This window comes from Carassius gibelio, chromosome A13, assembly GCF_023724105.1.
Source record: "Carassius gibelio isolate Cgi1373 ecotype wild population from Czech Republic chromosome A13, carGib1.2-hapl.c, whole genome shotgun sequence".
NCBI lineage: Eukaryota > Metazoa > Chordata > Actinopteri > Cypriniformes > Cyprinidae > Carassius > Carassius gibelio.
Genome location: NC_068383.1, coordinates 15,872,900 through 15,944,988, shown reverse-complemented (window position 1 = coordinate 15,944,988; position 72,089 = coordinate 15,872,900). Strand labels below are relative to the sequence as shown.

General features: G+C 38.4%; 1 long non-coding RNA gene across 1 annotated transcript; it reads right to left on the bottom strand.

Moving 5' to 3' along the window:
* Positions 1-55,530: 55,530 nt before the first annotated feature.
* On the bottom strand, positions 55,531-60,699 carry LOC128026293 (uncharacterized). Its single transcript, XR_008186387.1, has 4 exons — positions 60,392-60,699; positions 59,216-59,337; positions 59,016-59,116; positions 55,531-56,750 (listed from the first exon to the last, which is right to left on the bottom strand). It is a non-coding gene; the product is annotated as an uncharacterized LOC128026293 (long non-coding RNA).
* Between the last annotated feature and the right edge of the window lie 11,390 nt (positions 60,700-72,089).

Here is a 72,089-nt window from a genome sequence, read left to right as displayed (position 1 = left end):
GACTAGAAATGAGAAGATCCTCCAATAACCAACAGGTCTGGTGTTTGGGTGCACTTTGGATTCCCTTTAAGCTATAATGGTGATGGCAAGAGAGTGGTGGATAAAAAAACAACGGTATGTCGCATCTGCAACATGACAGGGTACACCAGCGGGAATAAAAAAAAAAAAAAAAAAAAAACACCAGCGGGAATATCTGGGATATATGCGTCAGTACTATCTGGGAAAAGACGAAAAAAAGGAGAAACATGCACGCAGCAAACTATCCCTGCAGCATTTAGAAACTATAGCTTACAGGGAATCCAACCCAAACACCAGACCTGTTGGTTATTTTAGGATCTTATATTTCTGGTCTGTTAAAGGCATTCGACATTTTGCAACGAGCCTTCAGCGCGTGCTGAGTGAGCGAGCGCCTTAGGGGCCGTTCACATATCGTGCCTAAAAACGCATGGAAAACGCTAAGCGCGTCTTTCTCCTCCTTTCCAAAGCGCTTGGGCAGAAGCGCTCATGAGGCGTCTGTCTTTGCTAAGCAACAATGACGTGCTCTCTCCATGAGACGCGGAAATTTCAGCGAAGGATAAATGGATTTGCAGCTCTAAAAATCGCTTGCAGTAGCTCTGCTACTAAATTTATTTCAAAATTGCAATCCATATACAACTATGATCAGCTGTTCCTTCATCTTGGCTGAGCTCTCAACGTTGTTACGGGAAAGGATGAAGCTGATTGGTTAGTTCTTGTCACATGACCCGCGGTGCGCTTGCGGCATTCTGAAAAGTTGAGATGTTTTTACATTTTGCTGTATCTAAAACGTATCGAACCGAACCGAACCGAACCGTGACATCAGTGTATCGTATCGAACCGAACCATGAATTTTGTGAACCGTTACACCCCTAATATATATATATATATATATATATATATATATATATATATATCAAGAATGGTCATTGAAAATAATATGTTCTTCACAAAAACCTATCAACACATTTGCCCTTGACACAAGTTTGTCTCGGTAGTTTTCCTTTTATGAAAGCTTAAACATTATTCCGACCCACTGTTTAAGCTGATGCATGTTTCTCATCCGCATAAAGTGTATTTATGCTGTTTATTTCGCGTAGGGTTTTTGCTCATCTCTCTGATCTTGAGAGAGTCAGGTGATAGTTTTGTGCTTTTGGCAAAGCACAAAGGGTTTTGTTTGGTTTTCAGTCTGAATTGATCAGAAGTGTGGTCTCATCCTTCTCTTCAAGGCACCGGACGGCCCGTCCGCTATAATCATCTCAAGCTCAGCTGAGAATACACTACCTGCAGCATAGGGTGAAAATCACCATACAAATAAAACCACACAGCCCTTTATAGTCCCACAAACCAGAAACACTCACAATCATCGTTCTGAGACAAAACAATGTAGTAGTTTCGGTGTTTGGTACCAATAAATTTTGGTTCTTTAACACAGTATCTAGAATAATGTAAAAATGTTTAGAGTTGGTAATATTTTTAAAATGTTTTTGAAAGTCTCTTATACACACCAAGACACTTAAAACAGTAATATTGTGACATATTATTGCAGTTTTAAATAACTTTTTTCTAAAAATGTAAACATGTGATTACATTTTCAGTCATTACGCTAGTCTTCAGTGTCACATGATCTTTCAGAAATATCCTGATTAAAAGGAATACAGCACATTTGAATTAGAAGTTTAGATGAAAAGTCCAAACATTAACTTGTTGTATACCTATAGTAAATAATGACAGAATTTTCTTTTAGATTAAAGTGGGGGTGAAATGCTATTTCATGCATACTGAGTTTTTAACACTGTTAAAGAGTTGGATTCCCATGCTAAACATGGACAAAGTTTCAAAAATTAAGTTGTACGTTTGAAGGAGTATTTTTGTTCCAAAAATACCTCTTCCGGTTTGTCACAAGTTTCGGAAAGTTTTTTTCGAGTATGGCTCTGTGTGACGTTAGATGGAGCGGAATTTCCTGATATGGGTCCTAAGGGCACTTCGGCCGGAAAAGCGTGCGTTCCCGTATAGCAGAGCACTGAGAGCACAGACATTTTTTTACAGAGCATCAACGGAGTTGTGCAAGTGTTTTTGTTTGTTCCCTGCATTTCGAAGATGCTTGTTTTACAAACAAGGCCCAGTTTGACGCCGGATTTGCACATCGTTTATTTCTTAAGGATAATGCAGTCCCAACGAAAAAGGGTCACGATCGTGACTTGGAACCGCATGCGGTGAGTAAAACTGCTTCAAATATCTCTGTGTTGTCAACTTAGCTATCGGCGTGTAAGCACATCAAGTAAACAAAATGCGATGTTGTCATCAAACTGCACTTTCCACATGTACAGCTTAAAAAAAAAAAAAAAAAAAAGACGACATAAATTGGAACTTAGTCATTTTCCAAAACCGCTAAGCAAATATATACAGTTTCAGTACACACCACATAGAGACGTCGTTGCTGCTGCTGCTCTTGTTAAATTTCAGCCTCTGGATCTGATTCTGGATCATAAATATACGCTGAATCTGACTGTTAGCCATGGTTTGTTTTAGATTATTTTTTTTCCTCACGGTAATGTCACAGCTTCTAAACGCTCTCAACGCAAAAGCTTACTCGCGCTCGTGATTCTTTAGCTCCACCCACACGTCACGCCTCCAGCCCCTCGTGTTTTTCCGGGAAAAATCGGTACAGACTATCTTTCTCTTATGATTATAATAAAACTAAAGACTTTTTGGGGTTATGAAAGATGCAGTACTACCCTATAGGTACTCAAGATTAACAGGATATTGAGTGAAAACGAGCATTTCACCCCCCCTTTAACTATTTCTCAGTTGATGTGTCAAAACGAGTTGCCAGATGTAGTTTGTTTGTGTGTATGCGTCATATTGGTAAACTAATTGTTCTTCCTTTTAAATTACTGCAGATGTGATTTCAAAAATAGCTACCTTGGCAACCCTCTTAGAGGAACATGTTACTGTAAGTAACCCTCACCTCTCTCACACACAGACACATACATGGTGATATGGCTAACTAGTATATCTTGCCATTTTGTTTTGTTAATGTACTCTATATTCTATCAGTTTTTTATTTATTTTCTCTTGCATCATTTTAACAATCATTGTTGAATCAAGTCGATTTAATGTAAGAACAGTACAACAACACAGCCCTTAGGAAACTTAATGGCAAAATAAAAAGCAAAAAAATAAACGTTGTGATAGTCTCAATGTTGTGTAATTTCATATAGCCAAAAAAAGAACAAGCACCAAAAACACCACAAATCTAATGTAAGTATTCAGTGTATCATCCAGCCCTACACCCTCAAACACATTATCTGTGTCAAACCTACATTTCACCCATGCACTTTGAGTCTTTATCCTGTGTCCACAAAGTAAACATTTACAGCACCTTCTGGAAGAACAGCAGATGGAAGTGTTTCCTTCTAACCCCTTATCAGGACTCCATCACACAAGCATTCATCTGTTGTCGACGGTGTATCGCCACTTGTGTTGTTCATCTTGGCTTCTGTCTGCTGTATCTTTATGTGTAAATGTGTGCACTCTGTGTGTGAGGGAATCTGAGTTGAGATGGTTAGTTTCACATGTTGCTTATTTGAGCAGATTTAAAGAGGTTTAGGTTCTCTATACAGCTGTTTGTGATGGATTTCAGAGAAAGGCTGTGTTCTGTTGATGTCGTTAGACAAAATGTCTTGTGACTGGAAACAGTTGGGACAGACTTTTTGAGGATAATAATCACATATGCCCTGGAGTGACAACATTTGTTGTTACCTATTCATTCTGCACATTCATTGATTTATTTTTAGTTCATATGGATGAATCTCGTGTCTTATCCAATGTTAATTATGCAGATTTAAAATCCGGTAAAGGTGATTGTTGCACAGTAGTGAGAATGAGATTTGTTTCGCATTACATTAATAAGAGTGTGTGGAGGAATAATGTTTAATTGTTGTCAGTGCTTAATAAATAGGACATTGAATCTTATTCAGAATCATTTTCAGCAGCCGTAACATGGACATTGACTCAGGTGACATATGTTATTCCACCTAAGTAGGGGCTTCTGTTCCATTTTCAAAGAAGTGCAAGTGGGCAGCATGTCCTCAAGCCACAATCACAGATTCTGATTTAAGGTTCCTCAGAGAGATATCTGAAGGTCAGAGAGTTCAGTGGGCAAACAGTCAGGTTTGATTCAACTCCCACACATCTGCTGCTATAAAATTCTGTAAAAAAACAACAAAAGTGTTATATAAGGTAAACAATATATATTAATATCTTATATTTATTTAATCTATTTTTGTATTTTATTTTATTTTTATTCTATTTTGTAATAAAAAATGACTTTATATTTTAAGTTTTCACAGGTGCCAATATTTTTACCTTAAGAATCACATCCCAAATCCCTTGAGCACTTACTGCTACATGTTGTGAGCATGTGCACCACTCACTGTGCCACAACTCTAGTGAACATTAGCCGTTATGTGATTACAAGCAACTATTTTGCAGTAATTAGAACTGCAGTAATGTTTATGTCATGCTGTTGTGCTTTGTATAGCTCTGCCTGTTTAGCATTCTCTGTCTATCACAGAAAATCTCTGTCTCACACACAATATAGATTTAGTTTACACTGAGCGCACTAGATGGCAGCCTTACAGCTCTAGTACTAGTCCAGTTTTCAAAATTAACAGTTTAGAGCGGGTCATAACTTAATCCATCCACAAAAAAAGAAAAGATATACAGAAAATGACACAACCACAGAACAGAACGATCATCTTTAGAAGCAGCAGACATAGGTTCTATTGAAAATGACTGAGTTTATCCACACAAACTTCAAGACGCAGGAATTTAAACTAAGTCAGTACTCAAAGAAAATTAAAAAACCCTGTTCTTAATCAGTACTTGTCACCACTTTCCCAGAAATTCCATCCCAGATCGGATTTGACCAACCAAACCAGGCTTATGTAAACTGTCGCCAGTGCCACCAATGAAGGTTTTTAAAGCTAAGCTCCATTTGATTACAGTCTCAGATAAGCAGACCACATCCAGACAGCCCATTTGTTTTAATGGACGCAAAATCATCAGTAGGGGATCTATTCTGTTCTTAGCAATTCGTGTGACAACACTTGTTGTTGTTTCTGTTGGTTACCCAGGCATTTGTGTTATCTTCTGCATTACAAATGCAAAAGGTGCCTTGTGGCAGAAAGGTTCTCAGTTTTATGATTAATCAACACACATAAGAGATGACTGTGTGTCAAAAGTGAGTGTGAGGGGTTTGCAAGGATTTTATGAGCAGACCAGACTCGCTTTCCCTGTATGTAGGAGGATTTATTACCAATGCATTATTTATAATTGACCTCCCCTCCAGTCTCTGCAGCACAATACTGTTATATCACTTCATGATTGATAGCACACTGCATCATATCCTCCTGTGGTCAACAAATCCTTTCCAGCATCCCCACTCTTTCCAGCTGAATTGAAACATGCATTATAAAACAGATTCCCATTGGATGTTTTATTGTAAAACGCAGATAAATACAACTGTGACTGTACATTTATAAAATTCTGTAATTTAATCACTCTTTAATCACCTTTATTATTAGAATTATCAGTGTTGGCAACAGTTTATTTGAGGGGAAACTGCATTACGTTTTTCAGGATTCTTTGATGAATAAAAAGTTAAAAAGAACAGCATTTATTTAAAATATAAATCTTTTCTAACAATATCAATCTTTGCCATTACTTCTTAACAATTTAATACATCCTTGCTGAATAAAAGTTTTAATTTCTTAAAAAAAAAAAAAGAAAAAAAGAAAAAGAAAGAATAAAAATAACTGTGCCTTAAAAGATCATGTTACACTGAAGACTGGAGTAATGATGATGACACAAATTAAGCTTTGCATTACAGGAATAAATTATAATAAAATAGAAAAAACTTTTTTTGCATCATAATATTTCACAATATTAAATTGTTTCCTGTATTTTTGATCAAACAAATGCAGCCTTGATGAGCATAAGATACTCCTTTAAAAAAAACAAAAAACAAACAAAAAACATATATATACAAGTACTGTAAAATAAATAAATGCATTTTGATGACAACTATAATACTATGTTCGTATTACACTACAAATTACAATATTAATAATTATGTCTTACATGCATCACTTTCTGATGTTCAAACCCTCGAGCTTTTAACATTTCAAGCCTCACATTTTGGTGGAATATTGGCAAAATCTTGTAAACTTCTGTGCACTATAATGTTAGAAATGATGTCATGTGAAAATACAGTGAACCTGGCACATGCTGCGTTTCCAAGTGCACATTAAACTCACAGCACATGGTCTAAGGCATATGATGTCAGTCATGGCTAGATAACATAACCTCTGTAGTATTTATGGTTATGTTACACTCAAGTTCAGATTCAAGCAACTGTTCTTCTTCATTTCATACTTCTTGTATGGTGTACTAAATGCTAAAGTGTATACTGCAGCTGGCCTGCAGTCTCTCTCACAGTCAAACACATTAACACACACACACACACACACACACACACATCCCAGCAACCACAAGCAGCACTTCACACTCCCAGCATCCAGCTGTTATCTCTTACTAGAGCTGCTCTCAAAACTCTGTCACTATGGATTTCATCACACATTTGCAGAGATTCAGTTGTTCAGCTTCAGATATGTGGGGCGGGCATGCTAATCTGACCAATTAAAGCCACGGAGAAGAGGCAGTTCGGAACGAGACAAGTCTTACTCCCCAAGGGAACATCTGTGACATTTACCCACTGACTGGGATTGATGGTTATGCTTTGGCTTTGTAACAAGCTAATTCAACCAGCCTTGAACACACACTAATGTATGTTATCACAAGGAGATATCACAAGGGCCATCAAACATGGTAATACTAATGATGACCATAAATGCAACTCGCCATAACAGTAATTGAACGTCTCCTTGAATAAACGTAAGAGATAGCTATTTATTACAGTCTGACCTCCAATGTCTTTAGGGTCATATTGCATCAATCAGTTAGCAATTTGTTGTCTTTATAATAACAGAAGTCATATTTACCGTCTTGTATCATATTCTAATAGTACATAGCAGCGGTGGACTGTGCAATAAAGTATTTTTTTACTGTACTTTACTGCAATTTCACACTATTAGAACACTGTTAGGTTTTTTTTTTCTTTCTTTTAGGATTTCTTAAAATTTTTGCTCCAGTAAATGTCAGAAAAAAAAAAAAAAAAAAAAAAAACATAAAATATAATTGCAGAAATCAAGGCCTGCTTGAGTATTATTTCTAATTTGTGTACAAATCATTCTTTTGAGTCAGTACTTTTCTGTGAACCTATTGAAATGTTTCACAGATCACACTGAACGATTCTTTCACAGTAACTCACTGAATTTGTCTGGTGGACTCAAAATATAATAATAATAATTCCTTACATTTATATAATTCTTTTCTAGGCACTCAAAGCACTTTACATTGTCAGGGGGTATCTCCTCATCTACCACCAGTATTAAGGAATGTTAATACTAATATGAATGTTTTGACTGTTATTTTTGATCAAGTAAATGCCTTGTTGTGTATGAAAGACTAAAAAAAAAAAAACCTTACCAAAAAACAAAAACTAAACAAAAAACAAATCTTATCAACCCCAAACTTTTTGAACCATATTGTACTTTAACTGAAGTCTGTGATTCGTTAAAGACAGCTCTGAAACTCTTAACAATGAAAAGATATTAAGAACCCCTAAAAAGATAATTACACCTGACACACTGATCGACGGCTAACTTCCCTCAGCCTGAATCAAAGCCATAACTGCTGCTTTAAACACATACAGAAATGAGTGTCCCACCAGCCTGACAGAGACTACCAGACATCCTCGGGCCCCTCATCAAAAACTAATCTGGCGTTCTGCCTAGACAGCTAAATAATTGTAGTCAGACTGTTTTGTGACTGCACACAAAGGCACTTTTATTTGGACATCTAAGGACCTATTTTATTCTCTTAAAATAACTGTATTGGCTTTAAGCCTTCGATGTAGGTATCTTTCTCCAATGTGCATGAGGATGAAGTAGGATTTATTTCTTTATCATATTTTGGGCATGCTGGTGATATGGAAAATAAATTGATTTCAAGATACAGCTATGATGCAATCAATCCAGAACCTCTAATGTCAATTGATTCTTTCTATTCATGCCTTTTTAAAATATAATACAGACTTTCAAATGAAGTCAGTGAAAATAGTCAGTGATAATGGATATGTTGGTTGATACTGTGCCCAGATTATTTGTCACACTAGAAATACAATAGTCAAGTTAAGTCAAGCTGTGTACTGCACAATTTGACAGAACAGAAAAACAAAACAAAAAACACATAATACACAGTGCATACTACAAAAGTACTAGTATGCCATTCAAAACATGCAAAATGTGACTTATGTCATATGGGTCAATTTATTGAAATGAAGATGTATACATCACATGAAAGCTGAATAGATTAGCTTTCAATTGATGTATGGTTTGTTAGAATAGGAAAATATTTGGCAGAGATACAACTATTTGAAATCTGGAATCTGAGGGTCCAAAAAAATCAAAATATAAAGAAAATCACCCTATGTTTACGGTAGGAAATTTACTAAATATCTTAATGGAACATGATCTTTACTTAATATCCTAATGATTTTATGGCATAAAATAACATTTGGTAATTTTGACCCATTCAATGTATTGTCAGCTATTGCTACTATAGCCATGCGAATTATGACTGGTTTTGTGGTCCACTGTCACACATTTGTATGATTAAGATTGTATTTTGTGTTTCGGTACACATTTAAAAAAAAAAAAGTGTACGCCAGTATGGTGCTGTGAGTATTTAAGACATACTGCTGCTGCACAAATAGCATACATAATAACCCATAGCAGATCTATACAGGTGGAGCTGGGGAAGGTGGAGGGTTTCAGAGGAACTCTGAAAGTGAACTGCAAAATGTTCTAGCAAATGCTAACCAGCCATTTAAATTTAAAGCAGAAAGCTCATTGGCTGAGCATGCAACATAAACCAATCAGCTTCTGCCAAGTAGTTTAATGCTGTGAATATCATAAATTTGCATTAGGGACCTGTCAGCCTGCACCATCTAGAGTTTCATGACAGAACTTGGCATTCAGCTACAGCATACCGGCTAAATAATTTGTAAACATGAATATCTGACCTTATATTATTAGGTCTGTTTATCTAAATCATTCTTTTTTGTTATGCGTACAGGTCTACAGTGAAAAAAAAAAAAAAAAAAAAAAAAAAACTTGATTTACAGATGAGGACAATGGAAGCAATCAAAATCAACAAAAGAGCAATGATATACAAGTGCTAGTTCTCAGTTAGCTAAACACATTACACTTAGCAAGGGCTTTTAAATAATATAATACATTAAAAGAAACCGACAGAATAGAAAAAGAATAGAGCAAGCTAGTGTTATATTTTATATTTTGATACTTTGTTCCAGCTTATTATTTAAGGGAAGTGTGCCATTTTCTTTCCTGCTTCTAAAAAAGATGACTCCAGATGTCCCTAACTCTCCGCTGTTCTCATTACCGCCAGCAAGGTGTTCCAAAATTGAGGATGATAACATTTATGGTAGGAGACATTAAATAAAATACCTAGATCCCATTTGCCAGGGATGGCTTTCTGTTATTGCTTCATTTCACACCTCCGAACCTGGAAATGAAATGTGTTCTGCAGGATGTTTAGAGGCAAATATACTTCGGTTTGATGAGACTGTTATTTGAGATCCCTGTAATAGCTTTATTGAATTATGTATTGTAAGTAAATGTGTGTATTTTGTAACCAGTGCATGTCACGAGATGAGAATGACGTTGTCGTTTGTAATCAGAACGTCCTCTTTTGGCTTCGTCTGTATGTTTTGTTTTATAAAATGATGGTGAAAATATTCCAGAGTTCATGAAAGGTTAATAACCTCATATGTTAATAATTTCATTCCTCTGAATTGAATAGTAGCATATGTTTTCATACAATTTTGCTTGGATTAAATTACCACAAAATAACCACATCATTCAGTCTCGTCTGATTTCTCTCAAGGGGAAATTTGATGTACAGGCTAAATTTGTACAATAAATTGGCTTATTATAGCTTGAATGAATGTAAAAATATTGGAGCCAGTGAAAAATTTCATTGTATTGCTATTTAGGTTTGTTTAATATTAACATTGTGCTTGATGATCTCTTGAAACACATTCACTCATGCACACATATAAATAAAGTCATGCAAGTAAACACAGATGCACGCTCAAAAGTATTAATATCATCACAGCAGGAAGTCTAAAAGAGTGGCCAATAAATAGCTCTAAGTGTCCTCTCAAGCACCATAGACACAACTACATGTATATCCTACAACCCAAAGCAGCCTGTTGATATCCCTTTTAAGATTTTCTGCTCTTATTTTCCCCTTCATGGGATGAAAAAACTCTCTGAAGTTTACCAAAAAGACCCTTATGGGATAAACATATCTTTGCTGTGTACCTGGGGCAAGAACAAGCAGAATAGAGAGAGGGATCCTGCAGTAATCTCTCTATTTCTATGACATCAGAGGGTTCTGAGTGGTCAGAGGGAGAGATAAGCTCAAGATGGCTGCTTTGATCTGATCTGTGGTAATTCTCCTTCTCGCTGTGGTTTGCGGAACGAACATGGCTATTTGTTGAAGCTAATATCCTTTCGTTTCGCTCGCTTTCTGTGAACATCTCCCAGTCTGCTATGGGTTAGTGTGAATTTGCTATGTCATGCATGGTTATGCAGTGATAAACATCTTGTGAACAAGGCCTGAAAGTTTTTCTTGGATTGGTGAGGGGTCAGAAACCGTTTAATTTGTTTTGCTAGATTGCAAAATGCTCATTTAAGGGTTGATGATGTGTTATCAAGGTCTTGATGATTTAGATTAGCAATAAATTGAACTGTAATCACAAAAAAGTGAAAAAGTCACACCACCACTATTTTTTAATCTGTAAAAGGTTCTGTCAGTTTCTTGGAGGTCATGAATGATAACTAGAATCCAGTGAAAGCTTTTTGATCTTTTTGTGCAATAATGTCAATGACAGTTCAATGTTTTCTTCCCTCGACAGAGTTGATATTAATTTTGACCTGCTGGACAATCAAATCAATCCTCAGCCTTTCTCTGTCTATTGCTATTTAATCATATGCCTTCTTCACGATTGAATCGGACAAGTTGACCTTTAGTTGCTCGTGCAGATGTGGGCTGTCAAAAAGTCCTTCATATCACTACTACTTCTTTCTCCCAAAGAGTTTGTTTTACTTTGAAGAATAGCTGTGATTGCCGTGATGTTGTAATTTCAACATGACATCAACATGAAGAATTTTTGCCAAGCAATCACTTTCTAACATACAGTAATCATAATTTTATGCTGAAACAATCTGACATATGAATTCCAAATACAAATTGTTTGCGTGTGTTTGTATTTTATTTTTATTTTTTTTACAATCTACAATCACATAACAATCACAGGCAATATGTTTATGAAATGATAAAGACATTAGAATATACTATTATAACCTATTATTCTAAATTTAAATCGTTATAATGTGCTGAAAATCCTTTACCTAATTTGCTGTGGCTGTCCTTTTAAAAATGTTACCAACATTTGGGAATAATATAGCACTTAAAAATTAAACATGCAGTGCTCTTTCACCGGCAAATGCCTACTTTTTTGTGCTGTTTGAGTAAACCTTTAGGACAAACAGATATTGAAGTCAAAGTGTTATAGATGCTATGCTATAGAGACTCCCAGTGATCACTAGACAAGTGTGCGTGCATGTTTATAGAAATATTTATGACTGAGCACAAAAGAGGGGTTTATGGAAAAGTCACATTTTGCGTTGTGATGAATTGCTAATAACTAAAATAAATCAGTTTTTCATCCTGTCATATTTAATGGAGCAGCCTCTGAAGGGCTCGTCTGGGAATCATCAGTATATACTCACTGATGTTCATGTTCATTTGTGGTTGGGGATTTACTGTTTTATAATAGAACTTGTATTCACTATTAACCATTTTAATCTGTTAAAATGTTTTGAAAAGCGGCAAGAAGCGTGAAGTTTTTAGGCTTTTTTTGTCATGATAATTTCACTATTGATCCTGTTGGTATTCACGTACAGCTCCTTACAGTGGTTTTATTCAGATGTTTTATGGTTGCAGGGTTGATCAGAATGTTATGCCATATTTAATCTTGCAGAAGGTTTTGTATGCGGGTGTTGTTGTTGGCTGACGTGCACTGTGCTGATGCTGTGTTTTGTGTCCCTGCAGCGGGTCCGATCTCCGGGGGGGAATTCCCCATAGTGTCCGAGACTAACATCAAAGAATACAGAGACTGCTTCTCCTCTGAGACATGCTCCTTCCTTGCAAATCCCAGCATCACTTTCCATCGTTCATGTCAGCAAATTTTCATGGCCAATTAAAATACAGGGAAGATCAGCTGCCAGGTGTACATTTGATTTAGTCCAGTCCAAAACAGCCTTTTCTTATTTGTCAAGTACAGGGGTTGAAATAATTTACCCATTTCATCCACGACTTAGACTACACTCATACACAAGCTGGACAATATAGACAATGGAAAGAAAAATCAAAGATAATCACTTTTCACAGTTGTCTACACAAATAATCTGAATCTCTATAATAATAGGTGTTCTATTATGCAGCACATATATCAATTTTATTTCATACAAAATGGTTTAATAGATGTACATGCATAAAAGAAACGAAAAAGTTTAGTTTCAGCTCCATCACTCAGTTTGACTGCTTTACTCGGAGCTAATATGACATCTTGTTCTGTGCCAAACTGTTGACAGAATAGCTTTTTATTTTGATGTATTAAATATGGTAAATTATAAAGTTGCAAACTGATTACATTTTTGCTGAGATTTTTCTGACTTTGATCAAAACGACATTATGGTCATCAATACCTTCCTCGTAATGGACCATAACAACAAATTTCTGTAAATATCATCCATGAAATTTGTTTTTGATTTCAAGACAGACTCTCTAAGCCCCTGTGTCTAAATAGGCCACAGAGCATAAACCATTATGAAGTGTGTTATGCAAAAATAATATGTTTAATGATCCATGAGTCAGCTTTGTGCTCATCAATTTAGAAAAGCTCTGACAAACTGTACAACATATCTTTATTCTCTCAGTATTCTCATTTATGAATTAAAGACCATTTTTAAATAAGTGTGCTTTTAATCTCCATTGAATTTTGAGTTTAGATAATCCTGACAAATATGGTTTATTTCATAAAAGTTCATACTGTATTTTTAAGTTCATGTTTGTTATTATCCGTGTGAGAGAGAAAAAGGGCTGTGTCAGTGAACTGATATTTTGAAAGAGGATTCTCATGCTCACCTAGGCTTTATTTATTTGATGAAAAATACAGTAAAATACTAATATTGTAAAATATTATTACAATTTAAAAGAGCCAATTTCTATTTGAAACTCTTTTAAAATGCAGTTTATTCCTGTGCTGGTAAAACTGTTGCATAATCTTTCAGAAATATGATGTTTAATATGCTGATTTGTTATTCAAGTAACACTTCTTATCATTATCATTGCTGAAAATGGTTGTTAATATGTTTTTGTTGAATAGAAAGTAAAACAACAACAGCATTTCTCGGCCGAATGAAAGTATTAAATTCATGAAATAAGAATTCTTACTGACCCCAAATATTTAAATGGTATATCCATCAAAAAGTTTACCCTACTTATCTATCCCAACTCTAAAGTAAAGTTTACATGTGAAGGTTTTGGACAGAACAGGTGGTGCTGTTTGTAATCGGGCCACAAAAGTCATCAGTCTTCCCAGCAACCGTTAGTCAGATCCTGCTGTACCGTATGTGAGAGTGCAGCTGCACTGTGGCCTGTTAGTTTCAACTAAGTATTGATTGTGGCTGTGAATCATTCCCATTAATGCAGTTTTACCTTAGCCACATATAGATGAGAGAGTAACACGAGCCTTTAATTGTTCTCATCAGTCCCAGTCATCTGTAGACTGATCCAAGTAACCTGAGAAGCACCGCTGCTGACCTTCATCACATCTGATGGACATCCAGCCAAACTGCTTTCAAAATAAAATCATCTATCCCTCAGATTCATTGGCCTGTTTGGTGGATAAAGATAAAATAATATTTCCTCCTGCCATCTGCAGTGAGAGATTTTGCATCTTCCTTTTAAATGACTCTTTTATCGACTAGAGAAAGAGATGAAGCCGCTTCCACTCTCGCTTAGAGCACACTGTCTTTCACTATTTGCTTATTTTCTTCATACAAAGTGATATTGAAAGATTGACACAATGACAAATGCGCCAAATGTGTTTTCTATTACTCTCTGTGTCTCGTGGCCCATGTGCACTCACGCCTGTCAGTGAAGGTTACGCGTGGTCGCAAGTGTCTAAAAGAACAGTATTTTATGTAGTCTCATACTTCATGTGGGTTAATTCTGCAGGTCAAGGCTGTAGTGACCCATCCACAGGCTAGACACATACACAGGAAGAGTGAGAGATGTGTCGCAGTCGGCCCTGAGGCTGAAGTGAGTTGCTGACATGTAAGTGATTGCTATCACAGTTGGAGTTGTGCTCTGCATTCATCACCCTCAGTCTTCACTTTTCTGCTGCCTGCAGTCACTCTCTTGCAGTCACTCACTCACTCCTCATACGCTCTCTCTATCTCTTTCATGTCAGACACTGGCAGAGATTCTGAATTTATAACAGATCTCAGCCCGTGTTCAGTCTGAAAGAGTTGAGCAGATAAGCAGATGCATAAATACTTAGTGTTTTTATTTTTATTAGTAGGCTACTTAACAACAGTAGAATTATTAAGAAATAGATACATTTATTTAGCAAGAATGCATTTAATCAATCAAAGGTGACAGTAAAGTGATAGTTTGTACTGTAAATTATTTAGGTAGAAAGGATTTCTATTTAAAATAAATGCTTTTAAATAGAATTATACTGTATATTACGATGGTGTTTTAGTGCCACGTAAAAAAAAAAAAAAAAAAAATTCTAAGATTACGAGATTAAAGTCTTAATATTTCTAGAATAAAACTGAAATTAGGAGAATAAAGTCAAAATGTTTCAAGAATAAAGTCGAAATACTATGAGACTAAAGTCAAAATACTCCGAGAATAAAGATGAAATATTACGAGAATAAAGTCGAAATATCTCGAGAATAAAGTCGAAATATTTTGAGAATAGTCAAAATATTACAAGAATACATTTTCACATATTTGGAATTTTCACAAAGACTTCAATTTAATGAATTGTTTCACATAAATACAGCGATCTGATCATTAAAGAGCTTGAAAAACACATTATTGTAAGACACATAATTTGTGTTTTGCTATAAAACGTAAAAAAAAAAATAATTCTATCAAAAGCACAAATCTTATTGCTATTAGGTGGCTGGCGCTCTACAAATAACGAATGCAATGGAATATATGAAATATTATTTCCAAGTATACTGTCCCCGTGAGTATGACACACGTGGTATGATTCCTGTCAATATTCCCACATATATTCGTAATTTATATAAAAAAAGTGTTAAATAAGAGAGCCACAGTGCCCCCTATCAATCCCGGTTGCCTGCAACTTCTCCCAGTGCTCTCAATCCGGGACATTTACATGCGCAATAAAGGCGTACTCTCAAAATAATATAACTTTAATTTCTACTGTTTAAATTCTCAAAACATTTTGACTTTATTCTCGTAATGTTTCGACATTGTTCTCAAAGTATTGTGACTTTATTCTTATAATTTCTACTTTAATCTCATAATCTTAAATCTTTTTATTAAACGTTGCACTAAAACGCCATCGTAATATATATATATATATATATATATATATATATATATATATATATATATATATATATATATAGACAGAAAAACACAGAATTGTTGACATTTTTGCAGATTTACTGAACAAGAAAAACTTGTATATAATAATATCAAAAACTAAAAAACTAAATATCAAAAACTAACTAAACTATCACATGGTCCTAAGTATTCAGACCCTTTGCAGTGACACTCACATATTTAACTTGGGTGCTGTACATTTCTTCTGATCATCCTTGAGATGGTTCTGCACCTTCGTTTGAGTCCAGCTGTGTTTGATTATACTGATTGGACTTGATTAGGAAAGCCACACACCTGTCTATATAAGACCTTACAGCTCACAGTGCATGTCAGAGCAAATGAGGATTGTGAGGTCAAAGGAACTGCCTTAAGAGCTCAGAGACATAATTGTGGCAAGGCACAGATCTGGCCAAGGTTACAAAAAAAATTCTGCTGCACTTAAGGTTCCTAAGAGCACAGTGGCCTCCATTATCCTTAAATGGAAGACATTTGGGACGGCCAGAACCCTTCCTAGAGCTGGCCGTCCGACCAAACTGAGCTATCAGGGGAGAAGAGCCTTGGTGAGAGAGGTAAAGACCCAAAAATCACTGTGGCTGAGATCCAGAGATGCTGTCGGGAGATGGGAGAAAGTTGTAGAAAGTCAGCCATCACTGCAGCCCTCCACCAGTCGGGGCTTTATGGCAGAGTGGCCCGACGGAAGCCTCTCCTCAGTGCAAGACACAGGAAAGCCCCCATGGAGTTTGTTAAGAAACACCTGAAGGATTCTCTGGTCTGATGAGACCAAGATAGAACTTTTTGGCCTTAATTCTAAGTGGTACTGTATGTGTGGAGAAAACCAGGCACTGCTCATCACCTGACCAATACAGTCCCATCAGTGAAGCATGGTGGCAGCAGCATCATACTGTGGGGGTGTTTTTCAGCTGCAGGGACAGGACGACAATCGAGGGAAAGATGCAGCCAAGTACAGGGATATCCTGGACTAAAACCTTCTCCAGAGTGCTCAGGACCTTAGACTGGGTCGAAGGTTCACCTTCAAGCAAGACAATGACCCTAAGCACACAGCTAGAATAACGAAGGAGTGGCTTCACAACAACTTCGTGACTGTTCTTGAATGGCCCAGCCAGAGCCCTGACTTAAGAGGAATGGCAGAGGAACCCCAAATCCAGGTGTTAAAAACTTGTTGCATCTTTCACAAAAAGACTCATGGCTGTATTAGATCAAAAGGGTGATTCTACTAAATACTGAGGAAAGGGTCTGAATACTTGTGATATTTCAGTATTTCTTTTTGTTTTATTATATATATAATCAATGTGGTAATGTATTTATTACAAAAAAAAAGAAAGAAAAAAAGAATCAATCACTTATTCCCAGCAGTGTTTGCACATGTGTTTGCACATGTGTTTCTGCTCTGTTGCTTGCCAATATTTGCATCTCTTCCTATTAATCATGAATTTGTGCTCATGGTTTAACATTACCTGGTTATCAGGTTTAATCCAGATCAAATAAGCCCAGCCTTTCAGACTCATTAATGAGTAACATTAGGAGAATCAGGGCAGTCATGTGCAGAGGAGGCATCTTGATCCCAGTGATGAAAGCATTTCCTGCGCTCACTCTGCTCCCTGGGGTTATCGCCCCAGTCTCAGGATGACATCAACTTAGAGCTGAGGGCTGGTTAGAGGGCAGAACATAAGGGGATTTGGCCATCCTACTGGAACAGACTTGTATTTAGTTTTTTCACTATGATCCTGTACTCCTCTGCTCGGTTATTTCTCAGTCCACATCACAGCTGGTTGCTCTACTCACACCTTTTTATATTCATTAATATGTTTATTTTTAAATGAGGAATTAGCAAACTACAAAACTTTTTCAACTTTTTCAGCAAACTAGATTTTGTGCTGAAGTTTAATATACAGTTTAGTATTGGTTTTAATCATCCATTAATCAAACTGAATGATGTTCATTATGAATGATGGGTATAATGAAGGTTATAGTGACACTAATGTCATGTTTTGTCAATAATTGGATTTTGCCAATAGCTGAACATATGACAGCATATGAAACCATAATGATGATTGTTGCTGTTTATATAATTATTATTTATTAGTCTATTTTGAAACATCAATGTCCATATCGTCTTAAAGGAATAGCACAGAGGGTAGGGTTTTAACTATCTGCTAAATCTGGTCCAGTTTTCAGTTTACTCTACTTCCCATTTAGACAAGAAAAGACTGTTTGACCAACATCTTAAGTGACCACTATTTGGACACAGTGTACAGACATTGGGTCTCATTCATGAAACACGAGCAGAACAAAAATAGTTAAACGTAAATAGTGCGTTTAACGTCTGAACGTTTTGCTCATTAATACGGCTGCATTTTAATTCACCTTAATCGGGTACATATTTACACAGCATTTTGAAAAAAATATTATATATATTAATTACATACGGTTTTTCTTTTAACTTTTATTATGAGAGCCAGAAATAGGATCTGTAATATGCTGCCAAACTTCCTTTTTTAGGACCTGATATGCCACTAGTACGCTTGAAAATAAAATGTGGCGTTTTGAATGAACTTCTGATAATAAAACTTCAATTTCTGCAGCTGAGAAATGTTTCTTTTTCAGTCGGTTTTGAGAAGACATGTTGAAATCCTTCGTTGGGTGTCATAATATGATGCTCATATATAGTTGTCAGTCGGATTTAATAGGCGGGATTTATGGTAATTGAGAGTGAGCATGCACGCGCGTCCCATTTACGACTGATTGGAATTCATTAACACACACACACATTTCACTATCACATCTGACGTTTACGAAGTTTTTGTGAATCAGGAGAAGAGTTTTCGGGAAGTTCACTTTACGCGCAAATCACTCAGATATTTACTCGTATATTTACGAATGTTTCATGAATGAGACTCATTGGGTTGTCTGTGTGCAATGCTGATTTGAGTCTATGAAACACTTCTCTTGCATCCTCAGTTGCATCTTTTATTTTTTATGAATATGAAAAGATTATCTCAAAATATCAATAAATTAAAAAACAAAAAGTGTTTATATTACTCTAACAATAAGCAACAATACTTATTCTGACTGGATAGCTTTCCATGTTGAATGGTCATTTTGTCGCAGCCATTCTGGACCAAGCAATGGAGGGTGATTTGATTTTCTCTACACACATCGCTTATTTTCCCCAGTCCTGTCGACATCATTAAATAGAATGCCTTTGGTAATCTCATTTCTGACAGACAGTTTGCGGTCTACCTCAGTGTCTGTCCATTTCTAACATCTGTTTGAGTCTCTTTGGATAAAGGCGAAACACAGTGCAATATTTGTTGATTTTCTTTATCACAGCAGACTGGCTTTCATTGGTTTGGAAGAGGATAGGTAAAGCTAAGTGCTCAGTGCTCTTGAATACGAGAAGGCCATGACGGCAGAGATTACTTCATATGCTGTGTCTGTTCTCACTCATTCTCTCATTTATATTACCTGTGTAGTGAATGCTCCATGGTTTCTTTTGTGAGAAAGAATGGGAAGAAAAAGAGCAAAACTGGCTCTGATGTGAATACTATGAGAGACAAAATAACTGTCACCTATTTACTTTATTTTACATGTACTTTAGTTTTTGATATTATTATATTATTATTTGAACTTTTTTTTTTTGTATTTTAAAAACTACCACACATAACCAAACTATTGCTTCTAAAAATAAATTATTAAAAATAAAATGAAATGCTTTTATTTTGTAATTAGTGGCTAATCTATATAATTGACCATCAACTTATTTAATTTTTTTACAGATTTATATAAAAAATATATAAAAAAAAGTTTTATTAAAACTTTACGTTTTTAGTTTCAGCAGCGATTTCAATTCAGTATAAACTATGGATGCAAAACTTAATATTGTGGCTTGATTTGATGCCAGATGATTATGATTATGATTGTGTATGATTTAGCGTTATGTCAAACAAGCATACGATTAGTTTATTCCACTTCCGTTAATATGGGTGAGCCACATCTCTGAATGTCACTGATTACAAATATGAAGTTTATCTGAATATTGGAGGTATGCATAATATTCAACTAATATCTTAATACAGTCATTAGTTTCTGTAATGAATATGTTAATGTACCTTCTGCAGATCTTCATGCTCTCTCTCTCTCTCTCTCTGTCTGCGTGTTGCTCTGCCATCTCTTTGTCCAACACATCCAGTTCAAGAAGTCAAACATCATACTCGTAAACCTTTTCCTACTCTTTTAATATTCCTGGAAAGATTAGGGGATCTATTTCTACCCTTTTCCATGCACTTAACCGCAAAGCAAATGTTTTCCCCCTTTTGCAACAGCATGTTGTTCACTGACCTTTGCTGAGGTTAGCAGTGTCCTCTCCTCACCCCAGCTCTTGATATTCTCTTTGGAGAATTGTTGTATTTGCCTTTAACAGCTCCCTGTGCTTTAATGTCTAGGTCTCACAGACCCTCTGATTCACCCCGATTCTGTTTTGCCTCAGAGTTCTTGGTGCTCAAAGGTGGTATTGAACTTTAAAAAGCACATGCACTCAATAATCACTTAGCCTCTGATCTGTGTACAATTATGGTGTAGTGGTGGACAATTTTACACTAACACTAAAATGCTAATTCTCATGAGCTCTTCCGTCAGATCACTTTAGATGTTCTCTGTGCTTCTGAACTACATTTTCAACCTGTTTCTAATGCTCCCTGTTACATTGTACAGTAGTACCTACAATATATACTTTAAGATGAGGTGTGACAGTGTCTGAAACAGGTTTGTGCAGAATTTCTAAAGGAAATTACGAGAATAATTTAATAATTTTTTATGTATTGACAGCCATAATTTATTTTAACATTAATAGTGGGTAGAGCTGAATGCAGTGTCAATATCAGTGCAGTGCAGTGTCTTTGGCATCAGAAAGATTGAAAAACCCTTGCTTAGTACTTGAGTAGTAAAATGCTTGATAGATCAGCTGTAGTTTGATCAATATTTCCATATGTTTGGTCTCTACTTGTTATGTTTTATTGAATTTTTAAAGTCCTCAGTATGCTTTATTGACATTCTTATTTTATGAGTTTATGTAAGAGTGCAATTTGAGATCATTCTGAAGCTACAGTCGGAGGAAAAATGACCTCCTGAATGATGACTCTAGTCTGCAAATGGTCATGTCAAATATTTGTCATTAAGCCAACAACATGACAGGAAACAAGAAACAAAATTGCTTAATTTGCTATCAGCTCTTTTCTTGTAACATGCACAGGGCCTTTGCAAGCGCAGCTCCATTCTAGTACACAAGCAAACATATTTTCTGACAGATTTAAAGTTTCATGAAAGTGGGTCTGCCTTTAAGAAACTTTTCTAGAGTGTTTTTCCTGCCAAACTGTTCTTTCATATTGCATTGGGCAGCAGCTAAATGTAAATTAGATGTATAGGAAAGCATTTTAGGATAATTGGATGCTAATGCAAAAATAAATCAATACATTTAGTATTTAGGGAGTTGGTTTTAAATATTATCACAATTATTATTATTATTTTTTTTTGTAAAAATATAAATTATGGTAATGCAATCTGCTTCCATGATCCCTGATGTCTGGCACGGTGTTCCACAAACTTCCGTTATAGTCCAAAACACTATTTTAGTAGCTTACACCTCACTAGCTTTTTTTGCTGTCATGTCAAGTTAAACTATTCATTCTCTATATGTGTTTGGAGGATGCGGTTCTACTCTGTATGGTAAATTATAGCTTGATCAATATAAGTGAATTACAAAAAAGACAGCATGATACAGCATGTGCTAAAAAACCCCTCTCTTCACCCACCTGCAATAAAATATGATGGTAAAGCTTCTGTGAGTGCGGCTGACACGGCCCTACGAGCCAGAGGTCTGGCACTAACAGAGACGTGCGCTCGTTCATAGACCAACGTGATTTTGCTTTAGTAGACTTTGGGCCTAAACTTCTGAGCCTGACCATCAATCATCATTTTCAGGTCATTAAATCTCTTCTGCAGATATCTAAAATCTACAAGGTCAGGAAAAAGGCGAGAGCTTGGAATCTGCTGGCTAGCATACCCATAATGTTCTTTTATGTCCTCAAAGAGCTCTTTAATGGAGGTGGCAAAGTCAGGGTTATTAGCCAGAAGCTTGAATGAGATGGAGAGAAATATGCTGACGGTAGGTAAAGGCATCATTTGAAGCTCAGTGCTTGTTATGGTTTTCATTATTTTAATTGACAACGAGACAACAAACCATTAAAAAGAATGCATCTGCCAAGGCTTAAAGCCGCTATGACTGTGTAGCCAATGACCTTGGGCCTCTTGAAGACAAAATGAGTAAAAAGTGTCTTTTAATCCATATACTTTTGATGCCATATATACAGTACAGACCAAAAGTTTGGACCCACCTTCTCATTCAAAGAGTTTTCTTTATTTTCATGACTATGACAATTGTAGAGTGAAGGCATCAAGGGCTATTTGACCAAGAGGAGAGTGATGGGGTGCTGCGCCAGATGACCTGGCCTCCACAGTCACCGGACCTGAACCCAATCCAGATGGTTTAGGGGTGAGCTGGACCGCAGACTGAAGGCAAAAGGGCCAACAAGTGCTAAGCATCTCTCGGGGAACTCCTTCAAGACTGTTGGAAGACCATTTCAGGTGACTACCTCTTGAAGCTCATCAAGAGAATGCCAAGAGTGTGCAAAGCAGTAATCAAAGCAAAAGGTGGCTACTTTGAAGAACCTACAATATGACATATTTTCAGTTGTTTCACACTTTTTTGTTATGTATATAATTCCATATATAATTCCACATGTGTTAATTCATAGTTTTGATGCCTTTAGTGTGAATCTACAATTTTCATAGTCATGAAAATAAAGACAACTCTTTGAATGAGAAGGTTTGTCCAAACTTTTGGTCTGTACTGTATATAAAGAAAACCAAATTTCTGAATCACAGCTATTCTTTGCGTATTTCTTTTTTTAGTCTACTATGTCAACAAAATTAAATTGAACATTTTGAACCTGGTTTCATTCAATGTTCAGATGTTCAGTTATTTATTTCTATTTTTACACTAATAGTAGTTTTCTCAGTTCATGTGTTACCGATCTCAACCCAGCGTGATGTTTACTGTAAAGGGCTTAATTTAGGAGCGGGGAGGATCGAGAGCATTTCAGTAAGGTACCAGCTCCAGCCGCTAGCTTGACTCATTTAATGGCCAGTCCCTCTGGCAAGAGAATCAGCTTTTCTCAACACTTTCTTTCTTTCGTTCTTTCAGTTTTTGATTGTCATGCACTTTCACTGCAAAAAGCAAATGCCAGTAAATCACTTAAGGGCTGACCACTTCACTTCCACCTGCGCACGCACACACCTCCCAATCCGCTCCTCTCCATCTATCCTAATGCTCCTTTCTTCCATCCAGAGATAAGAGCACATTTATGACGTTCGGAAATGTCTCATGGATGTATTAGTCACCGTTCATGATCACCGGCTGTGCACCCTGGCACAAATGAACACAGCTGCGTAGCGTGACAGAGAAGGTCCACATGTAATGTCTCTATGTGTGTGTGTGTAATTGCTTTGCTATATACCTGCCTTTCGTTTTTCGCAGTCGGTAATAGTGTGTCCTTCACAAAAAGAAAAGTGCAACTCCAAAACTCATTCCAACTAAGTAAACACATTTTGTCGCCTGAACCTTTAAAGCACGCCACTTCTTAAAAAATAAAAATAAATCACTGTGATAACATCTGACATTTACAAATCAATCATAAAATGACATTTTCTTTTATCAGATGGTCGATTTTTAGATGGAGGCGGAGTGCGGATTAAGATTTAGATAGGTTTTGTTGGGAGAATTGTGTGTTGGATTCTTTTAAGCAATCGATGTGAGTGGCCTCAGATATTGAAAAGCCAAATAATTCGGTCATGTAGCTGAAGCAATCAGCGAATGGACAGGAACACAGGAACTTATTTGTGGGGTTGAAAGCAACAGTTGTGAAATCAAATGTATTTTATATAATACACTGGTTATTGAACAGCTTACGTAAGGGAGGACAGGGAGAAAGGTTAATGCACTGTGTCACAAACACTATCAAGTTGTGGATTGGCATGTAATGTAATGAATTAGCCAACAGAGACTTTCATTAGGTGGCTTTTGGGGTCTTTCATCCTTATGTGAGTGAAAAAATTTGGTTGTGTGTTTGGTCTAACCTTGGGATCCATTTTTTCCCCCGCATTTTTTTAATTGATGTTTTTTAAGCACTTAAGTAGGCCTTTAATATTTGAGATGCGTTAGTTTTAATTGGGGTAGATTTTGAGTGTTAGAAGTTTCAATATTGTGCCAACACTGTTCTGTTTGCCCAGTGTTTTGGTAATGAATAAATGTTTCACTGGATAATGAGTTTACTTTTAATTGCTTTCCATTATGTGGATTATAATATTCCATGATGCAGATAGTAGCAAGCGGTTATCTTTGTAAAAATACTTGTGTTTTTGAGCCTTGGAGTTTTAGAATATTTAAAATTAGGCAATGAGCTGGAAATATTATGTTTAACGGTGGCAAAACAAGTAAACAAATAAATACAATCCATAAATAAATAAATTTCCACATTGACAAAGATAAATAAGGCATCATAAATGCACATAATTAAATATCAGAGTATGTCAAGTCCCTGTTCGACATTTGGGGAAAATTTGTGTTGTTTGTTTTCTAGGAAACCTTGCCAAGTTGTAGAAAATGAATATGCCATGAATATGTAATAAAACTACTTACATGTCAAATAAAATTATTTTGATTAAAAGCATGTATTCTTCTACAGAAAGTTTGCAGAGAAAGGTGCACAACAAATTCAAGTTAGATTAGATCAACAGCATAAACACTTGATTAAATATTTTTTTCAAGTTTATAACAGACCATCATTTTTTCAAACGCTTTTAAACATGGTTTAACAGTAGTTTATTTATTTTTTTGTCACCTAGCCCAGAATTCAGTGTGTTGCTTTTTTTTTTTTCAAATTTGAAGCCATTTGGTAATTAAAACATTTATTATATTGAGACATTTAAACTGCACTGTAAAATGATGGATGTTGTTTGTTAGTCAAGCCACATTTTTCCTGTTATGTTTAATATGACTAAGGCTGTTTTAGGAGACATTAATGGAGAAATAAGATTGTTATTCACAGTAGTACTATGTCCCTTATAAATATTTTTGGGAGTCTTTCGACAGTAGTTTTTGCATGATATTTTACAGGTGTAATAATACTCCAATCTCAAACACCTGTCTTCTTTTCTCACAGATATCCTTCTCTCAACACAGCAGCATCATAGACCTGGTCCATTTTTTGGTCACATTGTTCAGGTATCCACACTTCATTGATCTAGATTAAATGTTCTGTGTAATTAAACAATACACTTTGTGACTAAATTAAAATTTACTTTATTTCTCCATAATATGCATTGACTAGATTTTGGAATTTAGTGAGATAAGTTTGCTGAGGATGCAGGGATGCATTAACCTTACTACCCAAAGCCATTAATGAAGGCTAGCTGATGAATAAGCACAATAGTTGTAATTGTGTTGGTTGTTGAAGCCAAACACTACCACTCTTGCTGTCTCTGCAGATAAATGCATCCTATGTTGTTTTAAGGGATCTTTGTAAAGGACATATTCTTGCGTTTAGAAACAGCTATATGGATTTGAGGAATGTTTGTTGAAGACAATTTCAATGGAAACAAGTAGGAATGAGAAATGCATTATATTATAACAATTACAATTGTCTATTTTTTATGATTAAACTACTTTTTTTATAAACTTGGAGAAATAGTACACACATAAATGACAATTGTCAGCATTCACTCACCCTCATGTCGTTTCAAACCTGCATTATTTACGATGTGCAATTTTTATATTTTTTGAGAATGAATGGTGGATAAATACAGTAGAACAATATGTGATATAAAAATCATAATACTTTATATGTATACACTGGATATTTTGGGGGTCAGTATGATTTATTTAAACTTGTTTGTTTGTTTTTTGTTTTTAAGTATTTAATACCTTTTTTCAGTACACATTAAAATGATCAGAAATTATAGTCAAAACATGTATAATGTTTTTATAATAAATCATGTTTTTCAAACTTAAACACTTCCCCTTTAAGCAACACAGCCATTTTCAGTTAATAAGACAGAATGTTTCTTGAGCAGCAAATCAAGTCATATTTAGCCAAATCATCAAATTAAACCATATTTTAATGTTTTATTCAAACATTCGGGACCATGTGGCTGTTTTCCAATTGCAGAAAATAATAAAAATATAGATTTTATATATACCATATACACATTTTGCAGTTGATGGTAACAACTGATGTGAACTGTCCATGACAGCACATGATGTTTGCAAATGCACGGTCTGGTTTTCAATTTTCACTAGTCGTATGTGTTTTAAAATGTCATACTTCTGTTCTGGAGAGTCAAATTACAGAACTGAGTGACCTAAGTTGTATGTAAAAGTGCCTCAAAGTGCAGCAAAATAATTGCATGCCATCTACTCTGTATAAATAATAACATGCCGCCTGCTCTGGATAAATATTGACGCTCGCCTTAGATTGTCAGCCGCACTATAGATTGTGTTTTGTGGAATTTTTAACTTTCAGGTCAAAACTGATGTCATGTAACTTCATTCCAACCTTTACATGTTAATTTGTTTATCTAGAAAAAAAAAAAAAAACAGAATATTGCTATAAATTAACTGAGATGAAGGTAATCTGCTATGGTTTAGTCTTGCCATTTTTTATTATAAGAGTATTTAATAATTTTACATAATTTAAATTTGATACACTGATATTTAGGTTTTATTAATGATTGTGCTGCAAAATGCACCGCAACACTTTGACGTTGGGCATTTTTCTTTCATGTATCCATATGTGTGTGCAGTAATTTCAAGTGGATATGATTGTGTGAGTGAGTGCATCCCAGCATTCACAAAGGTTATAATCATGGCAACAGGGATTCAATGTTTGCTATACAGATTCTTGCACTTATTATCCAGTATGAATAGCAAGAGCTTTTTTGTTGTTGTTTGGCAATTGTGGGCATGAGAGTGTGTTGATAGATATCAAAGTTGAAGCTAGAGGCTGTAGGGCTTTGTTGTTTGGTGTGCATTTAGTCCTCTGCAGGCGAGGGACGCGTCTGATGAAATTCATCATGGCATTTGAGGGAGATTGGTGCGTATACTTTGTATCTCTCCCGTTTTATATCTCTTTCTCTCTTTTTCCTCACCCCTCTCATATCTTGTGGCTGTGGATTCACAATTCCGGTCCTCTGTTGAGAGTATACTTGTAGTTCAAGCCAAGTCCTTCAAAGCCAAAGTTCAGTCAAATGCTGGACTGTTTTACAATGCCAAAACAGACATCAAGCTCTATGGAAAATATTTTATTGTGGTACATTGAGTGTGCTGCATTGGTTATTTCAAGTTGTTTTAATTACACAGATGAATAATGGTGTTTGTTTGTTAAATGGCAGTAAGGAGCATTGATTTGGAGCTCTGTCACTTTGTGTATGTGGCTTGGCTGAAGGATTGTTTATTATTATTTTTATTTTTTTTCCGGGTCAAATAAACGAGAAAGCTATAGACACATGTAATGTCTGTTTCATTCATACTGGACACCAGAGGGCCTCCTCGTGCAGAAACACATAATGCATCACAGAAGCAATAGAGTAGTTGATCCTCCAGGAAATCCCTAATACGGATAAAGCCACATAGATAAGTATAGGTAGATTCCACATCCGACCGCTCCAGACACATCCACCATCTTGCATCGGTCACTAACAATAAAAAGCAATGAGTTTCAAGATGCAACAACAATGTGTATCATCTGGGTATACAGAAATGCACCAGTACACAGGTAAGAGTGTGTTGGTTTGTGTTTATAATATTTTCAATATTACAAGTTTTTAAACTAAAGTACCTTTTAAATGCCTTATAAGCTAATCATCTTCATCTTGTTGAATTGTGTTAGTTTATCAGAAGCACCTTCTGAAGTCTGCTGAAGATATACATATTCATACACCGGCATTGCTCTTGAGTAGCCTATTCATGGACTGGCTTTGACATTCCAATATGGCGGATGGCTTATATATATATATATATATATATATATATATATATATATATATATATATATATATATATATATATATAAATCCGAGGAGGATTTACAATATGAGGATATATAATTTCTTACCCCCCCCCCCCCCATCAATGTAATTGACAGTATTGTTTTAGTTAAAAACACTTTACAGAAGGTTCCAGCACCTATAAGCTTCCTGAATTTCTGAAATGTACTATTTCTAAATTGTTTCTAAATATGCTATTGGCACACTTAATGGCAAAAATTGCACTGGTCTGCTAGACTTGGTTGAACAAAAATAAACAATATTTTGTTGCTTAAGCTTATGTATTCAGTCATTATTCAATACTATAAATAAATTACTTCTCATATATAGATAATAAATTAGTCCGCCGAAACTCATCCAGTGAGAAACGTTCCGCGGTGCAAAAATAAGTTATTAAGAATGCGGGAATTTTTTTTTTGTAATTAATTAATCTTAATTAACGCGTTATTTTTTGTGTAATTAATTAATCTCAATTAACGCGTTAAAGTCCCGGCCCTAATATATATATATATATATATATATATATATATATATATATATATATATATATATATATATATATATATATATATATATATGGAACCACTTGTAAAGTAGTGTGTGCATTGATTTAACCGAATATCCATATATTAGACAGTTCTATCCGGTCTAAACAGTGGTCAAGTAATGCTGCAAAAGTAAATGAGATTAACCAATAACATACCTTTCAGATTGTTCGAGTTTCTTTTCTTACATCTTTACATTCCCCTCAGGTTTTGTTTTTTGAAATATTTTCTGTACCTGGATGTCACAGTAACCGTGTAACTGACTCCCTAACCTGATTGGCTGTCAGGATGATGGATATACCACCTTGTACCAGACACGCTAAAGAGGTAAACAAACACTTCTCTAGCTGAACACAAGTGGGCCTGGTAAACTACTTGCAGAGATTAGAGCCCATTATATTTCATATCAACTTCATTCTGCATTCACAGTTTGTTCCATTCAAAGTCAGATGCTAGATAGTCCCAATTGATATCGCTGATGTTTATCTGTAAAGGCATTTCATTGCTCACTGAGCAGTTTCTGTTTATTAACAGAGGAGTCTCCTCGCAAGCAGACTTTAGAGGACAAACAGGGATGTTCTGTTAGTTTTCAAGAGAGGATAATTTTACACATCTCTCTACAAACATCTGCTGAACAACTCTGGTTAATGTATGATGAAATCTTGACTGATACATTTTATTTACTTAAATGTGAATGTTTATCCTTAAGTGCCGCCAAGTTTGTGTTGCGTCAAAAAAGTTTGTATGGTGTAAGTCATACTTAAAGTGACTCTTTATTTTTAATTGCTGCAAGAATGAGTCTTAAAACCAGGAAAGAAGTTAGCATTTTCTAACTTCATAAAGTCAAATGTTTTAATTCATTTATTTATTTTTTACTGGAATTCCTGGAATAAGATCAGTGGTGAGCACAAGCTCAAGATATTTTCACATTATATTCCATATCAGCAATATCCCATTCGTAGACATTGTCCACATCATCGTGAGAGACTTACTAGTTAGCTTTTAAAATCTTATCGTGTTCATACTCACACTCTCTCAGAATAGTGTTTAAATTGCGGTGAACTTTGTTTATAGACTTTATAACTTTAGCTTTATTTAGCTTAATTTAGGCTTCAAAGTAAACACAAGTTGTGTTCATTTGTGACCATTATCATGATAAACAAAATTTGTAAAATTCATAAATATTTGCTTCCTGCATTAATTCACAAGCCAATAGGAAAACTCTACTGGCTTTTTGTGGGGTTGGGTGTTGCTGACTTCTGTTAGCCTACAAAAAAACACCACACTGCAGCAGTTTAATGAAAGGCAGCATTACAGTATATCTTAGAGAAAGAATAAAGGTATTATATTAAAGTTAGCCAGTGAATTTTCCTTTTTTCCCACCATCTAATTCATGCATTTGATTAGCATATTACCTCCAGCTCTTAACACAATCATAATAAGAAGTGTGTTTCTCAAAATCTTCCTAAAATTTCAAAACTGTAACGACAGATAAAAGAGGAGGAAGCAATTGCAGGCAATCAGATGTTGTTTATTGATAAGGTGTGTCCAGAGTGTTGGCAATGGCAAGGAAGGTCTACGGTGGCGTGCGAAGAGCGGGATGGTGAAGTCAGCGGTGCAGGTGAAGGTGGTCAATGGTTAGAACCAGGAACAGACCGGAACACTGACACGCGGACGACAACACGAATCCAACCAGCACACAAACACGGAAGACGGTAATCCAGCTAGTACGTGGAGACATAAGAGAGGATCTGACAACAGAGAGAGAGCGAGGTGAGTATAAGTAGCAGAGGTATGATGACGATCAGCTGGAGCGAGACAATCAACACCCAGGTGATGACAATCAACTAAACGAACACATGGAGACAACGTAAGTACAAAAACAATAACAAAACATGACACGGAGGAAACACTGGATTTCCTACCGTGACAGTACCCTCTCCCCTAGGACGTCACCTGACGTTCCCAGCCTGCTTTACCTGTAGATTGTAATCATCTATAAGGTGGTGATCCAATATGTCCCGAGCAGGAACCCAACTCCTCTCCTCCGGACCGTAACCTTCCCAATCCACCAAGTACTGAAAACCGCGTCCCCTCCGTCTAGAGTCCAGAATACGATTAACCAAATAGGTGGTTTCCCCATTAACGAGACGAGGCGGGGGGGGAACCGGAGCAGGCGGATTAAGACGGGAAGAAATCACCGATTTAATTTTGGAGACGTGGAACACGGGATGAATCCTCCTGTACGCCGGAGGAAGGCTAAGACGCATGGTAACCGGATTAATAATCTTGGTAATAGAAAACGGGCCAATAAATTTGGGAGCAAGTTTGTTAGAAACGGACCGCATAGGAATGTTCTGGGTAGAAAGCCACACTCTTTGACCGACGACGTAACGGGGAGGCTTCGACCGGTGGCGATCGGCCTTAGCCTTGGTGCGCGACCTAGCCTGGAGCAGAGCTCTGCGAGCTCTGGTCCAGGTGCGGTGACACCTCTGGACTAATGCGTGTGCGGAGGGGACCGAAACCTCGGATTCCGTACTAACAAAATTAGGTGGTTGGTACCCTAAACTACACTTAAATGGAGACATGCCCGTAGATGACACTGGCAAAGAATTGTGTGCGTACTCCACAACTGAGAGTTGCTGACACCAGGACGAAGGATTATTGGAAACCAAACATCGCAAAACCCTCTCGACATCCTGATTGGCTCGTTCGGTTTGACCATTGCTCTGGGGATGGAACCCGGAAGAAAGACTAACAGTCGCTCCTAACAATTTACAAAACTCTCGCCAAAATTTGGACACAAATTGGGGACCCCTGTCAGAAACCACGTCTGTCGGGAGGCCATGTATGCGGAAGACGTGGTCAATGACAGCTACCGCTGTTTCCTTGGCTGAAGGTAATTTGGGCAAGGGAATAAAATGAGTCGCCTTCGAGAACCGGTCCACTACGGTTAAAATCACCGTATTGCCTTTAGAGGGCGGGAGGGCGGTGATAAAATCTAGCGAAATGTGGGACCAGGGTCTTGAAGGGACAGACAGCGGTAAGAGTAACCCATCTGGAGGTCGATTGGAAGTCTTACCAATAGCGCAAACTGAACAAGCCAAGACGAAATCGTGGACGTCACGAGCCATACCAGGCCACCAAAATCGTTGCTTGACCAGAAATCTAGTTCTACTAACCCCTGGGTGACAAGCAACACTGGAACAATGACCCCACTGGAGAACGTCTGACCGTAACCTCTCCGGTACAAACAATCGGTTCGGTGGGCAACGAGCCGGGGGCGTTACCCCTTCTAAGGCGGTCAACACCTTCGATTCGACCTCCCATCTGAGCGCGGAGATAATGATGGTCCCCGGTAAAATGGGCTCGGGAGTAGCAGTACGATCGGAACGCTCAAAAAGACGGGATAAAGCATCGGGTTTGATGTTTTTGGAACCCGGCCGGTAAGAAAGTGTAAAATCGAAACGACCGAAAAACAATGCCCACCGAGCCTGCCTGGAGTTAAGTCTTTTGGCGGTTCTAATGTATTCGAGATTCTTATGGTCCGTCCATACAATGAAAGGTACACCCGACCCTTCAAGCCAGTGACGCCATTCTTCCAGTGCAAGTTTGACTGCCAACAACTCTCGATTGCCAATGTCATAATTAACTTCTGCAGGAGATAAACGGTGAGAATAATACGCGCACGGATGCACCTTTCCGTCTGAGGATGCGCGTTGAGATAACACTGCTCCTACCCCCACCTCTGACGCGTCGACCTCCACTATGAATTGACGTGAGCGATCAGGGGTGACGAGAATGGGAGCTGAAACAAAGCAGCCTTTCAGTTTGGCAAACGCGGCCTCAGCTGCGTCTGACCACCTGAACGTCAAACTAGGGGAGGTCAAGGCGGTCAGAGGAGCGGCTAGTTGGCTGAAATTGCGAATGAAACGCCGGTAAAAATTGGCGAACCCCAGAAATCTCTGCAGGGCCTTGCGAGACTCTGGGGATGGCCAATTTACCACAGCCTTAACCTTCTCAGGATCCATGCGAACACCCTCAGTCGAAATGATGTGTCCTAGAAAAGAAACAGACTGTGCATGAAAAACGCATTTCTCCGCCTTGACAAACAATCCATTCTCTAGCAACCGCAGAAGCACTCGTCGTACGTGTTGCACGTGTTCCTGGAGAGACGAAGAAAAGATCAATATGTCATCCAGGTAAACATATATGAACAGATCGACCATGTCTCGCAACACGTCATTAACGAGTGCTTGAAAGACTGCCGGCGAGTTGGTTAGCCCGAACGGCATAACGCAGTACTCAAAATGGCCTCTAGGGGTGTTAAAGGCAGTCTTCCACTCATCCCCCTCCCTGATGCGGACCAAATGATAAGCATTACGTAAGTCCAATTTAGTGAAAACGGACGCTCCCTGCAACCTCTCAAAAGCTGAAGACATAAGCGGCAAAGGATAGGTATTCTTTACCGTTATGTTGTTCAGCCCTCGGTAGTCAATGCAAGGTCGCAAGGATCCGTCCTTCTTTCCCACAAAAAAGAACCCCGCCCCCGCTGGAGAAGAGGAAGGGCGGATAAACCCCGTTGCTAGAGAACTGGATATATATTTCTCCATGGCCGCCGTCTCTGGAACAGACAAAGAATATAACTTGCCCTTAGGCGGAGAAGTACCTGGCAATAACTCTATCGCACAGTCATAGGGACGATGAGGAGGAAGAGAATCAGCACGAGACTTACTGAACACCTCCTTCAGGTCGTGGTACTCCGCGGGCACGCTAGCCAAATCCACTGCTTCCCCCTGAAACACAGACTCAGAAACATTAACACCAGCAGACAAAAGACAAGACAAATGACATTCCTCGCTCCAGCTAACCACAGATCCAAGGCGCCAATTGATGCTGGGGTTGTGTTTCTGAAGCCAGGTGTGACCGAGAACGATGGGGGATGAAGGTGAGTCCGTAATGTAGAATGATATCTCCTCAGTATGATTGCCAGATGTGGTGAGGGAAACAGGTAAGGTGGTCTGAGTGATGACTGGTAGTCTGTGTCCATTGAGAGCAAAGGGTGCAATGGGGTGTTTGAGGGAGGTGAGAGGAATGTTAAGCTTACTAGCGAACTGGAAGTCCATGAAATTACCCTCTGCCCCAGAATCCAACAAGGCGTGATGCTCGAGTGCGTGGGTGGACCACCGTAGACTCACCGGAAGGAGTGTCGATGTAGAAGAGGTCTTTCTGGCAGAGATCCCACCCGATAGTAGCCTCCGTCTTACTATCGGGCTTGGTCTTTTACCGGACAACGCTGGATGTGATGTTCTTGACTGCCGCAGTATAAACATAGTCCCAGGGATCTCCGCCTGATCCTCTCCTCCCGGGAGAGCCGAGCTCGCCCCACCTGCATGGGTTCAAGATCTCCCGGTGGGCTGACCGCAACATCTGAGCGCTGATACTGAGCCTCCGGTCTGTTCGTGAGAACTGCTCTCCCCCTCCGTCTGGTGGCTTGATCGAGTCGATTCTCCACTCTGATGGTTAGGTCAATCAGACTGTTGAGAGAAGTGGGGAGTTCGACGGCGCGGATCTCCTGTTGGATGCGGTCAGCCAACCCATGCAGGAAGTGATCCCACTGCGCCTCCTCGTTCCACTTACACTCCGCCGCCAGGGTGCGGAACTCAATCGAATAATCAGAAACGGACCTTTCCCCCTGACGTAGGTCCGTGAGAAGCCAAGCCGCTTCCCTCCCGGCGGCGGAGCGGTCGAAGACCCGTCTCATCTCTTCCGAAAGTGCGTGGAACGAGGCACAGCAGCTGTCTTGGTTCTCCCACACCGCCGTCCCCCAGAGGGCAGCCCTTCCCGTAAGTAGAGATAAGACGAATGCCACCTTCATTTCCTCGGTGTAGAACGTGCGGGGCTGCAGGGCGAAGTGCAGAGAACAATGAGACAGAAAAGATCGACAGAACTCTGGCTCACCCGCATATTTCTCCGGGATGGGGAGGCGTGGATCGGGCTGGGAAATCCCCCCGGAGACGATCGGCGGTGTGGGTGGCGTGGGAGGCGCAGCGGGTGACGATTGTTGTTGTTGTTGCGTCTGGAGAACGAGCTCGGACACCTTCGTCACCATTGCTTGGAAGGCTCGACCCATCTCATCTATCGCCTTGTCTTGGCGATCCATACGACCCACAGCTCGTTGCAGAAATTCTTCGAGATGAGATGGGGAGCGATCGCCTGCTGCTTCCATGATGGTCAGATCCTACTGTAACGACAGATAAAAGAGGAGGAAGCAATTGCAGGCAATCAGATGTTGTTTATTGATAAGGTGTGTCCAGAGTGTTGGCAATGGCAAGGAAGGTCTACGGTGGCGTGCGAAGAGCGGGATGGTGAAGTCAGCGGTGCAGGTGAAGGTGGTCAATGGTTAGAACCAGGAACAGACCGGAACACTGACACGCGGACGACAACACGAATCCAACCAGCACACAAACACGGAAGACGGTAATCCAGCTAGTACGTGGAGACATAAGAGAGGATCTGACAACAGAGAGAGAGCGAGGTGAGTATAAGTAGCAGAGGTATGATGACGATCAGCTGGAGCGAGACAATCAACACCCAGGTGATGACAATCAACTAAACGAACACATGGAGACAACGTAAGTACAAAAACAATAACAAAACATGACACGGAGGAAACACTGGATTTCCTACCGTGACAAAAACACCCTCCTGAGAGACTATGAGCTGCAAGCCACTTCACCTGGCATTCTCATATTTTAGTCTTTCTAGACAAATAGACCTTTACACAGATTACACAGAAAAAGTATTCAAAAATATAAAGCCAATTAAAATAATAAACTAATAGGAATAAAATAAGATTGTATATTTGGAAGAACTACTTTGTTACAAAAAAACTGGTGTACTAAGAGGAAAGTCTGTACTTTTAAACAGATAGGTGTTACGATGTAGTCCCTCATTAGCTTTGAAAAGTCCTTCTGTATATATATATATATATATATATATATATATATATATATATATATATATATATATATATATATATATATATATATATATATATATATATTTGCCGTTTTTGCTTTCATGGATCTCCACTTAGTGAGCAAGAAAAGCAGTAACAATTAAAGAGCGCTTAAGCCTTTCACCCACTCCTCCAGCTAATTGGTGACATCGCGATTCGGTTTAGCCCAATTACACACACTCTCTCTCTGTTTTGAATAAAAATCATCCACCTCTCTTTTTTTCTCCTCCTTTCATCCATCAGGACAGAAGTTGTCCACGGGGCTGAAGTGTTGAGTGAATGTGCTCATATCAGCGATGATGTTATTAACATCCTGAACGCCTGTGCTTTACTGGATGGCGACTGGAGGCAATTCATTTGACTTGTGTAGCTGACTAATGCTTGTTCTCTCCCATTTGTGATTTGAGTGTAATGAGGCTTTTGTCCTTTGTACCTACTAGAGTGAGTGAATGCAAGATTATGCATTATTGTGACTCATAAACATAAGCAGGGCTGGGCGGGATGACAAATAGATACAGGAAGTGGCTGTGATGGTGTGCATGTTTGTATCCTCAGCTCAGGTTGTCCGTATTGATTGTGTAATCCTTGTAGGCTGTTTGCTTTCTCAGGCGGCTTCAGTAGATTGGCTCTTCTCATTCATCCCTCAGACTCTTAAAACAAACAGATCAAATGCTACGAAAAGTGACTACACATACACAATGTATCATTTATTTATCATTTCATTATTTTTTTAAATGAATATTTTTCATTATTTTCATATTATTGTAAATAAGTTGTTGTATGTCATTTTTCTCGTTATTTTTAAGTATTAGTCAAACTGATACATAAATCGTGTGTGCGTTTATGTGTGTGTACAGTATATATATATATATATATATATATATATATATATATATATATATATATATATATATATATATATATATATATATATCACAAAATTTTAACTGGGACATCAAAATTATAGGAATTCATGAAAAAAAATGAAATGCATGACAAATATGTGCAAAAGTTGTATGCCTATTGTAAGTAATTTGTACCTAAAATATACAATCACTGTATCAGTACCCTTAGAGACACAACTTTGCACCTTATTTACAAGGTTTACTGTAGTACCTTAAGGATACTCCTCTAAGGAAGTGATGTGTGTGTGTGTATATTAGGGCTAGAAAAGGTACAGTTGTCCAATTCACTCTGCACTGACAGACTGCGAAAACAGCAATAGACACGTTTGTCTGGTTCTGTCTTATCAGCGTGTTTCCCCTGTCAGCGTCTGCTGGTGTCGGTTGGTACAGATTGACCAAAGGCACCACAACTCTGTAGGTACAAATCTCCTCCATTCCCAGGTGAAACATCCACTGAATTGCTACAACCCAGGAAGACACTGTGACCCATTGAACAAACTGTCTATCTCTCACAGCCTCGGTTTCATTCAGTTTGGCAGCAATCAGAATTTTGTCATACCACTTAAAATAATGTGCTTTTATAACTTTCTCAGTGAAAGTGCTCTGGCATTGTTGGGCCTCATTCTCTGGCTATTAGAACCATTATCCAGCTCGTTAAGAATTAATTGCCCTCATCATTAATAGATTTAATAAGGGACCTCTGACTTGTGCTGATTGGGTTTTGAAATATGCTAGATGAAATGGTTGAAAAGGCAGTTTCAGGCTCTTGCATTACCTCAACTACACTCTGATAAGACAACTGCTAATTTTAGCGTTTGAACAGCTTCAGATGTAATGATCTTGGCCCTTTAATATATGATGCTTAAGCAAAGAGAAAAGAATATCAGAGCCCAAGACATCCCCAATGTGTGCAAACGCAGTAGGGTTTAAACCCTTCCCATGGTGCAAATTAAAATTCCGTGATCGTATAACACTCACCCCATATTTTTAGCAGAGCCTCACAAAGCCTCAGATTTTCTTATTTGATATTGAACATGCTTCCTCTTGGCAATGTATATATGGGGTTGATGCTATGTATTTGGAATTTTGACACAAAATTTACATACAACCTATTTTTTTAATTTCCTGAAAACATCCCAGCGCGACATCCCGACGGGTTTTCACAGATTGCATCATATATTTTATCAATATTCAACCGGATTGCAGTGCATCATTTCATCCCTTGTGCTTTGTCAAACTTCAACAGCAGGTGCTGACCGTGAACTGATAATGGAAAAAAAACAACAACAAAAAGGATTGTATATAACTACCAGATGCCTTTTCTCTTTCTTTTAGCTCCATGCATTTGTCACCTTGTCAAGTGAATTCTATCAATTGCGAATAAAACACAGAGGGAGTTCTGCTTTTATATGTGCTTTTACAGCAGCTAGTTCTACTCAAGTCCAACTTTCTTTAACATCACACTTCTAGATTGCTCAAAATAGCTATTGAGCAGTTGGTGTATGTGCGAGAGAGGAAATCAAACCTGTTGGAGTGCAGATGTGCTTGTTTTTTTTCACTGCACTGGACGGTGTTGTGTAAATGATTGACGTAACATTCAGTTTCATACAACATTGATTCTTTCATGCTGGATGAACCTGTTTATCATTGATTGTATTATTGAAATACAAATATGTAACAGCTGCCCTCAGTCCAGCCTCGAAGGATAGAGGAATGTTATCCTTAATTCCCTTTTACGAACTCGTGAATCTTAGTTGATTGACTGATCTATTGATTTTCCATGTGTCTTGTCTCCAGCTGTTTCCTGTCCCTGTGGGACAGCTGTGGTTTGGAAAGTCAAACAGAAGTGCTGGGCATCGCGCAGGAGAGAGGTAACATCTGCACAATAGCACTTCCTGGGCTCATTGATGTGTCCATGCTTGTATTGGCAATTGCCTGTGGTTTCTTTATATGTTGCCCATGATTTCAGGTGTGAAGCTGAAGTGTTGAATACTTCGGCTTAATCAATAGCACGGGTTTGGGGCAGGACTTTCAGTTTGTTCGACCACTGGAAGACAGAAATGAAACACTTTAGCTGTAATGTGTTTGGGTGCCCATATGCAATTGAATTTACTGGTTTGTGTTAGTTGGGATGTTATTGCTTTTACCATCTGTGACCTCCCATGATGCTCCTGGGTATGGTTGATCTTTGTAAGCCATCTTATGACTTTAACCTCATTATAGTTTATGAAACTCACTGTCATGCGGCGTTACTCTGCTCAGATTGGAGGACACCGGGTAAAGCTAATCGTTTTATAGCATGTTCCTCTCGGTAACTGTCACCCACATGCCAGCCAAACTGCCTTCTTTTAATGAGAGAGGCGCAACAATAAACACCGCCATTTCCCTTCATTACCCATCTTCACAAACCAATTAACCCTGACAGGGGTTCATGTAAAAGGAATGGATTAGTGTGATTTATCTGTTTAAAAGTCCCAACAGATGCCGCATTCTCTCTCGCCTCTCACTTTCTTTCACTTACTCTCTTTTTATTCCTTCTTTTGGGTTTAATTTTAGTGGTTACATAAATGCAAATGGGAGTTTGCAAACAAGTTGTCACTGAGCATTTTATAATCAATACAGTAATCGAGGCCTTTCTAATTGAAAGCATGTCAAGAGCTGTAACTGTGGGTTTATCAGAGTTAATTGTGTGCTGTTTGAAACGATGGCTGTCACAGTTGCTGTTTTCCTTTTCATCAAATATCTACTTGTAGAACAAGCATTTAGATAATGGAATTAGTTTAAACCAAATGAAACACAAGCTTCACACTTCATTCAATGCCCCAAAAGCCATTTTGATCAGCTAAGTAAAGCTACAGTAAATAATGAATCTATTCAGAGTGTAATGTACTATAGTGTAGTGATTGGCATGAGAAACTTAATAATCAGCAGTGAAAGCCATGATCATGAAAACAATACAGCATATTAATCTTCAAAAGATTTTTAACCAGCTGAACTTAGGTATCCAATTAACATCTCAACAGGACTTCAGATAGCAATTTGTGTCGGCAATGTTCATGGTGACTCTTAGTCTAGGTCACCACTCAATGGTCTGAGCTGAGAAGTGCTCATTTTAACTCAAGGGTACTTTACAAATGCAGGATAATGGTGCAAGTTGCTGAATAAATATCGCATACCCCTGTTTTTATTCGGCGAAAGCCAAATGTGGGCATTAAGTGTCTTTTTTTTAAGTTGAAAAGTTTGTCAAGACAAACTTTGAATGTCAGCTTGACCAAGTCTTGTGTAAAAGTAAAATGTTTTGACATTTTAAGGTTTTATAGGCTTTAAAGAATAGAAAAGATAGATTTGTTTGAAATATCACCTGTAGAGGATGGTACTATTTTTATATTTAACAAATTTATGAACTTGTAAAAGCTCTTAATTTCCCAGAATGCCTCATTATCTTTGAATTTTAATTCAGTAAATTCCAGGACAACTTATTGCGGATGTGACTCATGGATTAATAGGAGTTTTTAGACAGTCTTTAATTCTGTAGTTTTGTACGGCACTTCTCAGTACTCCAAAAAATGGCCAAATGCCCTTCCCTGCACTGATATTAAAGTGGCTGAAATGTTAAGTTTTTTAAAATGGTACCAGTATGTATTTGTTTGTACGCACATTATATGTTTTCCCATGTGATTCCGGACCTTTTTGCATATTCTCCACATTTCTAGTTAGCAAACACTATCATATTGACACACACACACACATGATGGCTGTCCCATATCGGCCAGGCACTGCTGTTGATGCTGTAGTTCCACTGAACCTCTTTCTTCTTCACACAGTCGTTTTTTAAATTCCTCCCGACACAACCGAGCTCAGGTGTCAGGCACTGATGATGTCAGATCCAGCAGGATCTATCCTACACAGCACCAGTCACATCCGTAAACAGCCGGCTTTGGCATCTGATAAAGATCTCATAGCGAGGGCTTTATCTCTGCCATGCTTTTATGGTTATGTGGAGGCTGATAAGTTGTGATCTCGTGGAAGCTTTATGGAGAGCTACAGCACTCCCCACTGCTGCTTAATTGTGTTGCCTCATTGTCAACCTCATTGCTGACGGCGGTGATCTTGTGATTTGCTGTGTTGGATACTTTAAACCCGCCGTAGCAGCCCCTTCATCACTCCCTCTCTCTGAAGCCATCAACTGGGAAATTAACAATGCAAATCAATGCAGCTGAATGGTATATTTCTTATGATTCCCTCTTTCTGATGTATTTAGAGCATGAATGATTATTTTTGAGATAGATTACAGACGGACGGCGCCGTGAGCACTCAGGGAATCAGTCAATATCCTCAAATGGGCCTAATTCATTATTTCGTCCCTCCTTCTTTCTAAAGTGCAGAATGCAATTGAGGAAGGAGGGGTATTTTCATTTAATTCCACCAAATGTAATATAATTTCTTTGCAGCTGCGATCAGGGGGATAATCAGTCTCAGTATACCGGCACGCAAATGGAAGTGATATATAGAGTAGCTCTATGGTGAAATATATTTTGTGTGTAGCGAATCATAAAAACAGGCACTCTTAGTTCCCCCCCAAAATTTTCTTGCGTTGACATTTAAAATTCCCTGTGGGAGAAATTCTGTGCGGATTCCTCATTCGAAAAGGGAAAAATAATGTAAACTCGCCAGTATAGTTAATTATGGATCATAACCGAGAGCATGGAAAACAAATTTAGAACTGGGTTTATGATAATGACTCTCCCAACAATAATTTCTGGATATGAGATCAAACAATCAAAACCACTTTGAAATTCTAATGATGATGCACAAGACGTCTTGTACAGATGTCTATGAATCTCCTAATAGGGTCTGCCCCCAGCAGACTGGGATTTAGCCATATTTTGACAACTAACCTCATTAAGTTTTGCTGTTGTCTTGCCATAAACGTATAAATAAACAAACAAACAAAAAAAGACCTTGCATATTTTCCTTTTTCATGCTTTTTTACTCTATAATTCATGCGTTGGTTAATACAAGCTGTCAATGGCCTTGGCAAACATGGAAATGCTGAACACCAAGTGATGTGGTTGTTAAATGTACTTAGCCTGGTCATATTAAACATGTATATTCTAGATTAATATAGACCGCTACAAAGGCAGCCCCCCCTTCTAGCACCATAACCAAATGAGGATAATTCCCAACTGCTTTCTGGTCGCCTTTTCAGTTGTAAACACACTGCGTCCCCCGTCAGCCAGATGTTGGCAAATTTTATCATTTGATGTTGGCTTATTCCACATCGATCAGCAAAACCCCTGTCTGCTTGCATAGAGTACAATGATTTGATGATAATTTATGAAATACCAGGTTGTTTTGAGGCTTGAAGTGGGTGTGTATATTTGACCATTCTGCCGCATTATGGTAATTAGTATAATTCTGTTACAAGAGTTAATTTTTAACAAGATATTCTCATTTACTTCAGACAGTGATTTGCATACATTTAGGGGCTTTATTTATTTGAATTATTTTCATTATTAAATAATTAGAATTTGTGATAAAATTATGCTTATTCAGATTTTGATTAATGTTATTTTTGTCAGAATAATAAACAGCGAGATGATCTTTGACTCTGTTTATCTTTGAGTCCAGGCTTTATCTGCCCTATTACACAGTGTAAATATCATTTCATTTTGCATGAATTTGCCTGTAGCTTAACATAATGACATTAAATGTCATTATTATTCAGTTATCGTTCAATTTTGTGATGAATTTCTTGGAAAAGGCAAATCGCACTTTAATGTTTCTATCATGAAAACACACGTATAAGCCAACCCAAATATCGACCCTGTAATATCTCTATCAAACATCTGTTGGAACTTGTAAAAGCAGTGATTGAGTGCCTCTGTACACATTTGCAAAAACTTTGACTCAAGGTTATATAAGGTCTTAAAAGATGCTCATCTCTGGGAGCTGAAATGAGGATGTTGAAGTCTCAATATTGCTACATATAGAGGTGGCTGCTCTTTACAAAGTTGGCCAGCAGTGCCATGCTATCAGCTCCGAGCAGGTGAGAGTCTTTATCATCTAAGGCTAGATTAGCCCAAAGGTCTTGTCTGCTTTTCAGAGCCGTCTTAAACACCAACATCAATCTTCAAAGCAGCAACATCAGTCTCGCCCTCTGCTTTTTGCTCCCAGGGACAAGACAAGGACTCTCTTGAGAACACCTCAAAATGGTGTGAGAGATCTTTTAAGCACAGGTGTGGGTGCCTGTGTTGAATTTCTTGTGGTTTTATTGGCTTTATTTTTACTGTTGGCACACTCTGTCTCTGGAGGTGTATACATTTATACAGGGGAATAAAGACGTGTCACAGTGATTGATTGCTCAGGCAAGCTTCTGACTGATGCTTTTGTGATCAAATAAACCAATGATATCTATAACTACCTCTGTCAAACCTGGCCGAACAGCATCTGTTTATTAATTTGAAATATTTGCCAATATTTAGTTTATTTTTTTTATAATCTGGTAAGTGGTGGGAGTTCTAGCGCAATATGGCTGCCATTGCATCATCCAGGTGGATGCTGTACACTGGTGGTGGATGAGGAGATACCCCATATATATATGGGGAAAGTCGTGGCCTAATGGTTAGAGAGATTGACTCCTAACCCTAGGGTTGTGGGTTCGAGTCTTGGGCCGGCAATACCACAACTTAGGTGCCCCTGAGCAAGGCACTGAACCCCCAACTGTTCCCCATGCGCCCCAGCATAAATGGCTGCCCACTGCTCCAGGTGTGTGTTCACAATAGCCGTGTTTCCACTATCGAGCTTAAACTGGGCGTGCTAGTGCGTGCCAGGGCCAGTCGCATTTCCACTGTCTCTTCCGGGGGTTGACGGTATCTCCTCATCCACCACCAGTGTACAGCATCCACCTGGATGATGAAATGGCAGCCATATTGCGCTAGAACTCCCACCACACACATAAACAAGGCAGAAATATTTATAAGCGATGTAAAAGATATGCACGCCAAAAATGTTACCATAGTAAACATGGTAAATATGACCACTTGAAGAAATTAGACGACAGCTTCTTATTCTCTATCACAATCATGTATTTATTTAGTAACTTATATTATCTGTCACAAGCCTCGTCTCGAGAGTTTAGCTCCAAGTAGCCTATCATAAAAAAAAAATATAATAATGTTTTTTGTTCGGGAGCTTTTATAAAAATAGAGAAATTATCATTCATTCTAAATGTGACGTATAGGCTATACTGTGGCTAAAAATAAACAGAAACAGACTCGACTGAATAAGCAGGCTATTTTCATAAGCGTTAAAAATAAATAAATAAAATAGAAATAAGTGTATTCATGTGTGATTAATGTTTTAATTAATGATTAATGAGTCCTGATAAATTAAATCAATATCAGTGTATCACTTATTCTATAGTTATAACATCGATGCTTTTGAATTTGAATATATAACAAAGCATGCAAACAAACAAAATCATGTTCGTTTTGTGATTGCGCATGTTCCAGTGACTTCTTAGTTTTCTGATAGCTATTAGCCCCACCCGGACCCGCTTTAAGCCCTGGCTCGCACTGGCCCGACAGTGGAAATGCAGCTAGTGTGTGTGTGCGTGTGTGTGTGCACTTTGGATGGGTTAAATGCAGAGCACAAATTCTGAGTATTGATCATATATATATATATATATATATATATATATATATATATATATATATATATATATATATATATATATATATATATACATACATACATACATACATACATACATACATACATACACACATACATACATACATACACACATACACACACACACACACACACACACACACACACACACACACACACACACACACACACACACACACATAATATGACGCGATCTAGGAAAACCCAACACATGGTGAAAGTTTATATTTTGATACCATATGAAAGCTTGGTTAAAGCCCTTTCCTTTTTTTTTCTTGTTTTTTTTTTTTTTTTTTGTCCATAGCTTGAACGTAACAAAAGTTATGGCTGTTGGCTGATAGCTATGATTTTCCAGAATGAAATTTTGAGAAAAACTGGTTTAATGTAAGATGGGTTTCACTTTCACTTCTACTTAATGATCGCTGTCTGTCAGGAGTAGGGTTGGGAATCGTTATACATTTTCCGGTTCCATTTCCTGTTATGTCTAATGGTTCTGGTTCTGATTCCAGTTTCATTAAAATCATTAAACAACTATTAAAAAAATAGTGTTAAGGAAAAATGCACAATGCTCAACTGTTAAATGCTCAATGGTGTTTATTACATACTGTCAACCTAATTTAAAAGTTGGCAATGTTAAAATTCAATGTACAGGTCCTTCTCAATGAATTAGAATGTTATGAAAACGTTCATTTAAGTAATTCAGCTCAAATTGTGAAACTTGTGTATAAATAAATTCAATCAGGTCTGGTGAGTTTGTTGGCCAGTCAAGCACACAAACACCATGGTCATTTAAGCACACCAACATCATGGTTAGTGTGGGAAGGTGCCAAAACCTGCTGGAAAATGATATTGGCATCTTCAAAAAGCTGGTCAGCAGAAGGAAGCATGAATCGCTCCAAAATTTCTTGGTAAACAGGTGCAGTGACTTTGGTTTCCAAAAAACACAATGGATCAACACCAGCAGATGACATTGCACCCGAAATCATCACAGACTTCGGAAACTTAACACTGGACTTCAAGCAACTTGGGATATGAGCTTCTCCACCCTTCCTCCAGACTTATGACCTTGTTTTCCAAATGAAATACAAAACATGCTCTCGTTTGAAAGGAGGACTTTGGACCACTGAGCAAAATTCTATTTTTTCTTCTCCTTAATCCAGGAAAGATGCCTCAGGAGTGGCTTAACAAGAGGATATTACAACGACAACTGTATCCAAATTCCTTGGCACGTCTGTGTGTGTTGGCTCTTGATGCCTTGACCCCAGCCTCAGTCCATTCCTTGTGAAGTTCACTCAGACCCTGAATCAATTTCGCTTGACAATCCTCATAAGGCTGAGGTTCTCTCGGTTAGTTGTGCATCTTTTTTTTCTCCAAATTTTTTTCCTTCCACTCAACTTTTTGTTAACATGCTTGGATACAGCACTCTGTGAACAGCCAGCTTCTTAAGCAATTAATGTTTTTGGCTCCTTGTTAAGGGTGTCAATGATTGTCTTCTGAACAACTGTCAGATCAGCAGTCTTCCCCATGATTGTGTAGCCCACCGGCGGCGCCAGGGGGGGTCTTGGGGGGTCTCAAGACCCTGCCAAAAAATGCCTTGACCCCCCATTTGACCCCCCAGCCTCTTCCTGATTAAAAAAATATATATATTCGGGATAAAGATCCAAAAATGTTTCTCTTCAAACTACGCAGAACAATAATAAATAATAATTATTTCGACATTTATTCATACACTGAACCGAGAACCGTTTCTGTCGGACGCGTCCGATTCGAGAACCGATGAGCTGATGATAACTGCGCATGCGTGATTCAGCGCGAAGCAGACTGACACAGAGCGCATCTGAACCGAACTGATTCTTTTGGTGATTGATTCTGAACTGATTCTTTGCTAATGTTATAAGCGCGGGTAAACCAAAGGCTTGAATGAAGGGCAATCATCGCCAATGACGGCATTACATCGAGCGCAAAAGAACCGGTGAACCATTTTTTTTCAGCTGGTTTATTTTATCGAATTGTCCGAAAGAACCGGTTCACTTGAGCACATGCTCCTTTGCCCCTTAAGTGCCCTTTTGTCAAAGCAAAATTTCCTCAATTTTTTTTTTTGTAATAACATAAACTTTTGTGAATGCCTGCACACGCCCAATCATAATATTAGTACAATTTATTAATAATAATTTAGCCGTAAATAAAATGACCAACATGATGACAGTTCACCTGACTACGACCTCATCCAACCGGGAAGATTCCTCATGCTGCACGCGCATTTTTTAATTGCTAGAGGATATTTTCAACATCGTGGCAGCTGGTAAGTGGTGTTTCATTCTCAGCGAAGTGATTTTGGTGTTTATTTACTTATTATTATTTTACAAGAACGATGTGATGTGAGAACATGCAGATACGTTGTTTATATTGCTGTGTGTAACACTAGCGTGCTGTTTGAGGGAGAAAAGTTTCACAGGCATCGAGGGGTCTGGTCTTTTTTATGTTATTTGAATAAACTTTTATTATATTACAGTACTTATTTATTTTTAACACGTAAAAATAATTATCACAACACTGGTAAGGCTTATTCAGATTTTCTCATTCTCTGAATTATCATTATAAAAATAAAAACAATTCAGAAATGAATTAAAATATAATTATATTTTAAATGTGATGCAAATATTTTTTCTACAAAAGCAACAGTGTTTACAACAGCAAGACCACTTTAGCCTGTAAACTCAATAATATCTATCTGGAAATAAATGTAAAAATATCAATGTCAATAAAAATGCATAATATACCTGACATGAAAGTGCAGTGTGAAGGATATGAATAACAAATGTAGCCTGCCATTTGTTTACATTGCAAAGGTGTTTTTGTTGTTTAGTAGCAGAAATATGCAGTTATTAGCCATGTCCACTGTATTTTTTGTTGGTTTTCATGAGACCCCCCTTGAAAAGACCAGGACCCCCCCATTGCCCCCCCAATCAAAATTGTCTCAGTTTGGTTCACTAGGCTACACCAGTGGCGGCTCCAGACAATTTTGATTGGGGGGGCAATGGGGGGGCCATTGCCCCCCCAATCAAAATTGTCTGGAGCCGCCACTGGTGTAGCCTAGTGAACCAAACTGAGAGATTTTTAAGGCTCAGGAAACTTTTACCTCTGTTTTGAATTGATTAGTTTGTCACCATATTCTAATTTGTTGAGCCAAAACATCACAATTAAAAGAACCAAAGAGTTAAATTACTTCAGTCTGTGTGCATTGAATTTAATACACACGTTTCACAATTTGAGTTGAATTACTGAAACAAAATGAACTTTTTCATGACATTCTAATTCATTGAGAAGCACCTGTGTATTACAGTATACAAATTTTCAGGTTCTGATTCCAGTTCCATTTAAATGAACTATTATTATGTTTTTTACTATTTTACCATCACTGAATGTGGTGTTGCTGGAAGGTAGTAAGTAATGTTGAGTAATTCTAGTCTATCAATCAGCATGTACTTCAAAGTTGATGTTTTTTACACTATCCATAACAGTTAGCTTTTCAAGCAGGAATAAGCTGGTTGGCCAAATAGTCCCTTGACGTTTAAGACACTTGTTCATTTCCCTAAATAAATGAAATATAAACTGTTATACTTATAACCATGTATACACATACTTCATGAAGCCCCTATTTTAAAAATAATAATGCAGTCAGGAGATGGTGTGATGCAATGAGTGGTTTCCACATTTTTAAACATTTAAAATGCATGAAAATAAATATTTTCTATCACTTTGTTTATGACTCTTGAAATGGCCTGCATTCTAAATAATCTAACCCTCATACTTACATAAAAATAGCAGTCTATTTATAAAGTGGTCCAAGCTGAAGTCAGTATGTATATTAATGACAATATGGGATAAATATAATGTAATTTAGTGGTGGCAGGTGCTTCGCACTGCCAGTACATGCACAGTCAGACAAAACGACGTGCACGGTTATCTAAGGCTCGAGTGCGTGTACAGTCGTGGGAAACGTGTTCGGCGGGTAAAGACATGGTGCGTCGTTGCAAATCTGTGGAAACAATGTGCTCAGTAATTAAAGAGGCAGGGCGGCGTTTCTGTTACTTGTTTTATATCATCCTTTACGGGACACTTTGAATCATCAGAACACCAGCGCAAGGCTGCTCACAGCGCTTGGTCACGTGTCGTACCAGAAACATTTCGGAACTGAAACTTAGAAATTGCTCTTGCTTCTGGATCTTAAAACAAAAACAGAACCGGTTCTGAATTAGAACTGGTTTTCAGTTCCCAACCCTAGTCAGGAGCACTATACTGCATCCTTACACAAACATATTAACGTTACCCTGAATAGGACAGTTTTCCATTTGTTTATCTTGATGGGCAGAGTCTCTGATCTTTTGATCACCCCATATATGTTTTGATAGCATGAATAGTGTACCTTTATAGTTTACATTTATAAAAGCGAGCTGTGCATATAACAGACTATCATCAGACTCCTCCTCTTTAGTAACTTCATCATCCGATCCTTCATCTCTGGATGTGAATTAGTCCTTTATAACATCTTTTAGGGCACTGACATCCCCACGATTGAGCAGACTAAGACGAGCAAGATTGTCTAAGTGAATAGCTTCATATTGCGTTGTTTTCTTGCGCTCCGCCATCTCATGATATTAAATAACAAATGAAAAAAAAAAAACTTTGTGTGCAGTAGTTTTCACAGGATTGGTGGGAAATGTGTAACGATACACCTTTATTATATAAGTTATGTTATTTTGATATGTTAACTGTTTTTGTGGTGTTACAAGAAAGCACCTACGCAGCGTTTTCTTAACATGAGAGATAGAAATACTATTTTCTGCTTACTGCAATACATCAACTGCATTTATTTATCAAAAATATATATTTTTAAAGTTAAAATTTTTTGTTAACAATAACAGTACTGGTTTAATTTGATAAACAGATGGTTTATCTAACTTAAAATCAATAATTGTGCACTGGTGTATTTCTTCTTATGCAATGTCTTTAGGTTTTGTCACCTCTTTTTAGGCATAATGGGCACATCCTGTTTTGCAAATATAAACTTATTTCTTCTCTTTTCAGCCTCCTTAACCTGACATAGGAGATTTTCAGATGACAGAGAAAAGACTTAGACAGAAGAGGGGAGCAGAGCTGTCTGCTCAATTACACGTTTGCTTAGTGAGCAGTGTGAATGGAAGCCTGCTCTCAGTCAGCATGAAGTATGGCAGATTCAAAGAAACAAAAGAGTTGTCGATGAAAAATTTAAATGTTGCATTTGCCCCAATTGAATCATTTTTACAACAATAAAAAGCATCACAGTGCACTGTTTGTGGTTTAGAAACAATCTATAATTTAGGAAGCATAGCAGTCACCGTCACAGCAGGGCAGATGGATGCACATTTCAAAACAGACTCAAACCAAAAATTATACCTTTTATAAGTTTTATCATCCATAGTAATTACTGGCAAGAACATATAAACTGCCATTTAAAAGTTTGTAGTTGGTTAGATTTTTAAAAGAAATCTCTCATGTTCACCAAGGGTGCATTTATTTGATACAAAATACAGTAAAAACAGTAATATTGTGAACTATTATTACAGTTTAAAGTAACTGTTTTTTTATGTTTTAAAATTAATTTATTCTTGTGATTTTCAGCACTCCAGTCTTCAGTGTCACGTGATCTTTCATAAATCATCATAATATGCTGATTTGATGCTTAAGAGGTATTTCTTTTTATCCTTATTATTTGCATTCATATTATTTAAAACTGTTGTGCTGCTAAATGTTTTTGTGAAAACCGAGATGCATTATTTTGCAGGATTTTTAGATGCATAAGAAAGTTCAAAATAACTTTGAAATAGACACCTTTTTTGCCGCGTTTCCACCAAAATCACCCGGAACATTTTGTACCAGGAACTTTTTTCCCCAGGAACAGACCTGTTGCTTTCTGTGTTTCCACCGCGGTGTAAAGTAATGGGAAAATTAGGCAAATAGACAGTTGACGTAGGTTTGCGCGCTTTCTCACAAAGTATGCTGATTTTGGACGTGCATCCTCCTTGGTAGTTCAGACTTTGCACTTTCGACTAGGGAGTTTGATGTCCGCGACGAACGTTTTCATTTAAACATAATAACAGCTGCAGAAATGTACTTAGTTCAGGGTTGTGTATATATACAGCCATTACAGTGAAACAAAATATTATATAAATCTGCCTTTTTTATTTTCATTTTAACATATAGATAAATTGAATACAGACCAAAGATAACCTGTTAGATTTACCCAAAACGAATAATATTTTGTTTAACCACTAAAGAGACATCAAAGCCAGCGGCACATACCAGAAGGTATAGACGAGTTGAGAGTGCTCTAGTCGGATACATGAGGACTGAGCTCCCGCTGATCGACTGGAGCTCACAGTCTCCAAGATCGGCGAAACACATTTTTAAATAGGCACTGTCTTTAAAATAAACCACAGATTTGAGTTTTAAACAACTACATTCTCGCCTGAAATACTTTTAAAATTAAATTTCATGACACAATAACAGTAATATTTTGAAAATGATCCGAATAAATGGTGGTTGAACTCAACCAATCAGGATGTTTAGCACTCAAGTCCCGCCCCCGAAAGTTCCGGGACTTTAAAAAAGTACCACCAGCAGGGACATTCCGAGGGGCATTTTTTTTTTACCCGGAAGTTTATTTAGTTCCTGGTTCCTGCTGTGGAAACACACCGAGTTCCAGGCCAAAGTCCCTAGTTCCTGGGTAAAGTTCCTGCGGTGGAAACGCGGCATTTGTAACTTTACAAATGTCTATACTGTCACTTTTCATTAATTGAATGCATCCTTGCTGAATATTAACAACAAATATTAATTTCTTGTGTTCTTTATAAACATTTTTGCTTCGTTTGAGCCCATCAGAGCAACACTGACTCAGTCAATGGCATGAGTTACTGAGTTATTCTGACCAGAAGAGGGTATTCTAGTGGCCCAGAAATAAAACATGTCACTTTGAAATCATGTCTGTGAAGATTTTGTGAGCTTTTTGTCTTGGTTGTTTTATTTCATATATTTATTAATTTAATTGCTTTACAAAGCATCATCCAGGTATAAGGTAAAAACGCTCTCCATTTCCTCCACTTTTGAGTTATCAGAAAGCGATAGTGATCAGAACCCTGCAATCCTACTTGTGGAGAATAAATGGCAGAGCTCAGGTTTGCCTGATTCAGGAAATGAAAGCTGTGTTATTAAAGTGTTCATAGAGGGAATTGGTTCTCTTACTGAAGAGCATTCAACAGATGAAGAAAACCCTTTTTCATAGCACCTTGTCATGTTGATGCATAAACAAACAATGATTTGATCATCCCCTGGTCTTGGATTATTCTTTGTTAATTTGTGTATGAAAGGTTCGGCTCTGTCGTGCCCCAAGCCTTACATAGATTTAGAGAGGAATGCTGTGGTGTGCTGATATCAGAGAGTAGCTTATGCTTAATGCATAAGACAGCCCAAGTTATTCCCTCTAAACTTTCAGTATGTAATATAACAGGTGCCTGCTCTCAGTACCCGATTGACTTTTGAGGTTGCGTGCATGTAAAGTGGGCAAAAATAGAGAAGCAGAGTGCGTAACAGGAGCAATGATCTGTGGTTAAATAGCGCTTGTCATTACAGCACACTGGCCTGTGTTTAAACTCCGCTCACACTGTCACCACCTTTTACACTGTCATTCAAACACAAATGCACAGATGAAAATGTGTCAAGCAAAAACAATCGTAACATGATTTTCAAGGATCTACTGTACAACAAGTCATAAATCAGCTTACATTTAGTTGAAGTTAAGAGTGCCTGGTAAAAGTAGCAAGAAACACTCAAGATGCCAGATGGTGATTTTCAGGAGGGAATTTACTATGAAGGAATTGCATAAGCTGATAGACTTTGTAGCAAATTTACGCTCAAAAGGGAAATGTATATAAATAATTACAATTAATTATGATTAATTACAATTATTTATATGAGCTTCCAGTAGTAACTGTAGCAGAATTAAATTGCCATCATTCATATAAACTCTAAGAAAGGATATTTTCGTGGCCACAGAAAATAATGCATTAGAGTATGTAGCGAAATCGGAATCGTAAAGGGACATTGATTTGTAAGGCACAATCAAAAACTCATGTAATTTGTGCACAACACAATGCAAACTAGTCTAACAAATGAACAAACAAATATACAATCACTCATACAGGGGAAAGGGCAAATGAGATTTGATAGATGATAAAATCAGGAACACCAGAGAATGAAGCTATGAAAAGAGTCAGTTAATCACCTGCGTAAAACTATCAGCACTGTTTATAACAGAGTCTATAGCTTATACTAAACATCTGTTTTGTTCAGTTAAGTGTACAATACTTGCATTTCCTTGGACTGAAATGTGTGTCTGGATGCAAAAAGTAAAAAGGTTGGGGTCATTAAGTTTTTTATTTTATTTTTATTTTATTTTTTACCAAGGCTGCATATATTTTATTTTGAATAGTAGTTTAATTTCTATTTTCAGCAGGCATTACTCCAGTCTTCAGTGTCACATGATCCTTCAGAAGTCAGTTTAATATGCTGATTTGCTCCTAAAGAAACATTTATTTTCATTATCAGTGTTGAAAACAGTTGTGCTGCTTGGTGGTATTGTGGAAATTGTGATATTTTTGTTTGCTTCTTAATATTTTTTATGTAAACTACGACTTTTTTTCCACGATTTTTGATGAATAGAATGTTTAAAAGAATGGCTTTAATCTGTTGTAGCAATTGTTTCCAAAAATATCAACGTCAAAAGGTCAAGGTCTTTACAGTCACATTTGAGCAATTTAATACATCCTTGCACTTTATGTATATATATTCAGTCTGTTTTGTCTGAAACACTCACAACGTACCATTTACTATGTTCACTCTTTGTTCTGATGTACATTTATCGGCTGTGATTGTGATTTTGTTGTTGTAGAAAGCTCCAAAAATGTCAAGCTCTATTAAGAAAACACATTGTTGGTGTGTGTGTGTGTGTGTGTTTATGTGTTTATATATGTCTGTGTGTGTACGTTGAGCATATAATGCTCAGAATTCATCCATTATACAAGATACACAACATGTTTCTGTTCTTATGTTCTATTACTCTTAAGTTCAATTTCAGATGTTCCTGTTGTGTTTTTGTGTATGCATGTGTGTGCATCATTGATCTTATTGTTCTGCGAAGGTTACGTGGATAGGTTGAGCTTTTATGAAGCAGTAATTATTTCACGATTGGATAGCTTGGAGTGTGATAATGTTGCTCAAGTGGATGTGAGAGAACATAAAGGTATTAACATGACCATGACAAAAACAGCTATGTCACGATCTCTCTCTCTCTCTTTTTTTTTTTTAAGTACTCCTCTTTGTGTACTGTAGTTCATTTTACAATGTTAATAAAAGTAATCTTGAAAAGCATAAATTATAAGACAGTTTGAAGTTGAAATGCATTGAAAACCTTACCGTACACATGCTACTGTAATTGCATTTCCAAGTAAAGCTAGATAATCAACGAGGAATAACATGTAATAACATGCGCCAATGAATTTGCTCAGAATAAAACAAGGGATGTGGTGTAAGAAAATGAAAAGTCAATTTTGGCTTCATGTTGACTTTAGAATGAATGGTCACAGATTGAGAAGTGGAAGGTGCAAATTGTAACGCATGCAAATACTGTACACAAGCTCTGTGAATAGTCAGAGTCTCAAATTATGTGATTTACAAAGTGACGTATGTTCTTTGCACTCCCGCACACACACACTTGCTCACACAAAGACGCACATGTACTCTGCCTTCAGGAACAGCTTGAGGGCCATATTACAGTTCCAAAGATTTGACTGTTAAATGACTTCAAATTGAGCAGTGCTACGGGCGTTGATATTAATGTTTCCTTGCGATATGGAGCGCTGAAACTAATTGCACATGAATGCTGGCCTTAACCAGATTAACCGCGGCTTGTTCAAGCATGTGAATTGTCATTTTGTTAATTTTGTTCCCCTGTGTTTGAGCTTTGAGATACATCAATGTCTTACGGAGGTCATCAGAGGATCCATCTTGCTCTTTTACTCCAACATGGCAATATTTCTACCCTGGTGGATGCTCTTACTGTCATCTACTTTTTGGAAAGCGCTCATGTGAAAACATTTGCTGGATGCTCGACAATAAACATAGCTTCTGTAATCTCTGCATGTTTGCTGTTGAACACATTGTGTGTGCACCACAGAATTTTAAACAAATGCCATGTTGTTTGAAATAAGAATTGCTTCTAGACTTCTCAAGTTCTTACTCAGAATGATGTGCATATTTTGGTGGACTTGTTGAACCTAAACATCGTATTATTATTATGTTTATTATTGTTAATAATAGTTTTTGTTGTGTTTATAATAATAATAACAATAATGATGATGATGTATATTTGTTCAATATATTATAATAATTATCTGTTGTTGTTGTCAGTTCCTATTCCTGTTTTGCTATTTTTATTGTTAATAATAGTTTCAGTACTATAATATTTTTAATAAATCGTCTTATTATTGTACTACTATTTATTAAATCCTTTTATAAAAATAATAATAATGATACATGTTGTTGTTTGTTATTAGTGTTAATAATAGTAATAAGTCTTGTTGTCATCAGTTATTATACATTTTTTGTTGAATAATTTACAATAATACCGTATTTTCCGGACTATACAGTAAGTCACACTTTTTGTCATAGTTTGGCTGGTCCTGTGACTTATAGTCAGGTGCGACTTATTTATCAAAATTAGTTTGACATGAACCGAGAAAAATGAACCAAGAGAAATGAACCAATAGAAAACATTACCGTCTCCACACTGTAAAAAAGAATTTGTTGAGTCAACTAAAAATATTTTGTTACCCCGCTGCCTAAAATTTTTTTGTTATCTTGACAAAAAAAATCTTGTTGAAACAACTTCAAACTAGAGTGGAGTTAGTCCAGGTAACAAATTTCTTTAAGTTGACTTGACTATTATTTTCTAGTCCAGTCAACTAAATCATGTTGTGTCAACAGGGATTTTTTTTTTACTTCGATCAATAATCATAAACAAATGTTACTCCACTGCCTTAAATGTTTAAATAAAGATGACAAAACACTTTTTTTTAATGTAATTTATTTAATGATAGAGACAACACTTTCATTCACATTTAAATTGAACAAGCAATTTGCTGTCAACACATCAACTGATAAACCTAACCCTAACCCTAACAAAACAAAAAATGCAAAAAACAAACACATGTCTAAAGATCTGAACCGACACTTGAAAGTGTGATGTATAATAAATAACATTGGCATGGGATTGAGAAACAAATAGTTGCATTTCAATTCATCAGATCAAAACCACAGGGATTGTTTTTAATTTCATAACGCAATATGAAAATCAGAAGGTTGAACTCTGCATATTAACCCTGCACAAGTTCACATGCACTCCCCCCACCATAATGCAAGTCATGGTCAAAATGAGAAACCAAGATATATGTAATATAATATCACAATTAGTTACAAAAAATGAGTGTACTGTACTTCTGTATAATAAGATATAAATGGAATGAATGCACATGGAAGCACAAAGATCTAAACAGTCAGATTCTAAATTTCATAGCACATGACCAGACAGAGGTGTTAACATCAGAAGGATCTTGAAAGTTTCCAAACTCGTCCCCCATCATAATGCTACATACTGAAAATATGTACATACTGTTTAAGAAAATGAGAGGTGAAAAAACATTTGTTTACATGAGAACATGCATATTCCAAGTCATGACATGTAAACTTTAATGTACATTTTATATAGTGAAAGGCACAAAAGAACCTTTCCTTATAAAAAAAAACAAAAAAACACTACTTTTTAAGAAAGAGTGCTGTGGAGCCGATGGACACATCATGAACACTGAAAAGTGAAAGTGACATGACATACATTTGTGCTCTTCATTTAACCCATCCAAAGTGCACACACAGCAGTGAACACACACCGTGAACACACACCCAGAGCAGTGGGCAGCCATTTATGCTGCAGTACCCGGGGAGAAGTTGTGCCTTGCTCAAGGACACCTTATCTGTGGTGTTGAGGGTGGAGAGAGTGCTGGACATTCACTCCCCCACACCTACAGTTCCTGCCGCTGTAGCGAGCACACGGTGGGAGCAGCTGGTCTTCACAAGTTTTTGCAGAGCCTCAATGGTGTATTTAATGCGCTGGAGGTGGTGGATGTTCACTGCATACAGACCCATTAGGAGTCCATATGCCTTGGGGACATGGGAGATGTCAGTGATGACAGGATGTCCAAATGAGACCAATGTTGGTTATTCCTTGGGAAGCACATCACATTGCTGTTCCTCAGTTACAATCAGAATGCCCTCTTCAATTTCTTTCTCAACATCCTTAATGTCACTGGATGGCTGGGAAAAGAAAAAAAATATTACATTACTTAATAAATTTATAAACGAACACACATATGTACATACACTATTAAAGTTGTGTGTTGTGTTAAAAGCACAGCTACCAATTAATGCAAAGTGTAATTCACCTTCAAGTGGAAGATATTTAGAAAAATGTAACCAAAAATGAAAGTCAAAATTAAATGGTGCTCCTCAACGGTTTCGTTTAGAAACATTCAAAATAACTTCCTGTATTAAACTGTTAAAAGCCTGTACTAAATTCTTTGTTCTGCTGAACACAAAGAGTTTAAAATCCCATTGGAAGATAAGTGTAAAATACACCCCCAGAACCAACTATTCTAAAAATGGGGGGAAATTATTTTCTTCACTGGTATTCTACATGATTTCTGAATGACATAAAATGTGACAAACCAATACAACATTCAGTTTTTTTTTCTTAATCTGATTCTAAGTGTCTAATCTGTCACACCATTTATACAATGATCAGAAAATATATTGGTGTAAATAGGTATTCCTTTTAAATAATAGTCTGTTGCACTGCATGTTCATAGTAAAGCATGACTCCTAAGGGCCGTTTCATAGTCAACGCGGGAAACGCTAGCAAGAAATGCGAGCGACGCACTCCTTTTCATAGTCTAAACAGTGAACGCAAGCGTCACGCAACAGGGGGTAGTAGAGTCGGGTGATATTAGTAGAGTCGGGTCACGTGATATTCAGATTACAATGGCAACTGAAGAGGAGTGTATTCTGTTGCTGATGAACTATCATATAAATGTGGATGAATATGTATAAGTTCGTATAATTTTTCCTCTTCGCCCGCCATTGTATTCAATTCATTGTATACCTTCTTCTTTTGTAAACACAATATACTTGAGTTAATGTACAATACTTGCAATGTCGCCCCCACCGACAACGCATAGTATTGCGTGAATCGGCACGTCGCGTATCAAAAACTAGGACGACACATTTGGCTACGCACCGACGCATAATGGCGGCCGAAGCATAACTATGCTTAGCCTCGGGGACACGTATACAGACACGTATACGCCTACAGATGCGTTGACTATGAAATGGCCCTAAAGGGTTGGTTAAACCATGTATGTTTTATTCACCCTCATGGCATCGTAGGTGTGTATGACTTTCTTCTTTCAGACAAATCCAGTCGGATTATATAAAAAAATATTTATGGCAATAGGTGGGTGTTTTTTTCAACAGTCCAAAAGTAATCAAATAATGTGCATCAATTCATAGTAAAAAGTATCTCACATGGCTCTGAGAGGTGAATAATGTCCTCCTGTAGCGAATCCATGTGTTTTTGTAATAAAAAAAAAATACATATTTAAAATGTTATTCAAAACATATTTAAACCCTTTTCTCTCACTTTCATAAGAGCCATTCCGGGTGGATGAAAATAGGACATAGGGGTCATGCATGCACCGGTGATTAGTGACGAACACGGAAGAGCGGAGGAGACAACAATACGCCAATCACAAAATTAGGCTTGCACGTATGATAGTCAGTGGAAGAGAAAAAAAAGTGTTTACAACTTTTTAAATATGGATATTTTTCTTACAAAAAGTGCATCGATTTGCGACAGGAAGCCTTTATTCACCCCCCAGAGCCACATGAGACACGTTTTATTGATGGATGGGTGCATTTTATTTGACTATTTTTGGACTGCTGAGAAAAAAAACACACCTGTCTGCTGCCATTAAATAACTTGGAAGAGCCAGGACAATTTTAAATTCAACTCAGATCAGATTCGTCTGAAAGAAGAAAATCACATAGGGTGCCTTGAGAATGAGTAAAACATGGCCTAATTTAATTTTTTTGGTGAAACAATCCTTTAAGCAAAGTTGCTAATGGCCAATATGCTAGAACTGAACATTTTTCAGGATTCAAAACAGTATTCAGCAAAATAAAAAAGAATGGCTATGTCCATAAACAGGGTTTCTGGTGGTTTTATGAAGATAAATTCCACACTTTATAAAGACATTTTAAATACCAATTATAGAAAATTCACGGAATAAAACTGGGGAAAATAATGTCAAATTATGTTCTCTAAAATTTGAAGCTGTTTTCCAATGCAAATATCTACATTTTCGTAAAGGGTTCACCCAAAAAAGAAAAAGAAAGAAAATTGTCATTTACTAAACCTCAAGTTGTTTTTAACCTGAATTAGTTTATTTCTGTTAGTCCCAGTCCCAGATCGTCTAACAACGAGTTACAACCCCAGATCACCCAGATTTCTTCTTCTTCTTTTACCTGGATCACATCACTGCAGACTGATGGTGCTCAGATTGGTCATCCACAAGCGTAATCCCAGCAGTCATGTCCTTGATGAATTCCTGCGCAGAGCCTGTGTGCTTTAATAAAAACAAAGGGATGCATTAAACAGGGCCTTACAATTGTAAAGCATATAGACTCCAATAAATGTGCATTTATAAATAAATAAATTTACTTACAACTTCGTCCAAGCTCTACAATGTAAATGCCATTTCCATTATGTCTGCATATCTTTTTGATGGATAACTGCAAAAGGACTCGCTGCGGTCCATCCACAGGATTATTGAATTCTGCGCTGAATCTTCAGTCATTCAAAAATATCATAAACATGAAAAATACAAAAACATGTTAAAACACTGTAAAATAATAAACATACATATAAATAAATCTTTACAGAGAAAGACAAATGTATTGACAAGTTTGTATTAAATGCCAAAGACAAACTATACCATCCAGACAATGCTTTTAAATGACACAACACATAATTATAACACAATAAAAGGAAATTTAACACATTTGTGTCGATCGCTATTGTATCTCTATTTATACAAGATATATGATATTATTACTTTTAATCTAAAATATATAGATTTAAACGTACGCAATTTACTTATGACCGTATATTCACCATAGACTATATAAAAACAGATATTCACGCAGCATTACACTGGGTTCTAGGTTCTAGCGAGGCACTTGAATGACTAACGTTACTTCAGAAAACTGAAAGAAGAGTTTGTAACGCTACCTTCAGAACTTAATCTGAACCGTAGACTGTAAAAAAAAATCATCAGAACTAAGCTTATGTCAGCGATATCAAATGTAACGTTAAGTTAAGTTACGCGCTCCAGAAGAACTCTGAGGGAGGTGCTCATCTATGCTGCTCATTTGTTTCCCTTATAACATGCAGAAAAGACACAGTTCGAGTAGGAATCTTCTTTTTTCTCCTAATGTTTCATCGATGTATATTCTGACGAATGTATTACGCTGTCAGGTTTAGAGCAGTTCCTTTTTTTTTTATTCCCGCCGTTCTTAATCCATACAGTGATCCGCGTTGAGCTCTCGCGCTCTGTTTGCACGGCCTCTACTCAGCCCTGGGCTCAAATAATACATACAAACTGTATTTTTATCGTGCTCCACATAAGTTTAGCTCCGCTGTCCCGCATATCTGTTTTAATATTTATAAGGAAAATACTGTGGAACCGCCTGTATTTTGAGGCTTCAGAGTGCCGCGAAACGAACATTTACATACAGAAACTTGCATACAGAATATACGACTCTTTAAACAATACTTACTCTTCTGAGACAACAAATGTAATTTTACACATTAAGCCAATAAATACGAATATTTTACTTACCAAAGTTGTATTCTAGTCAAATGTCCAAACTTTGAGGAGAAACTGACTAGAATGGCTGACGACCTTCTTCTCTCTTCAACAGCATTCAGGAGAATGACGAGATCTCGCGATAAGTGATGTTGTGAACGTGATATTGCTATTGAATTGAGTCAACAAATTTTTTTAAGTTATGAGGACAAATGACCTAGTTCAGTCAACTTTCAAACTAGTTGAGACACTGAAAACTTAAAATTTTTAGTTGAATGAAAAAATTCAGTAACTGCAAGTTGTGTCAACATAAAAAAATTCATTGAAACAACTAAACTGCTAAATAATTTTTTACAGTGCAGCCGCGAGAGGGCGCTCTATGCTGATCAGTGCTCCTTTAGTCTACACTGAAGACATAGAGCGCCCTCTTGCGGCTGGAGACGGTAATGTTTTCTCTTGGTTCTAAATAAATGCGACTTATATATGTTTTTTTCCTCATCATGACGTATTTTTGGACTGATGCTGTGTGATGAAGCAGCCACACACTCTATAATAATAAAGTTGAAAGTGATGGAGGCAGAGAGAGAGGGGAGGGACTAAGCTTGAAACGTTTTAGTCTTTCACTCATTCACTTTCTCCTGGCCTTATCCTGTCTCTCTCACGCAGTGCCCTGTGGCTCTAAGTCTTCCTCTGTTTCCCTCTTTGAGTGCTGAGTATCGTGTTGTCAAGAACCCCTGCTTCTCTCTCTCACACTATGTTTCCACTTATTCTCCCGCCAAGTGGTGACAGCTGCTGTGGAAATGGCTGCCGTGGTAACCTCCCCCATGCCAGGAAGAGACAATTAGGAGAGCTAATAACTGAGCCCCTGTGATCAGAGACACTTCCGCTCTCCTGTGCAGCACTTCTCCTTCATTGCGCTAGCAGAACAGAGAGAGCAGACATATAGGGAAAGAGAATTTATGAGAGAGGAGTGTTTTACAGTTCATAGGAAGTTAGAATTCTTGCAGCGTAGTTATTTTATCTTTGTGCACATTTGGATTGCACAGTTTGATAAAATCACAAACATACGGTAAATAACGGATCTGTATGATTTTATAAATTGTAAACTTTAATTTGGCTTGCCCACATAGAACTTGTTAACCATTTGTACATCTACAGGCAAAGTCATGTATATCGTAAACATTTTAGAAAATCGTACACTGCAAAAATCTAATTGTGATTATTTTCAAAGATACTGTGATTCTTTTTTTTTTTTTTTTTTTTTTTTTGTCTAAAGTAAATATTTTACAGATCTTTAGTGTACTTTACCTACTTTTTTGGAAACCAGATATAATAATAATAATAGTTATTTTATTTTAATCTATTTTATTTGTTTAGCAGTAGTATATATTTCAATAATAATTTAATATTATTGACACAAAACCAGTCAAGGGAAACACACAGAGAACTGGACTAATATAAACAAGATAACAATACACACCTATAACATAATCAAATGAATAACAATAGCAAAGGATGGCAACCACTAACTGAGGCTGGAAAGGTGAAAACACAAATAGAGTCCATGTGGTTGTGACAGAACCATAGTGGCTCAATGTAAGTATTACTAACATGTCTAAGAAGCATGAATTCCTTCAGGACACATTGCCGGTGGTTAGTTATATTTCAGTAATGTACTACTTGTGATAACTTACAGGCTCACTGTAGCAATCAAGCAGACTTATTATTTTCATCATGAACATGAATGATTTTTTAATTTAATTTTATTGTTTTGCATGTGCCACTGTAGCTATTTAAAAACGCAAATGAGATTGAGAAATCAGTAAGGATGGCTAATATGCTCATTATGTCACCTCATCTTTATGACAGTAACCTGACCCTTAGTACAGTAAAAATTGTAAAATGACTTCGTTTATGCAATTACACACTCTTTTAACACCTATGATGTTGAAGGAAAGAAGAGAAGAATATGCCATTGTTAAGGTCAGAGCGGAGGTCATGTTTTATGACATTTTTTTTTTATCTCCTCAAAATTATAAATGTATATATCAATTTTAATCAAGTACTATTTCTCCTCATTTAATTGATTGGTCAGTGGCCCTGGTATGTGGTATAATGTCAAAATATATAATTTTACATTTAATTAACTGTCTTCAGACAGAGCACAAAATGCTTGTGCAATGTGTGAGCAGTCTGTACAAATAAAAGCGCAGTACTTTATTTCAAATGTGTAAATCCATCTAGTGTGTAACACTTAAATATTAATAATTGACAACCAAAAACAGGAATAATATGCTTTGCATCTCACAGTAATTTAATAACCATAAGTGTTGTCATATTACAAAATAAGAATGTAGCCTTACTTTCAGTGTTAATTAGAATTAACACTGAAAAGAATTCTAATGGTAATTGGCTAGTGGATTTTGCATGCTGGGCCACTAGGGCTGGGCGATTAATCAAAATAGAATCTAAATCGCAATTTGAGACGTTGCGATTTGCTAATCACAAAAGCCTGCGATGTGAACGCGATATAACTCTGTTCCAGAGCATATGCATGACTACCAGCGAGTGACAGTCTTACTTACCAATAGAGTGAGGGCACCTCCATTCTCCCCAATCATCTCTGCTCTAGCCAACTGTGTAAACGCCCACCTTTTAAAAAAAAACTGAAAGCAGGAGAGAGACAGAGTGGGATAATGGCATCTACAAGATCTACACGAGTGCATCTGGCAGTATGGATGAGGCTTGATGAATGTGGGCAACCTGCGTCGACTCGCGCCTGGCTCAACATTTAAAACGTAAATTTGTAAATTCAGTCTAACTGCTTGCTAATTTCACTTGAATGAAAGCACATTTTCCACTTGTTCTTAAAATCCCAAATACAGTGTAAGATGTAATACTTTAATAATTGACTAAAGAAATAAAGTATATATATAAAAATATATAAAATTAGTTATATCATTATAATCTTGTCTGCTGAAATATATATATATATATGTATGTATTCAGGGCTATAATGGGAATTGTATTGGATAGAACAACAGTAATTCCTATTGGAATAATGCCAAAAACAAAAAGGAATTTTGTAACGGTTTAATGCACTGGTTTGCAACCTCTGGTCCGCGGTGGTATTGCAAGTGGGCCCCAATTACTATTGAAAGAAATAATAATATTGTTAATATATGTAAAAATGTCTAAGTCATAACATAATAACAGAATTTCATATATATATAATTAAATAACGTACTCGGTTACGAACGTAACCTCGGTTCCCTGAGATATGGAACAAGTACTGCGTATGGGGAAAAGCTCCTTTTTCCTCGATACTGCAGCCTTTTTCAATAACGCAGTGCAACTGCACTGCCATCGGTTTAATCTGTAAACTTTTTTAAACCAATGACAGCGCTGCGTAGCTGCGCGAGCCTGTGTCGATGCAGCGCGCCAAAGCCCGCCAAAATGGGCGGGGCGAATGGCTATATAAGCAGGCAATCGCCAGAGGAAATCAGGTCATACGACTGAAGCGACGACACTGAACCCGCAGCCTCGTGGCATGGCATATAACGCAGTACTCGTTCCGTATCTCAGGGAACCGAGGTTACGTTCGTAACCGAGTACGTTCCTTTTCGATACTTCACTCATACTGCCTATGGGGAACGAATTCAACCGCGCCGTGCCACGGTAGGGAACGACAAGACTTAACTTGAACACCTTGGGGTCCAGAGAATAAGTGAGAGGGCCGGAGCCATCGAACCCTTGACGCTACACTGCTGAGAGGGAGCTAGCTCCCTGGAGGTGGTATGATGACAGAGTCTGCTAGAGGCCATCGTATCAAACCGAAAGAACCTGAGCATGCAAGGTCGGGATATCCAAGTTATAGAACCTGACAAAAGTGGACGGCGAGGACCAGCCGGCCGCCTCACAGATGTCCTTGATAGAGACACCACTAGACCAGGCCCATGAAGAGTCCATCCCTCTAGTAGAGTGGGCTCTAACTCCTATGAGGCACTCAAGGCCCATAGAGGAGTAACATAGAGCGATAGCTTCAACTATCCAACGCGAGAGGCGTTGCTTTGAGACCGAAGACCCTTTGGTGCGGCCACCAAAGCAGACAAAAAGCTGGTCAGATTGCCTGAACGGCTGCTACCGCTCAATGTAAATCCTCAAATCCCTCACTGGGCAGAGTAAATCCAACTCTCGCTCACCTGACAACGGAGGCAGAGCTGAGAGGGAAATTACCTGTGCTCTGAATGGCGTTGAGAGCACTTTAGGTACGTAGCCATGCCTGGGTTTTAAAATGACCTTAGAGTCATTGGGCCCAAACTCAAGGCATGCAGGGCTCACCGAGAGGGCCCTGCAAATCGCCAACACGCTTGACCGATGCTAGGGCAAGTAGCAGAGCGGTTTTGAGCATTAGGGGCCGAAGGTCAGCTGACCGCAGCGGTTCAAAGGGAGGTCCTTTGAGTGCTCCAAGGACCGTGTGAAGGTCGACGTGGGGGACGTGGGGGCTTCAACCGCCTAGCACCTCTCGGCGCTTTGCGTGGACGCAACAACAGTGGGCCCAGGTCGCACAGCAGACAGGCGAGAGAGCTTCTGGGGTGGTCCGGCCGCGGCGGGACTTTGCCCTTTCCTCTTTCTTCCCCAACGATCAGGAGGATTTAGAGGGCGTCGGGTCCAGCGTAATCCTTTGCCGGGGGCCCTGACGTCTAGGCGGTTTAGCGCACCTAGAGGGGCGAGCTGGGTGCTGCTCCTTAGGGGGCACTGCCTGGGGGGTAGAAGGGGCAGGTTTGCTCTGGTGCTGAGTCGGCGCAGTCCTGGGGCGACTCGGGGCAGAGGTGGAGCGCTTGGGCAGGAAGTGTTGCATGGCTTGGGACGACTTCTGTGCTGCAGTGAAGCGTTCTGTGAATCCCTCTACAGCTGGTCCAAAGAGGCCGCATGGAGAGACTGGGGCATCAAGAAAAGCCACTTTGTCGCTCTCCTTGATCTCTGTTAGGTTGAGCCAGAGGTGGCGCTCCAGCACAACCAGGTTGGCCATGGATTGTCCGATGGCCTGGGCCGTGGCTTTCGTGGCGCACAGGGCCAAATCAGTGGCGCTGCGGAGGTCACGAAAAGCAGGTTCACTAGAGCTAGACTCATCCAGGAGAAGCTTAGCCTGGAACACCTGCAATATGGCCATGGTGTGCAGAGATGAAGCGGCTTGGCCCGCAGAAATGTAGGCCCTGCCAGCCATGGCAGAGGTCGTCCTGCAGGGCTTGGAAGGAAGGGCTCTCTTATTTTTCCACCCCACAGCCGCGGGGGGACATAGGTGAGCAGCCACGGCCTCGTCCAGGGGCGGCAATTGCTCATAGCCCTTCTCCTGAGAGCCGTCTACTGAGCTGAGAGCTGCAGAGGAAGTGCGTAGGCGGGCCGAGTAGGGGGCGCGCCACGACTTTGTCAGCTCATCATGAACCTCAGGGAAGAACGGGGCAGATCGCTGGCGGGGGGCCTGGCGGCGTCCTGGCAGGTACCACTCGTCCAGCCTGCTGCGTGTCGGCTCTTCAGGGGGGGCCCACTCCAGATGGAGTTCCTCAACGGCCTTGGAGAGGATGCGGAGAAGCTCGGCATCCATCCCAGCTCTGGCGTCGATGGGCTCCAGCGACGGCAAGTGGGCGGGGTCAGAATCACCGGCCCAGTCCTCCGTTTCAGAACCTCGTCCTCCGATCCGCCGAAAGAGACAAGGTCGCTCGCTTCAGCCGAGGGACGCTGCTCTGGGCGTGAGAAGAGGACAGGGGACGGCTCTCTCATTGGAGAGGGTGAGGCACGCGGGCGCTGAGCCGGCGTGAGCTCACCCAAATCTGGGCCCTGAGCCCCTCTTCCCTGCTGTCTTTTCCTGGCCGGCTCGCGGGAGGAAAGAGACGGGAGGGCGCGAGGGGCGGGATTGCTTTCATTAAAGAAAGCAATCCGCGAGCGCAGAGAGGCGAGACTCATGCTTTCACAAAAGCAGCATGAAGTCTCAGTGAGTGCAGCCTCAGCATGGGGTTTACCCAGGCAGAAAACACATTCACCATAGCCGTCGTCATCATGCAGAGGGGCTCTGCATGTGCCACAGCTGTGTCGCGGCATGGCCGTCGCCGTTAAAACGGCGTTAGAAACGCTCTTTTAGAGCGGTGAAAACCGCTGGAAAAAGCTCTTTTACGATCGCCGGATGGCGGCAGGAGATCGCTGAGAAGTGGCCGGAAGCGGGAAGCGGGCGGCCCGAAATCGGCGCTGAGAGCGGCTGTCTGCAAGAACGGCGGCGCTGCAGGCGGTCGGCGGTCTCAGCTGGTCCGCTGCGGTGCCTCTTCGACGGCGAGAGCTCGTTCCAGGCGAAGGCGTTCAGCAAAGATCCAGCGAAGTGAAGTCGTCGCTGAAGGAGTAAGATCTGATTTCCTCTGGTGATTGCCTGCTTATATAGCCATTCGCCCCGCCCATTTTGGCGGGCTTTGGCGCGCTGCATCGCCACAGGCTCGCGCAGCTATGCAGCGCTGTCATTGGTTTAAAAAAGTTTACAGATTAAACCAATGGCAGTGCAGTTGCACTGCGTTATTGAAAAAGGCTTCAGTATCGAGGAAAAAAGGAGCTTTTCCCCATACGCAGTATGAGTGAAGTATCGAAAGGGAACAAAAATTACAATTAAACTGTTACAATGCTTCCATTATTCGAGCTCGCTGATTGGTTTAAGAATAATCCACCAATTTATCTTAAATATTTTTGCTGTATATGCTACAGAACAACAAATTCAAACATGCATAAATGGCTGCCAACGTGTTCCCTCCTGACTGCTTGCTCCGCTGACTGTCTACCCGCTGCCGAACTCTGCCTGGATGTTTTCCCGTTTTGCTGAGTGGTGCCAGCCCGAGTTAATTTCTGTTCATTTCCAGACCATTCTAGGGCTGTGTGATTAATCTAAATCATCATAAAATCACTTCTGCACCGCTCACACATACTGTATACACACTGCAATCGGAGTACGTGTGAACCTGTATTATGTATAACAAATCTATTTCAACAACTGAGGCACTTAATGAGCAATTAATGAGTAATTAATGAGCTCTATGAACAATGCATGGCAAAAAACAATAAAAAAAGTCCCTGGACATGGGATTTATTTATTTTTTGCCGTAAGCCTATACATTTTGTTAAACCTTTACTATAGTGAGCCTAATTGTGATTAAAATCAAAATCGCAAAATTTATCAAAGAAATCGCGATAGCACAGCCCTAGTTCATTCAAAAAAATACAGTTAACAATCTAGCTTCTGGGTACTAAGTTATTAACCCAACATTTAGCAGGGTCAGTTCATTTTTTATTTTTATTTTTTGCAGTGGGCAGCAAGTTGAAAAAGATTGGGAACCACTGGTTTAATTTCCTTTTTTTTCAGCAGGGTAATGATGCTCATAATGCGCTGCACATTATTGACATTATTGAGCTGAAGCTTTACTTAGCAAATTTAAAATCGCTAATCAAATTTCAATATCTGTCAAAAAATTGCAATTAGATATTTTTCCCATATCGCACAGCCCTATGAACCACTCCCCGTGCCTACAGGTATAAATAGGTGACAGGTGCATCCACTCAATCAGGATTTACACTGAGGAGCCAAAAACGTTTCCCAGCAACAGCAAATGGTTCAAGGTTGTGGCATGGTGACATAACGTCTCTGTTCCCTCCATCCATGTAACAGAGACGTTCCCTCTCTGTCAGTCACTACGAGTTATGTCAAATGACATATGGGGTCCTATGGAAAATGCCACAACCTGAACACCATTAGAACCCTGTGGCGCTGCAATTTTCGACAAGCCGTGGCATCACAAAAGCTACGCTAAGGTCGTAACCTTCCCAAAGCTCCAGTGCAAATCCATTGACCTTGGTACCAAAGGGGACCAAAAGGGTGAGTACATTGCTGCTGGAGAAGGCCATGCTGCTTTCCAAATGTTCCTTCAGCTTGGCAGAACAATGGGGAAGTGAGCCTAGGAAAAAGGTCGCTAACAAGACAACATCCTACCTGTAGGGAGGTAACATGTGTAGATACTGATATGGACTGAACCAGGGGTCAGTACTACATATGGAATGGGTCTCTGAGGCAAGTCCTACCTTAGAGTATGGATGGATCAGCTGCCAGAAGAGACTGACAGAGCGGATCTGTCAGGGGAAGACACGGGTTTACCAGGAGGGAAACGGTGGAAGAATACACATATAGGATTACTCATAGGGAATCAAGCCATATGGACACCTAGCCCAGTACAGGGGCTGACCTGGACTCCAGGCATGCTAACACCAAGGTGTTAGGTGTCACCCAGCCCGCAGCTTGACAGATGTCTGCCAGAGAGGTGCCGTGCACCAGTGCATAGGAGGAGGCCACACTCCATGTAGAGGGAGCCCTCATCCCCAGGGGGCACGGCTCGCCTTGGGAATGGTACGCCAAGGCGATGGCATCCACGATCCAGTAGGCCAACCTCTGCTTTACCGAAAATGCTTAGAGGTCCCCGACCCTCTTGATGGTAGTGAGCACGACCAGGAGCACTGTCTTGAGAGACAGGAACTTCAGCTCGACTGAGTCTAGTGGCTCAAAAGGACCCCTATGAAGTCCAGCCAGAATAATAGAGAGGCCCAGGAGGGTATCAGGGGTGTCCTAGGAGGATTTAACCTTCTGGCACCCCTGAGGAACCTAACGATCAAGTCATGCCTCCCCAGGGACTGGCCACCAACTACATCATGATGGGCTGCAATGGCAGCCACATACACTTTTAAGGTGGAGGGTGACAGCCTACACTCCAACCTTTCTTGCTGGAAAGAATGCACGACACTGACTGAGCATATCCGGGGGTCTTCTCTGTGAGACGAACACCAATCGTGAAGAGACTCTACTTCAAAGCATAGGCCTGTAGGTCTAGGTCACGGACAAAACAGCATCTTGAAAAATATGCAAATCATCCGTGATTTGCTCTTTTAGCAAAGAAACTGCTCTTTTAGCTGAGGCTAAATGAGTGGATGCACCTGTCGCCTATTTATACCCGTAGGCACGGGGAGTGGCTCAGCATGCAAAATCCACTAGCCAATTTTCATTGCCGTTTCCTCTTAAACCCAGAGATGATTGGCCTCCCAAGTGAGACCCCTTAGTCGTTCCACATAGCTCGTAGTGACCGACAGATAGGGACCCATGCACATGTAATGCAGAGTACATGCATAACAAACAAACAAATACTGTAAATTTCTAAATTATAAGTTTTATTATCAGGAAATTACCTGATTACATGTTTGCACATACAGTATATAGATTATAAACTTCAATTTAGTCACAAACAGTTTTTTTTTCTCCTTTTCTATTTAGCTAGTTTAGTCAGACTCAAGTTTGTGAAATGCTAGTTTAAAAGGACCTGAGTCCATTGTTCATTCAGACCTTAGTGATGTGACCTGCAGAGTGTTTAAGAAGGACAGAAAAAATCTGATAAAAAAAAAATCTAAACTGAGTTCAGAGAGTGTCTGTTTGTGTACAAGGACAAAATGAAAGTAGATGAAAAAGGAAAGAGGTAAACAAAGAGAGGCCAGTGGTGGATGTGTACTGTATGTATTGATTAGGAGAAGCAGGCAGTAAATATTCAGAGATAATGAATGCAGATATTGGCCACAAACTCACTTCATCCATCATCTTCTGATGCCAGCCGGATGTTCGATGACCCTTCTCATATTCACACATCTCTGGTTTCCACGGTTTCCTGCTGTGTGAGACAGTTTAATTAGCGCTGCACCTCTCTGACCCGGTGGGATTCAGATCTTGTGCTGTTAAGAATCTATTGCTTTATTCACTTTTTTGCTTCTGTATTTTCCTACGGTGGGTTATAAATTCAGAGGTAGTTCTCTGTCCTTGCATGTGACAGTTTAACTTTTATCTGCACCTTCAGGTGGTATAAATCATTTTTGCTGTAATGAATAAGTGATGCATTTTTATATTTGAAAAGAAAACATTTCAAACCTGTCCCAGCTTCCAACTACACTAGTCATGGGACAATGGATCAGGTCCAATGGCCCCATTTTGTCATAACAACACACTGTTAAATTAACCAGTCCAAAGCAAGGTATTTGACATGTTATCATCACATGCTTTTGAGAGTTCAGTTGAGATGCAAAGCTGCTTTTCAATAGTCTCACCACAGAGTTTCTTACAAAACAGATTGCTCATTTAATTAGAGCAACATTTCTTTCTTGCTTTCTTTTTTTCTTTTTTCTTTTTTTTTAATGAATGCTTATGTTAAGCAAGAATACATTGAAAATTCAGCTTTGTCATTACAGGAATAAATTCAATTAAATAAAAAGAAAAAAAGATTTGATCAAATGAGTGCAACCTTGGTGAGCTTGGTGAGTGATTTCTTTCAAAAACATAAAAAAAATCTTAGACCACAAACTTTCGAATGAGAATGAGATCTTATCTTGTCATACAAACGTGTTTACATCCAAATAATCCATAAATCTGGATTCAGTCAGATTTACTGAATAGAAACTGTTTTTTGTGCAGACATTTTGCAGACAACTTTCATTAAGCTCACCAGACTTCTGCTACGCTGCTTACGTGGGAACTGTGAATGCTGTTAATATGGGCAGCAAAATAAATATGCACCACTTAAGCACTATGTACATGAAACAAACATTGTATTTGCTTACAAACCTCATTCTACCAATATAAAAGGCAGTAAATGTTGAATCACTGCTTGGATCGACACAGTTTGACTGGTTGGTTTATGTCTACGTCTGTAATGGAAGCTACATTTTTTTTCCTATTAGTGTGGGTGAATTACACACAGCTCTTTCTGCTAATAGAAATGTATATTTACCCCTTCTGTAAGTCATCCACTTAATGAATTAATCCTGCTGCGTAAACCACTTAGGTCTGCTTCTCTTTTTTTTTTCTTTTTTTTTTTTTGCTTAGCATGTTTTCAAATTACCTAAAACTGTCCTGTGGTGGTGACTTTTCTGTTCACTAATTCTGCCCACCCCTTTCCCCAGTGGACCCTCATGATCAAGTCCAGAACACTATGAGGGCAACACACAAAATAATCAATCTCTGCCAATAGTCTGTCTTGAGAAGACGCCACACAGCAATCTCTTGTCCTCAGTGACAATGAAGTGCTTGTCTTAATGACCCTCAGTTACGCAGAGTGACTTTCCTGCTTCGTGAACATGTTGTTAAACATGCTGTTTTCCCGCTTCTCTCCCACAAATGGGAATAGGTGAATTGAAGAATATTAACTTGAGTAGTATGTGTGTGCGTGTTTATCTGATTGAATAGCCTCTCATTCCTGTTATATGAATTCTGTTTGTAAAATTAGCTATGTGACTATTAAGAAAACAATAAAACACACTGCTTTCTGTTGTTTTTGTAATTATGGCAGGACTAATGAAGCAAATAGATTAGCTTTTCTGTTTCTTTAGTAGGAGCTAGACTGTTTTTAGAGACTTGTTTGAATGCTTTTATTTTTCTCTCGTATTAATTTTCTTGTAGTGTGCTGGATGAAATAACTGTGCTTTTCGAGGCAAAGCAAAGCAACAAATGCACACACATAAAGAACATAACAACATAAAGTTATTATGGCTAAGGTTAGTGCTTCTCCAGGCTTTTGTATTACAAGCAACTGTTGCCCAATATAATCATTGACCTTTTCTTTCAAATAGGAGCAAAGTTATGTACAGGGGTTTTATGCAGCATGTTTTCACAGCCGTC